This window comes from Vulpes vulpes, chromosome 5 (assembly GCF_048418805.1).
Source record: "Vulpes vulpes isolate BD-2025 chromosome 5, VulVul3, whole genome shotgun sequence".
In the NCBI taxonomy this organism is placed as follows: domain Eukaryota; kingdom Metazoa; phylum Chordata; class Mammalia; order Carnivora; family Canidae; genus Vulpes; species Vulpes vulpes.
In genome coordinates this window covers 75,473,474-75,545,562 of record NC_132784.1, presented here as the reverse complement: position 1 = coordinate 75,545,562, position 72,089 = coordinate 75,473,474, and the positions used below count along the sequence as shown (strand labels likewise).

Below are 72,089 nucleotides of genomic sequence, written 5' to 3'. Positions count from 1 at the left end.
AATAAGAGATGCCTTTATGTAAGTGATAAAGAGATGAGACTCAGAACACAGATTAGTAAAAAGATTGGCTGCCTTTGAATAAGAATACAGGTAATGTGTTTATTGGAGAAGGTAGGAAGTTAGCACACAGTTGAAGGTGCGTGTAGATTGGTAGATAGAGTCATGACTCTGTGGAAGTGTTCTTCTGATGGCTTACTTTTTCTCAGTGAAATGGGAAGCAAGTTCATGTGTTTCCCAATAAGTTTGGTTCTTGCAATAGTTTTTAAGCAGATCTTTGAATTAAAGCACCATTTTATCCTATTTTGCTATGCCTTTGTATCAAGAATATTACTGAAATTCTCAATTCTAATATAGAGATAGTCATATGATTTACAAGCTAACATTAGTAACAACAAATTCCTATAAAAAATAATAAGATCAAAATTTATTTCAGATGTTAGTATTAAGAAGTCAGGAATCGAGCTCCTAAGTAAGATGTTTAATGTGTAGAGCCATTTAATGTGAATTAATATGAGGAACCTATAGAACAGATAAGAGAAGAAATTTGTGAAATTGAACTGACAGATAATAATTTCAGCATAAATGGTAAGAATAGCTCTTATATACATAATAAAAGATGTAGCTTTTGGACCTCCTTTTGATAATAAGAAAATTCCCAAATGCAGTAAAAATATTTAAGTCTAGGGATATCATTATGATCCTTCCAGTTCTTTAATACTATAATTAAAACAGAAAAATTATCATCCTAAATTTTTTACAGAGAACAATTTATTTATGCTGCAATGGGCTTTATCTTCTTTTTTGATATGAGGCAAGATGAAGACATGTCAAATGAATCCAGGAATGAAGAGGTAAAAAGTAACTGAGGGGAATGACCAGGGAAAGTCATCAGTAGAAACTTGTTTAAGGAGGTGGGAGTTGATCTGAAAATGGAAAAAAAAATGAGATGGAACCAGACAAGCAAAATCTCAGAGAAAAAGAAGTCCAGCCTCCAGCAGAGTAAGAACAAAAGCCCTGAGACAGCACCTGAATTATTGAAAACCAGGCTTGAATTATTCAGAACACAAACTTAAAAAAAGGAAAAAGAATGTCCAGAGTCTTGTAAGAAAAGTGATGAAGCACAAAATGTACTGGAGAGGTAGTAAGTAACTTGATTGTAGTATCTTAACTGGATTTTCATATTTAAAAGATGCCATTGGCTGTTGTGTACCCAATGGATTCGAATGAATGGGGCGGGAAAGACCTATTGTCCTTGTAAAAAAGATTGGTCCTTAGCATGTGAGCTAGCGATGCCCAGGGTCCCTCGTTTCACCAGTTTCCTCACGGCATTTTTCACCTCTGAATTCCTCAGGGTGTAGATCAAGGGATTTAACATGGGTGTAACAATGGTAAAAGACACAGCCATTGCCTTGTCAATGGGGTACGTGGCTACAGGCCGCACATACAGGAAAATGCATGGCACAAAGAACAAGACAACCACGGTGAGGTGGGAGCCACAGGTGGAGAAGGCTTTGCGCCGCCCTTCAGAGCTGCAAGACTTCAGAGAGCAGAGGATGACCATGTAGGAGGTGATGAGGATAAGGAAGATGGTCATACACATCACCCCACTGTTGAGGATGACTAGGAGACCCAGGGTGTGGGTGTCCATGCAGGCCAGTTTCAACAAGGGAAACAAATCACACATAAAGTGATCAATAACATTGAGGCCACAGAAGGGTAGTTGATACATGAAGAGAAGCTGTATTGCTGCATGGATAAACCCCCCCACCCAGGCCCCTCCCAGCAGCAGGCAGCACATCCGAGGGCTCATGATGGTCATGTAGTGCAGGGGCTTACAGATGGCCACGTAGCGGTCATAGGCCATCACGATGAGAAGGATGATCCCCACACCACCAAAGAAATGCTCTGCAAAGAGCTGGGTCATGCAACCTTCTAAGGAGATGGCAGTGCTCTTGGAGAGGGAGTCCACAATCATCTTGGGAACAATGACAGAAGAGTAGGTAACATCCAAAAGGGATAAGAAAGTAAGGAAAAAATACATAGGTGATCTCAGACTCTGACTTGTGATCACAGTTACCACAATTAATAGGTTTCCCAAAACCGTGGACACATACATGATTAGAAACACAGCAGAGAGCATTTTCCGCAGCTCTGGGTTCTCTGTAATGCCCAAAAGAATGAATTCAGTCACATTTTTTGGATTCTCCATTTACTACGGGCTGATATATGCACACTGCTCTGAGCTGGAAAATCTACAAAATAACATTAATTTTAATTAATAATCACTGGGTGTGTGGGACAATTTTTGCACTGTGTCTCATAATCTCTTAACCTACTTTTTTCTTTAGCCACTAATACAGCACCCAGCTGTTAACAGTATAGCCTGACAACAGCTTTATCTTAACCGATCCCTCCAAAAACACGTCTGTTCCCCAGTACATCCCTTATCTTCTGTCTCAATATTTTCTGCTTGAGACACTTAGAAAATCCTACTTCATCATTCTGGAGCATACTAACATCTGGAAATATGAAGGGATTAAGATACTTTTAGGAGATACAGATGCAATGAAACACTGGGACTCCTGCACCCCAATGTTTATAGCAGCAGTGCCCACAATAGCCAAACTGTGGAAGAAGCCTCGGTGTCCATCGAAACACCGAGGACCGAGGATAAAGAAGATGTGGTTTATGTACAATGGACTATTACTCAGCCACTAGAAATGACAAATACCCACCATTTGCTTCAACGTGGATGGAACTGGAGGGTATTATGCTGAGTGAAATAAGTCAATCGGAGAAGGACAAACATTATATGGTCTCATTCATTTGGGGAATATAAATAATAGTGAAAGGGAATAGAAGGGAAGGGAGAAGAAATGGGTAGGAAATATCAGAAAGGGAGACAGAACATGACGACTCCTAACTCTGGGAAATGAACTAGGGGTGGAGGAAGGGGAGGGGGGTGGGGGGTGGGGGTGAATTGGTGACGGGCACTGAGGGGGGCACTTGACGGGATGACCACTGGGTGTTATTCTGTATGTTGGCAAATGAACACCAATAAAAAATAAATTTATTATTAAAAAATTACACTTTCCAAAAATATAATAATAAAAGAAAAAAATAAGATACTTTTAGGAAATCCTAGATCATTAGTAAGCAGGAGCCAGTGAATAAATGATAACCAACTTAACACAATCTTGGATTAACTTTTCTTTCTTTTCCTGTTTCACTCTCCCCATTCACTGCCTCCATTCTGTTTTCCAGAATAAACCACCTACATACAATCCCTTTTCTCACCCTCTGACTTTTGGTAACCTCAAGCTAGATTGCTGACATTCATTTATCACTAGACACAGCCAAGAGTCAAGAACTTAGAACATTTCATATAAATTCTTTCATTTACTTCATATATTTATTGAGCACCTAGAATGAACTAGTTGAACACTCTATAAGCTAGGTCATATCCCAGGGACTCCCCCACTTATTAAAAATGATGCTTGAATTCGTCCACGGGAAGTAGCATTGAACCATCTACTGGCACGGTGGGTGCCAGTTCTGCCTCCAGAAATTAGAGTGCTATTGTCAGAGCCTGACTGCTATTCCTCTGGCATCCGGGTGCACATATCCCAATTACCTTCTTTCAGCTCTCTCATGTCTACTCCTAGACATTCTTTAACCAAACCCAAGAGCATAGCCATACCTTGGACTTAAGTTCAATGTTGAATCACTGCCTTCAGATCCTCTTTGTAATAATGCCTTCTTTTTCCAGTGATCCTGTGAAATACCATTGCTGAAAGGCTGTTCATATAAAGTGAGGAATTACATTTCTTCATTTGTCTACTTATTACCTAGACAGTACATATTTCCATTCTATAGCACATCCAACAGTGTGAGGGATACAGGAAGTACCCTATCCATAAAGAGAGAGACAGAATAAACACTCCTGAAACAATGCATGTACAATATAACTTCCAGAAGGGAATTTATCAGTATGATCTATAGATTTCAAAGATTAAATAAGTTAAGCTTTGACATAAGAATTTAGAAGATTTGGGCAGCCCCAGTGGCCCAGCAGTTTAGCGCCTGCCTTCAGCCCAGGGTGTGATCCTGGAGACCCAGAATCGAGTCCCGCTTCTGGCTTCCTGCATTGAGCCTGCTTCTCCCTCTGTCTGTGTCTCTGCCTCTCTCTCTCTCTCTCTCTCTGTCTCTCATGAATAAATAAATAAAAAAGAATTTAGAAAATTCTAAATTTATAATGTAGAAAATAAACAAGAAGGACAACAGCATGAGCAAGGCATGAAGAAAGGAAAAACATAACATATAGTCAAAATATGTGGGCATATCACACAAACCTACTTTTCATTCTGGACCTTCTATAGGGATCTAATTAACTGAAAGCTATACATTCTCTTTAAAATTTGGTTGCTTTTTCAGATTTGTTATATTAAACATCATTAGCTCCTAGCACTACAGTTTAGGTTTTGCTATTTACAATAATAAATATTAAAATGTGATATTAAGTTAAATTATATTTTAAATGTGTATTAAATGCTATACTGCTTGTGATATTTTTGATATCTCATAAAACTTAGTCACATACACCCCTACTAACCCTAGTTATGAGGTGTCTTGAGTAAGTACACCTAACTGGACTGGAGTTGTATTGGGAATAGATAGTAAGATCTATGTAAAATTTCTGATTTTCCACACTACTGTCAGTTCTCACTTCACAGAATACAGGGTACACAGAATAGACCACACAACCTCTCTGTGCCTCAGTTTCATTTTCTATAACATGGGAAGGTAATGTAAGGATTAAATAATTTATAAATGTAAAGGGCTTAGGTCAGCATCTCCATTTTTTTCCTAGAATGAGGAGAAGGATACCAACCATAAACTATTTAAAATAGATCCTCTGCCTTGGGATCATGTGTTCACATATACTTCTAGCAAATGCTTTTAGATTCCTATTAGAAGTATACACATGCTTCTATTAAATACTCAGTTTAATTTTTATAAATTAGAAAAGTAAGACCATAGCCCTTGGAAAATATTTTGTATGGATAAGAGAGTGATAGAAAGTTTAAAATCAAAGGACCACGCCCAACCATAAGCCCTATTGGACCCTTTATTGACAGTTTAGTGCATGCTCTTCAAATGTGCATTTGTATGTAGGTATATTGAAGGTATACATTGTTTATGTGTTTTAGTCTATATATGAGTATATAAAATATAATAATATTCTTGAAACTTTAATAGTATGTACAGGCATTATTTGTCACAGTTATAAATTTTCCTACATTTTAATTTCTATAGATTATTCCCTTTTATGATCATACCATAATTCATTAAACCAGTACATTTTTTCTTGACATTTATGTTACTTCTAGCGTCTGTCTTATACACAATGATGCAATGAACATCACTTTACAGAAATTTTCACTTACTGGTTTGAATATTTCTGTTGGAGAAATTCCTAGGAATGTCAACACCAAATCAAAAATATGTATATGTTGAACTTTGATCGATTCTGTAACTTTGTTCTCTCAAAATCCTGAAGCATCTTTCATTCTCATTTACAGTATATTAAAGAGTAGTTTTCCCCACAGCCTTACTCAAACTAAATATTATCAATACTGATTATATTAACCGAATGATAAGATATAAAATCATATCTCACTTTAATTTGCATTTAATCATTCATTCATACAATTTCATTGATGACCTAAACAATAAATATATTATTGATCTCCAGATGAACCTAAAGTAAATTTACATAGTAAATTTTACATTGCATAAATTTACATACTAAATGTAAATTTATGCAATGTAATATCTATCTAGAGATAGTCTATACAAAGATAAATCAAAATAATAATCACAAATTATTTATAATGTGCTATGTGGCAGATATTTTTATAATATTTGATACATTTTCCCATTTAATTATGATATCTGGCTATAGTTAGACATATTTTATGGCTTCTTGCTTAAGGGTTTACAGTTAAAAAGTGATAGAACCTGGATTTTAATCCAAGAAGTCAACTTTACAGCTGATACATGTTCTAAGGATATGAATTTATTGTAGAACCAAATAATTCCTTTGATAAAATCCTGGACCACAAGAAGGTGATAGCAATGTGTTTAGGGATGCCTCTAGGATGTCATTTTTAACAAGCAATCAATACCTCTATGTTCCTGAATATCTATATCCAGAGCATATGCATCATCAATGGAATATGTATCTAATTAATGGCTTTAAACGGATTATTTTTGTCAGTAAGTCTTCTTAATTCATCTTGCTTTCCTTGAGAGATGAATTAAGATGGAATTACCTTTAACAGTACATTTCTGGGTTGGAAATTACAGTACTATTGAAGATACAAAATCTCATGTTCTCTTGGAATGTTTTGGCGGGGGTGGGGGGGGGTCTGGATCCCTGAACAACCTTTCTTGATTTCATGACCACAACCCCAAGCATATCATCAGTATCTCCTTCAGCACCAACACCAATAGCCTGCCATGGACAGAGCTACTCATAAATCACTGTGTGTGTTTATATAAAGAAATGTATTTTTTTTAAGAAATGTATTTTTAAATCTAGTTCGTCTTTACATCAAAAATGAAAGCCAAACATTTGATTATCATTAATTAAAATAGAAAGAAAAACATCTTTCTCAAAGGTGATTAATAGAGAAATCATAGTTAAAAGAACTTGGTACAAGAAGAAAACAAAAGCATATAAAGACACATATATGTGTATGCATGCACACATACACACACACAGAGTTGAATGAAAGAATGGAAACATAAAAGTCTCTCTAAAGCCACCTTATACGTACCAGCTATTCTTGTTCTTCCCCTTCCTAAAAGCACATCCCCAAAATACAAACACACTCTTATAGTTGCTAATCTCATGACCTGGATTAGGCAGACACTTAAATTTTGATAATTTGAAAAAGAGATTAAAATAAATCTAGCTAAAAAAGTGTTGATAGCTTAAGGCTTTCCATCCTGAAGTCCAATTTGTGTATATAAACAAAACACATGAAGTACTAACACATTTTAATTGTAATTGTGTATGTGTATATAGTTACTCAGTTATTTCAACAGTTTCAAAAATAGTAGTTCAAATTAATAAGAACATGTTTAATACTCAAGTAACTTGCTAAAATCACCTCCAGACCTCAATCTGATGTCATCTTTGTGACCTCCAAAAGCCGGTTACCTGATGGTCCCAGTAAGTAGAAGGCAGAGATTATGCAAAGAAATTTTCTAGGATAATAAGGTAATCAAAGAACTGGCCATCTACAAAAGAACTACTTACATAAAATTTCATCTATAAAAAAATCTACAAATCATGACTTACTAGAGTTTTAACTTAGCAGATCCCAGCATAGAGGCAAGTAAATCAGGACCCGTACTGGGAACAAATCATCTAATTGTTTAATGGGGAGTTATTTTGATAACTGTAGTTAGGGCTATAGTTTCTAATGATTTTTAAAGAAATTTTTAAAGCAGATGCTCTTTGTGTCCAAGGACTTAAATAGGAAACAATCCTTGTAGATGGCAGAAGAATTCAAATTTCATCTAAATGGGAAAGATTGGGGGAAAAAAAAGCCAGCTAGCTATTTACAAAATCATTCCTGGAACTGTGCCCACCATTTGGCTGTATTCTGAACTTAATTCGTAAACAGTTTCCAATCCACATCTTAGAAGAAACACCATTAATAAAATGTTCCCCTTTGGGCAATAGACTTGACCTAAAAGAGGGCAGGATGCCATTTTCAAACGGCACAGAATTTCAAAATATGTAGGCTTGCATCATTCTAACTCCATGCCCTTGAGGTTGCATCTCTACTGACTGAGGAGCTAATCACCATACCAGTGAATTCCTATCCATCCCTGCAGTGATCCGTTTTTCCCAAGGGCACAACTTCATTGGAGCCAGGCCAGGTTGATGCTCCACAAACACACTAGATCCTGGTATTAACCATTCAATTCTCTGCTCCACAAGTAAGCTCTCTTCTTCAATAAGAGAATGACCACATGACAATCCATCTGCCTAATGACATAAAGAAAAGTCAATACCCCAGGGAAGTCCTGGGACAAAATTTTTCTCGCTTAGTCTAGTGTCCCCTTCATCTTTTAAGACTATTATTAAAACTGTGTTACATTAAGGATTAAAAAATATATACTTCAGAGAGAAAAAATAAAGATTCCATACCTCACTCTGTAACAATTAGAATTCTCAAATAACATGCTTTCAATTTGGAAATATGTCTGTGGAAATGAGATCATCAAGTGGCTTTTCTCTGACACAAAAAGAAGCAAAGAACTATAAGTAGCCTGGGAAGCAGAGGTCAGAGGAGAGCTGAAGGGAAGGAAGTGACCCCTAAAATAAGGACAGAATGCCTCAAGAACAATTTTCCCAATGAGGCCAATAAACAGTTCTGTTTTGGTATTTTTAAGTCATGCTAGCAAGGAGTACTGTGAAGTGGGAAGAGTAGAGAAGGCAGTGTCTAAAAGACTTCATATTGTTATTTAATCCTTATTCAGTCTCATTTTTTTGTATAAATGGTATAAAGATCTATTTATTCAAATTTATTACATTAAGAGACTTAAAGTATGTAAAGCACTATCAAAATTTATGCATCCCAGTCTTCAATAAAAGTTAGCTCACTCCCTCACTTAATGCCTGATATTTTCCCTGAATTAAAAGTCCATATAAACTGCTTCATGCTGGGCATGGAGACTGCTTAAGATTCTCTCCCTTCTAAAGAAAAAATTTCTCTCCCTCATCCTCTGCCTGTCCCCTTCCCTCACATGCGTGCTTACACTCCTTCTCTCTCTCTCAAAAAATAAATAAATAAATAAATAAATAAATAAATAAATAAATAAAGTCCATATAAACCAAAATATCCTTGTACAACAGATCCAAACATTATTTATCTTATTAATTTTTCAGAGTAAATATACTTACTTCCATGTTGTTTTTAATATCTGAAATAATCAGATGGCATTTGACCTTCATGAGAGAATCTTGATGATGAGATTCTTTGAAAAGGAGTAATCTTAACACTCCTCAAAATTATTCACAAACCAGCAAGACTCCATCTCCTGAGAGCATTAGACTGTCTTATGTTTCTCCTTTCAATTCCTATGGCTTCCAAGTTTGCTGTCGACAATTTATAATCTGTACCTCTTTAACCTTCTCACATCAGATACTCCTAAAACACAATTGTTGTCCCTACCTTCCCTCTTCAAATATTCTCTTTTGTTTTAAGGTAGAAACAACATTTACTCAATACTTTTCCTACCTTTATCCCTTGTCTCATTATCTCCTATCTGTCAAAATAAACCACTCATTATTTAGTCTGGATTCTGTTGAAATGTTTAATTCTCCACCAGCATTTGCAAACCTCATCATTTTTAATAGGTTAAGTGCTGCTATAACATCTCCCAGGCCTAGACTTTGTGAGAAAAGTTTCTGTCTCTTACAATTTAAGACAAACATGATAAGCTGGGATATGCAGTCACCCTCAAGAACAGTATACCATGCTCTGGTATTACTGTATAGTTAAATAAGAAATAGTTCCAGATGACCAGTAAGTTTGAGAAAGGGACATTTGTGAGAAGTAACACAGGTTGGAGTGCTATCAGAGAAACTTTGTTCCATAAAGCGTTATGTAGTAATGAAGAATGACTACAGAGAAACTTTGTTCCATAAAGCGTTATGTAGTAATGAAGAATGACCTGATCTTTCCCGTGTGCACAGAGGAGCATTATTGCTTAAATATGTTTCTACATGTGAGACAAAGCTACATCAAATTTGACACCGTCTTTCTAGAAGGACACAGTGAATCATTAAGACTGCAGAAAAATTTCTCATCTATAGACATAAATATTTCAGAGAAATGTGTTTTATTTGAAAGAAAGTAGGACTAAGATCTGGAAGACCTAAATTTGAATTTTGTAGCTGAAACTCAGAGACTTGTGACCTGAGACAAGTAAATTAATAAACCTCTCTCCTCACTAATTTTCTTCTCTGTAAATTGAGGGCAGTAATATATAAATTGCCAATTTTGTACATAGATAAATCAGTAAGGTGAATATGCCTGATAAATAATAAAATGTTCATTTAATATAAATGTATGCATCACACCTCTGGAGCAAAAGCTTTTGAACCTAGTTGTATGCCTTTTTATTGAGATCAAATAAAACAATATTTACTGCTGCTGATTCAAATGGCTTAAATCTTGGTAAGGAAAAAGAAAAGAATTTTCTTTATAGTTAAATAAAAATAAACCTGTGTCATAAGGATTTTTTTAAATAAGACCAAATTGAGAGTAGTTTCAAAATGTCTGGCTTATTTTTGTGTGTGTGTGCCAAAAAAAAAAAAACCCAAACTACAAATAGGTTATGAATTTTTCCCTTCCTTTTGCGGATGTCCCTCCTTTTTCTTTGATACATTCATAGGGCTAAAACACATCAACAGTATTTCTTCTACTCCCTAACTGTCCCCTCCACATATATCTACCTAAAGATGTCTATTCTCTTGTTTGCTTTACCATAGGTGAAGACGAAAAAGTCCTATGGAAAAAAAAGATTTCATCCAAGTAACATATGGATTAAAAATTTAGTAAAGTATCAGTAAGACTCTGGAGAAAAACATTCTAGAATAAGCAAACTAAGGAATTATAGTTGTTTTTCCATTCTTTTCCTCAACCTATGAACATTGAGGCTTTGGTAAAGTACATTAAAACTATCAAAAGCACCTATCAAAGGCCCTACCCACTGTTAAGTGCTTAATAAATGTCAGTATATGGGACTTTTTTTTTCGGTAGGTGATCTGCAAAATATCCATTTTCTTTCACATTTTATGACATATAATCTTCCCTATTTATACACATCGTCACTTGCTTGGTATTATGAACAGCCTAAATTACTCTCCTCTTCAACAGACTCCTCATGGCATTTTTCACCTCCGAGTTCCTCACTGTGTAAATGATAGGATTTAACATAGGAGTGAGGATTGCAAAGAACACAGTCACCAACTTATCCGCAGGGTAGGTGACCACAGGACGCATGTAGGTGAAAATGCAAGGCACAAAAAAGAGTACAACTACAGTAAAGTGGGAGCAACAGGTCGAGAGGGCTTTGTGTCGACCTTCGGAGCCATGGGAGCTCAAGGAACTCAGGATGACTGCGTAGGAGATGAGCAGCATGGAAAAAATGAGCAAGCACATGGCCCCACTGTTGGCCGCTACCACCATTCCCAACCTGTAGGTGTCGCTGCAGGCAAGTTTCAGCAGGGGAAAGATCACACATAAAGTGGTCGATGACATTGGGGCCACAGAAGGGTAGGTTGACCATGAAAAGGATCTGCACACTGGCATGCAGGATCCCCCCTATCCAGGCCACTACCACTAGAAGCTGACAGAGTCCGTGTCGCATGATGGTCATGTAGTGAAGGGGCTTGCAGATGGCCACATAGCGATCATAGGCCATGACAATGAGGAGGATGATCTCGGATCCTCCCAGAAAGTGCTCCACGAAGAGCTGAGTCAGGCAGCCACCCAAGGAGATGGTTCTCCTCTGGTACAGCAGGTCGATGATCATTTTGGGGGTGGTCACAGAGGTGTAGGAGGCATCTATAAAGGACAAGTAAGTGAGAAAGAAATACATGGGAGCTGAAAGTGTGGAGCTGAGGGAGATGGTTAGGACAATGAGCAGATTGGCCAGCACAGTAAATAGAAAAATGAACAAGAAGACCACAAAGAATATTTTCTGCAAGTGTGGATTCTGAGTGAGTCCCAAGAGAATAAATTCAGTCACATTGTTGGGAGGTGTGAAGTGATCCATTCAGGAAGTAACACCCTCTTGGGGCCTGAATTCCCTACAAAGGGATAAAGAGAGATACCTATTACCCATGAAAGGATTGTAGTCTGAATTTCAAAGTACAAAAACAGTCACCATAACTGTGGAGCATGTCCTGGGCACTCCTTGCCTCAACATTTGTTTTCATTCTTTCTTACCTTCCTTCACAATGCTTTCCATCTCCTCAGAAACCTTGTACCTATCACATGTAAACACCCATAGGGCAACCTGTGGTGTGCAAATTTACTGAGAAAACACTGGGCTACCAACACAAGATTGGGATTTTCCTGGTTCCTGCTCTATGTGACTTTGCTAAGTCATGTCAGCATCCCATGCTTCTGACCCCTCCTTTGTGTCTGGGAGCTTACTTACTGTTAACTCTCATACGTAATTTGTAAAGTAAGAGTTATTCCCTCTTCCAGGAGAATTTACTTTTAACCCTCAGCTCTAACTGTGGAAAGTAAGACATGGTCAATAAGGATCTACCATAAGCAGGTGGTTTAAAACAGGAAATGTATAAGCCATTGGGGGCACACCCTCCCTGGTACCTACCATAATATATACATGCTGTTCCTGTGTTTCTTCACTGTGTCTACCACAGTGTCTGACACAATGTCTGCCATGTCTAGTGCCTGTTAGGTAATGAACAAATGCTTGGTGAATTGCCATGCTTCCTGCATCTCCACAGGTAAAAAAACACTCATTTCCCCAGCCTGTAAACCTGAGAAGCCAAACACTCTTGTCCTCTCACTCTGTTTTTACTCTCTACTTTATGGGAAACATAAATAGACTTCTGAAAAAAAAAAGCTGCATTCTAGTTTAATAGTTTCTGACACGGTTTATAGGATGAGTATGAAAATATTAATTCCTTCTAGGAAACAGTATGTTACTGATCATTTCACTTTCAAGATTATTATAGTGTTTGCTAATTAATATTTTTTTATTCTTCAACATTCTGTTCCGCATACAGTTTAACATAACCACATTCAGTAAATCGACAGCTTCAGTAGAACAGGATAAAAACTCCTGGATGGATGTTCAATACATAAGCATCTATCAAGCAAAGGACACCCTTATTTAAAAATTTTTAAAAATAGAAATTTAATGTGGAGAACAGAAAGAAATAGTCTGTTAGATAAGATAGATAACATACTATATATATATATGTACACATACATATATACACACAAATACATAAAATCTCTACTTATTATAAGTGCCTAATACAAACCCTTAACCCTGAAACCCTGAACATTTCCTATGTATATAAATGTATGTCTGCATAAAGTCACAAAAAATAATCCTTTCCCTAATGCTTTATTACCAGCAGCAGTGCATTTATTCATGAGGTCCCACCACTCCTTTATGTTTTTCCTATATGAATTCTCATGCTTTCTTTTCCCAACCTCCCATCGCATCCATCACCCACCATTCCTGGTTGCAGGGTATTGCATTACAAGCAGAATGAGGAAATTTGAGGACATAACATATTTCCAAAGGAAGCAAAGAAGAAAATATAAATATATGAAATGTATTCTTCAAGAAAATATTTCTTTTCTTTGAAAAGATAAATGGACAAAGAGTTTTATTTGTTAATCATCCAAAATGAAAATTTTACTCGTGTGAAAACCAAGTGCAGCAGCTTCATTACATTCCCTTATTCTGAGGTGCACTTCCCCAACAGATCCAGAAAAGAGTATAGTATACATAAAGTAAGAATAAGAATAAGATGTAATTAATGTGTGATTTAGAAGTAGCTACAAAGAAATAGAAATTATTTTGTCTTTTATTTGACTCCACTATATTCTTTCTAGGCATAGAATCCAAAGAAAACTATTTTTTTTAATTAATTTTTATTGGTGTTCAATTTACCAACATACAGAAAAACACCCAGTGCTCATCCCGTCAAGTGTCCACCTCAGTGCCCGTCACCCATTCCCCTCCAACACCCGCCCTCCTCCCCCCTTCCACCACCCCTAGTTCGTTTCCCCGAGTTAGGAGTCTTTATGTTCTGTCTCCCTTCCTGATATTTCCCAACATTTCTTCTCCCTTCCTTTATATTCCCTTTCACTATTATTTATATTCCCCAATGAATGAGAACATACACTGCTTGTCCTTCTCCGATTGACTTATTTCTATTTTTAAAAGAGAAAATTCATTAAGTACAAATATCTTCAACACAATTATTAAGAGCTGTGGAAAATTAGAAACTGCATACAATGTCCAACATTAGAGAAATGGATAAGTAAAATATAGTGCACCTCTTTGGATAATGTGTCATTTTTAACAGAGATGTCTTTAAAAATTGCACAATACCAAAGCAAAGAATATCATGTTGTAATAATAGGTGGGGGAAAATTCGGATGCAAATTTGAATACATAATAGGAGTCTAATTTAAATATATATCAATAAGGAAAAATACCCCCCAAATATTTTTACTTCTAAATTGGCAGTATTTTAGTTGCTTCTGTCTTTTGTGATGCTTGACTTGCTAAAGAGATTTAAACCTCAGATTGGTAGAGTGTGAGAGGTGATTATAGTGATTTGTAAGATCCATTTAAACCTGAGTTTCTATAATTATATGATTTTCTGGGAGAAAAAAATGATCTCACCTATGAACTTGTCTAACACAGCTTCATGCCAGGGTCCCAGGCACCTGTTAGTTCACTGAGGAGTAAGTAAGGCTGTAAGATTGAAAATACCAACTGGCCCAGCTCCATCAAGTGTCTTTGTTGATTTATAAGTGGCACCTTTCTCTTCATCCTCACAGGCACGACCACATACCCTATTTGTAGGCACATTCGGGGAAGTTTATTAGCTGTGGCTAATGAGACCTCAGGGATATGTCACCTTCATTACTAGATTTTGCCAACAACCCAATTATTTCACATAACTTAACTGAACATCAGAGGAGAAGTTTTATAGCATCCATCTTAAATTTTAATTCCTTCTTTTAATCTGAATTTGTATACTTGATAAAAATGAGTTTAATACAGAGTCTGGATATTTGGTATTGTATAAGTTAAATATTTAGGGAGATAACTATCTGATTTTTTTTACTTTTATTTTTTTTATTTTTTTTATTTTTCATTATAATATTCTGTTTCTTTGATCTACCATTCATGGTGATAATTTCTAAATATTACTTAAAGATGTACATTAAGTGATAGTTGTGAACCCTATTATAACATTGGTACTTCACACCGCTAAAGCTTACTGTACTTCTTCAAAGTGGTTGTTTCTTGTGTCAATTCTGAAATTAGATTAACATGATAATAATGAAAATAATTCCATTCTTGAAATACATTCAGAGATAGTAAAATGCATTTATTTCAGTCATTTAAATTTAATCTCATAATATACCTATGAAATATAAAAGGACTATGCGTCCGTATTCACAATTTATAACAAGGAAATATATGACAGGAATTGAGAATGCCATTTGCCAGGGCAAAAAAATAAGCCAGGCCTCTAAATCCTGGGCCAGGATCCTTATCCCTAAATTTTGTTTTACAACTAAAGTGTCATGACATTTTTATATGCTGCCACCAACTGTGAGGCATATTCCAATTATCTATTAAAAGAAATAAGTATCAATTTTTGAAATGATTTTTTTTTAAATTTTTATTTATTTATGATAGTCACAGAGAGAGAGAGAGAGAGAGGCAGAGACACAGGCGGAGGGAGAAGCAGGCTCCATGCACCGGGAGCCTGACGTGGGATTCGATCCCGGGTCTCCAGGATCGCGCCCTGGGCCAAAGGCAGGCGCCAAACCGCTGCGCCACCCAGGGATCCCTTGAAATGATTTTTAAACAAATTTAATTCAATTCTGAAATATTCCCATATAGAACCACACTCAGCCATATTCAAACACGCTTTCTTTATTAAGAAGGAAAAGAAATTGTACATAACTCTGCATTAACCCAAGAGAATGTGATCACTGTAACATGTGTCATGAGGGAAAACAGTTTAAGATGACTGAGACTAATTCTGGTTTGATAGACACCAAGTGTCATAGTGCCATGATGATATTTGTGATGGCAGATGCCAAAGAAAATTTGAATGAGGATCTGAAACTAAAGAGCTATATGAAACATGCATTTTCCTGAAGTGTCATCTGTGAAAATGTCCTCAATTTATCTTTCAACTCTTGAATGAAAGCCAGAGTCAGATCAGAGAATTAACATGTACTTAAAAGCTCATAATGCCCATCATCATGGAAGATTGCAACCCAATCACTTTGTCCATTAAGTGGTCATTCAGCCTCTACTTAGCTACAGTGGTTGGTAGAGAGATTGTATTAGAATCCCTATATCTATTTAGTCTAGCTCCCTAAGGCCTAGAGTACCATGAAATAAAATAAGAACTGAGTTAAATCTAAATCACTGAGGATTGTCTATGAAAGTAATTTCTCAAAGAGAAGTTCCTGGAGCTATATACCAGGACATCTGTTTCCAGAATATAAATCCAAAGACAGAGTGGCTGAAAATCCTAGAAAGAGAGCAACACAGAGTTTCAAACTAGAAAGGTAAACTGGAATAAAAGAAGAAATTAAATATAGATCATATCACAGTTGGTCAAAAACTAGTTGAGGTATGGTTTATTTAATGGGTTCATGGACTAATTTCACAAAAATCAGATACCTTGCCAAAATGTTCTTTTTATGGGCATTTTCATACATTTCAGTAGGGGGAGGAATATGCTCTCAAATTAGCAGAACTCATATTACCTTAGACCAACCCATAGACCTTTTCAGCCCAGAAGGACATCTTCTAAGTTGTTTACTAGAAATGGAAAAATTGGGGGACATGAGCTGCGGTCTCATAACTCTACCAATCTTACTTCCTCTAATTTAGATAGAAGTGAATATAACAGTATTTATAATAATAAAATACTGGCATAGGCAGAATCACAGAACTTGGAAATAACTTCTTAATTGACCCAGGTAAACTACTGGTAGAAATGGGAGAGTTGTTTTGTGTCATGGAATGGGATGATGGTACAGTAAGAAATAAGACCATGTCTTCTGATCCTGAAGCTGATGTTTCTACTCTACATTTTTATAAGCATAATATGCTTGTTAAATATTGTTACATCATGGAATCAATTGATTTTTTTCAATAAAATATATGGTACTCATGAGGCGGGAGGCTGGATTTTTCTGTCAAAAGAGGAAGCTTTCAGCATATCTATGACATACATATACATTTGTATTTTGGTAACAGACTTCATTTTTTTAACGAACTTTACTTTTGAAAAAAGCCAGAATTGATTCACAATAAGGTGATATAAGTTAAGTAAACTGTATAGCTGAGCAATGCTTTCTCTGTCAACTGTAATGATTCCTGTTTTTTCTATATCCCTTATAAATGATCTTCTAAAGCAATTTCCAAAGAGATTCTAGATTCAAGGAGCTAAATGTAAAGCCACCTTTTTTTTTTTAAGGCCACCTTTTTAATAGTAAAATTGTTTCACAAATATATTTTACTGTGTTTTTGAAAAACACTTGCCTTTGATTGTACTAATAATTGTTATTCTATGGCATATAATAAAAAAGTATTTTTATAGACCAAACTATAATCAAATACCAATTTCATCCCCCTTCTTATTCTCCATCCTGAGCCTTTCTTACTCTCCATACTGTGAAAAGATCACATCCTGGACTCACGGTGACTTACATGTTCTAGGGTTTAGTTATTTAACCCTTCTTATTTTCACTTTTTTTTCTGTAAAGTAAAAACACTAGAATTCAATTTTATAAGTTGTAAACACATGAAGACACTTCAAAAATTTCACATCAGCTTAAATACAATTAATTTTTATAATTCCTGACAACTTTTATTCAACAGAAGAAGAAATTCAATATGATTTTAAATATTAAGTATATCAAGTGTGTGCAAAAGGGTATTGACAAGTATCTTCTTTCTAAATTATATTCCACACTGTCCTATATGTCAGTAGGCAATACAGCTTTCTGAGTACCAACTGCTTATATACAAAAGCCATCATACAGCTGTATAATTAGAAAAGCACATTTTTAAGTTTGTTACAAAACAGAAATTGTTCTAATGAAATGCTGCCCTTTTTTTCTAGTATTCTTTAAAATAATTGAAAGAGCATCAGATTTGGTTTTAGAAAAATCTAGATCTGCACACTAGCTTTGGCATTGGGTTAGTTATTTAATGTTTTTGAATTTCATTTTCCTTCATATGTAAAACAGCAATAATCATAATACCTAACTTGCAGAGGTGTTGCACCCCTGGAGAGGTATGGGAAGGGCAATGAAAAGGTAATAAAATTTTTAAAAATGTAAAGATCACGATAGAAATAAAATCTTTGTATTGAGTCATTTATTATCTGAAATTGCATTCCTGGTTAATAACATTCTCATGGCATTTTTTACCTCTGAATTCCTTACTGTGTAGATGACAGGGTTTAACATGGGGGTAACAAGAGTATAGAATACAGCTATGGCTTTATCCATTGGAAAAGTAGCTACTGGTCGCAGATACATAAAAATACAGGGCACAAAGAACAAGACAACAACTGTGATGTGAGAGCCACAGGTAGAGAGGGCCTTTTTCCTCCCCACAGAACTGTGAGTCTTCAAGGAGCAGAGGATGACCACATAGGATATCAATAACATCACAAAGGTTATCAAAGAAATTGCTCCACCATTGGCAGCAACCAAGAAACCAACAAAGAAAGTGTCAGTGCAGGCAAGTTGTATCAAGGGGAAAATGTCACACATGAAGTGATCCATGATGTTGGGACCACAGAAGGGGAGCCAGAAAGTAACGAGAATCTGTCCAATGGAGTGGAGAAAACCCACTACCCAACACATCCCCACGAAGAGGCAGCATGTGTGATGGTTCATGATGGTCACATAGTGCAGAGGTCTACAGATAGCCACATAGCGGTCATAGGCCATGACTACAAGGAGGACAATCTCTGAAGCTCCTAAGAAATGTTCTACAAAGAGCTGTGTCATGCAGCCACTAAAGGAAACAGATTTTGAATCAAAGAGCAGATCAGCTAGCATTTTAGGAATTATGGAAGAGGAATAACATGCATCTATCAGAGACAAAAAGGCCAGGAAGAAATACATTGGGGAGTCCAAAGTCTGGCTGCGGATTATAGTAACCACAATGAGCAGGTTGCCTGAGACAGTGACAATGTAGGTGACAAGTAACACCAAAAATAGAATTCTCTGCATCTGAGGATTCTGGGTAAGTCCCATTAGAATGAATACAGTTACATTCATCCTGTTTTCTTTCATTTCAATGCTGATGATGAACACAAGAATGGAGAATTAACCTGTAAAGACAATTTTCAAGAGCAAGGTGATAAGAACTTTATATTTTGGGTTTTTAGATAAGCCCAAAGCTTTTTAATAGTATAAGCTATTTTTTTCATGGTGTGCCAAAGGGAAGAAACACGCTTTTTCTATTTTATAAAAAGAGTGAATTTTTGAAGCTAATTCATTTCTTACAAGGATGCAAAAAAATTTCTCTTTCAACAAATGGTCATGGACCCTTTGCTAGAGGACATCCAGACACAGGGAGCTCAACGTATAAATAAATCTGATTGCTTCTCAGCCAGTAAGAAATGTTATAAATGTCTTCATTTTTTTTTTTTTAAAAAGAAAACTATTTGTACAACTGTTGGTTTGGTTTCCCACATGGTTGATACACAGATTAAGTCTAGTTCATGCTCTTTTCCATTTAAAGTCCTTTAAATAAGTAGCCAGAGTCAGACCTGTCTCTGTCTTGTTCTCCACTTTATCCCCAGCCCTTGGTTCAGTGTCTGACTCATAATGGTGTTCAGCAAGTATTAAATGAATAAATAAGTTAGAAGACTCCTTACTTACTTCTCCTGTGTTTTCTTTTTTCCAGCTAATTCCAAAAATTAAAGTGTTTACTCTCTTACTAAGGGGAAAAAATGGAACATGACTAGACATATTCCTTCTACCCCTTTAGATCTACACTCAAAGTGTCCACCCTGGGCGCTTCTTTCCCTTGTCCACTTCAGCCAGATTTCTTGCCTTCTGGCCAATAGGTGGTACCAGCTGAATGTAAGAAGGCAGGTGAGAAGAAATGGATCTCAGGATAGTTATCGTCCTGGTTCCCTCTTGTGGTTTGTCAATCACTGGGTGACTAACTAGCGGAGCTCTTGGGGTTGGACCTTCTGGGTTCCTGTGATCACTCTTTCCCTTTGCTCTCTCAGGTCCAACTGTGGTAATGGCATTATCATCCCTTATTGGGTTCCCTTAACCCAACCTATAAATTGGTAAGTAAACATAATTAAACTCTTTTTAATCTCTCATTATAGGGGTACCTGGGTAGCTCAGGTCGTGATCCCAGGGTCCTAGGATCCAGTCTGGCATCAGGCTCCTCGCAGGGAGTCTGCTTCTCCCTCTGCCTATGTCTCTGCCTCTCCCTGTGTGTCTCTCATGAATAAATAAATAAAATCTTAAAAAAAAAAAAAAAAGCTCTAATTTTAAGTATGTTGTTTCAGGACTCCAATGGATGCAGAAAATTTATGTTCTTTCTTTTTCAAAAAATAAAAATAAAAATAAATGAGGAAATAGCTTACCCTTTATATAAATTTATTTTATTTATAAAGCATCTGTAATTAATGAGGAAACTAGTAAGATTATAATCAGCCTAAAGGAAAATCCAAAATACCACCCTTACATTATTCAATCAGGGATGTATAATTGATTTACAAATTAAATGCAAAACTGACTTTATCTGTAATGGTCAGGGAAATTAATCAACCTTCCACCAAACAACATTTGCATTTTTATGGACCAGAGTTGTAGTGCTATTATCAGTTTTATACATTTAAAGAGTTGTAAAATAGCTCAAGGCAATAAAAGACATAAATCCCATAGAATCATATAATCCCAGAGAGTGCCATAGATAACACATAAACTTCCACTGAAGACGTCTAGTAATCTTTATGTTACATTCTGTTTTACACAATATTTTTTGTCAAAAATGAACTTTATTTCATTTTTTATTTAAATTCAATTAGCCAACATATAAGTAGATAATTTCAGATGTAATGTTTAATAATTTATCAGTTGTGTATAACACCCAGTGCTCATCACATTACAAGCCCTTCTTAATGCCCATCACCCAATTACCCCATCCCCCAACCCACCTCCCCTCCAACAACCCACTGTTTTCTATACTTAAGAGTCTCTCATGGTATTTCTCCCTCTCTGATGACTTCCCATTTATGTTTCCCTCTCTTACCCTATGTATTTCTTTTAGGGGCACCTGGGTGGCCCAGTGGTTGATCGTCTGCCTTTGGCTCAGGTCGTGATTCCGGGGTCCTGGGATTGAGGCCCACACTGGGCTCCCTGCGTGGAGCCTGCTTCTCCCCCTGGCAATGTCTCTGTTTCTCTCTCTGTGTCTCTCATGAGTAAATAAATAAAACCTTTAAAAAAATGAGCAAGTATGGAAGAAGACTAGTTAGAAGGTTACTGAAATAATCCAACCAAATTGGGATGGTGATTTGGACCTGGATGGTAGTAGTAGAGGTGAATGTATTATAAAGGGATAAAGTTAGATACAGTAGAATTTGATGAGGAATTTAACATAGATTTAAAGAGAGAAAAGAGTAAAAATTTCTCCAAAGTGTTTTGGACAACATCATCTAAAGATAGTGTTGTCATTTACTGAGACAATGTCATGTCTAGACGTCACCACTAACACAGCTAACATTTGCTTGTGTGTTTATCAAGTGCCAGACAGATTTAATCTTTATATCAACAGTGAGGTCAGACGCTGCTATCATCTTTATTTAACAGATGAAATAATGAAGAATTAGAAAGGGTAAGGAAGCTGTTCAATGTAAGTCAGTAGGCTGTGACTCTGGCCTTACACTGAAATAAAGAGCAGAGATAATTGTATAAAATTCATTTAACCTCTAAAACTCTTCACTGTTTACTATAAAATGAAGATACACAACTTAAAGGATATCTGTGAGAGCAGAGGCACTACTAGGTCAGTAACTGACACAAAGTAGATACAAAAGGTGACATTTGAATATGACTATTCATATAGTGTTCTTTCTATGAGGTTGTATCTATACCCTCCAAAGCCATGAATTATTTAAAAAAGAATGTGAATATTTGTCTATTATTTGCATAGTTTTTAACTACATAGCATGAATCTTTCTCTCTTCTTTTCCAAAGTGACTGCTTGTAAGCTATTTCACACACACACACACACACACACACACACACACACACTCCTTACACATTAGATTTATTAGTCTTGGCCTTAAAGGCAGTGTTTGTTACACAATTACAGTTTGAAAGTGAATGTCAAATTCCAATAAAAAGAAATAGATTTCTTGCAAGTGTTGTCATTCACAGATACTCTCCCCTTTGAACTCATTCTTTCCTACCTTTTATCTCAGCACTCTCCCTTCCCAACAAAAAAAAAAAGATCTCTACTTGTCTCCTGCTCTTCATCCCCTTTTCATGCCTCCAGATTTTGTTTTTCTAGAGTTATCTCTTAACCTATAATGGTATATAATCAAAGAGCAAATAATATTTCTCCCCTTAGAGTCCCGGAAAGTACTGCTTCAGTCCCTTCTGAAAAAGGACTGGTGAAAATAATCCAGTAAAAGAATAGGTAACCAAGAGGGCCAGGAAATGTGAAGAGACTTACCTATGTTTATCAATGCTGCAAGTGATAATATGGAAACTAGGATGGCTATATTGTAAGACTCTAACCAGCCTCCTTTTTACAGCCCCTAGGCTGAAAAAATAAATATCTATAACAGGTATTATCACCATAGCTGAGTTAAATTAATGAAGGAAATTTTTTTTCTGTGTAAATCTGTGTGGGCCAAAGAGAGAGAGAATCCAATCTTTTAAAATTCCAATGTTTTATCTCTCACAAACATGGTTGTTTGGGTGCCTGGCTTACTCTTGCAATTAAATCATCTAAACATTAGCACCTAAACATTAGCATCTAAAAATTACTACCCAAATTTTCATTGATTCACGTTAAGCCCCTAACATGTGTAAGTGGCTTGAAGGGGGTCTACAAGGAGAGATACAAAGACATGAGCCTGCTCTGAAAGAGCTCCTCATCTATGATATGGACAACCAACATTCTAATGAAAAAGAGAGAAAACGTTCAAAGGGTCAGAGACCTGCACTTCAATGTAGACAGGCCATATAACCAAATGCGATACCCAGGAAGATGGAGCATTAGATCGTATCATTGTGACTAGTACACAGAGTTAGGCATTTCAAGATTTTGCACTAAAGATTAAGTGAATACTTAAAGTAGGGAATAAAATTCTAAATATCTAATCTTGAAAGAACTTTTTGTTTCCTATCACTTCATGAAGCAAAGGAGTATTATTTCTTGTGTAGAGATTAAAATTTTGGAAACAATGAGGTTCCAGTTATTTACTATATTTTATCAAATAAAATCATCTCAACTCTTGGAGAGAGAAATCTTTTGCTTTGATTGCTTTCAAATGTGATATCAGAAGCCACATCTTCAACCCATAACCATGAGGTTTTCACTAGCCTCTCTCATGCAATAAATAACACATATATAACAACCAAAAGCACCTCTCCCAGCAGTGCTCTCCCTCATTAAGAACCAAACTACATAGGAATCAAGACAGGAAAGGTCTACTACACAATCAATGAATAAAAGCTAAAAGTCATTTCAGTGCATTTAAATAAGGTACCCCTTTTTGCCTTCAGGAATTAAAGAAACATTTCTCCAAAATCTTTTAACTCAAAGAAATATGCTCAGTACCATATTGTTAAATGTTATACTCTTATTAGAAAGAGTATAGCTATAAATTGTACCTATAAAGGTATAGGTACAATTATTTAAAATTATGCATGAAAAAAATGCAGAAAGTAAATAGAGCAAAAACAGTCTTACTTTATAGGTTTATTGTAATGCTGAAACTAACATTTTTTTCTTTTTTTACCTATTTGTATTTTATATTTTTTAATCATGATTATGTGTCATTCTAATTTTAGAGAAGACACTTTTAAAAGAAATTTTAATACTATTTTGAACTTCCCAATAGCTTTTTCTCATCTCTATTTTTATTTTTGTGGTCTCAGAAATATTAAAGTTCTGAGATGATTAAGGACTAAGGAAATTAAGCTTACTTTTCTCTTAAGACATGTGAATTATTTGGTAATTATAAAGTTCTGTGTGAAGGTTGGCCATTATTATTATAAGTAATAATAAAAAATTGGCATTGACTATTTCATATGGGCTAGGCATTATGGAAAAAATGTAAATTATTTCATTTAATATATTTTTAGAAAGGGGATCCCTGGGTGGCGCAGCGGTTTAGCGCCTGCCTTTGGCCCAGGGCGCGATCCTGGAGACCCAGAATCGAGTCCCACGTCGGGCTCCCGGTGCATGGAGCCTGCTTCTCCCTCTGCCTGTGTCTCCGCCTCTCTCTCTCTGTGTGTGTGTGTGACTATCATAAATAAATAAAAATTTTTTAAAAAATTCTAATTTTTTTTAGAAAGAGTTATATGTGGTGGAAATGCTCCTCCTTTTACAGAAAGGAAAATTGAGACATGAAAAAGGAAAACCTTGTACCCTAGGATATATAGTTAATGAGGAACAGACCTGAAGATATAATTCAAGTTCATCTGGCCTCAAGTCCTGATTTTTACGTTAGCCCCACATTACCTTCCATGTGAACACTTACTAAGATAGGTAGTATGATCCTTCATTAACAACCATCTTTCAACAAAGGCTTTAAGAAGACTGATTTTCATTCTAAGTTGTGGAGACATTAACAAATAGATTCAAAATAACACTTGGGAATTTGAAATATATCAACTTCTTCCTTTGAGAATTCTCTTAGGAGAATTTGGAATTATTATTACCTATTTACTTTGTCAAGTCAGTTAATAACATGTTACTGTCCCTTTCCATTTCTAATTTGCTCTTCATTCACTATCAAAAGAAGGTATCAAGTACGTTATTTATAATCTCTCATATTCAATCTCAGAATAACTCTAAAGGATGAATACATTATTCCCAACTCATAGATAGAAAAACTGAGGCTTAGAATGATTTCTTTTACTTTTCCCGGATGGTGTAACTAGTAAGTGGTAGAATCAAAAAGAGTTTCTACTATTTCAGTTCCACAATATTCTCTGCCTAATTTTAGAGCTCTCCACAATCAAAAGTCCCTAGAAAGTGTTTTCCATGTGTAACTATAAGAAGAATACTAATCTTGGATTTCATATTATATTCTGAGAGTTTTCTGAAAATTCAAGCACAGAGGGGCTAGAATTTGGTCAGTCAGTAATCTTAGGCATTGGAGATTGAATTAATTATTGAAAAGTACCTAATCCATACTTTTTATTTTCCATGTGAAGAAACTGAGATTCAGGGATGGAAAGAAATATTCCCAAATTATACATTCGGATAGTGACAAATTAAGGATAAAAATTTAGTCTTCTTATAGCTCAACCTACCTATCTTTTACCTATATGGCATAGCTGATATTCTCATTTGTTGAGAGTAATTCAAACAAAAGACATTTTTGGCTTGCCTAATTTATTTAAGCTTCCACTTTCCACACAGATTTAGAATGTCTTTCCATTTTATTCCCAAGCCAAACAAGTAAATTAAATGGGAATGTAGTTAAGTCTCACTCCCTATGTCCACCGAATCTCTTTGGTAGTCCAAGGATATGCTTACTGCTTTTTGCTTACTATTTTGAAGAGGAAAATTAGTTCTAAATAGTTCTACTCAGTCCTTCATTCCATAAAACTATACTCCAGTGACTAATGATCCAAAATGGAAATGTACTCCTAGAGAATACATGTAGTCTGTAGTCTAATAATGGATGCAGAATTGGCCCACGATGATAGCTTTGAGCCAATATTCTTTCACTTTCCATCTGCTTTCTGACCACTAGACCACAGTGGCATTCTGTTACCCAGGAATGAGCATTGGTTTGCAACATATTTCCAGTATCTCCAGAAATATTTGTGTATTTTTCTTTTTCCAGAGCACTGTTACCCTGGCAAATGGTCTCAGATGCCTTAGAGAAAGATACACACCCCTTATTTTGGGTGGCATCATAGAGTATTTATTCAAGGATTTGTGATGATTCACTCATTTAAAAAGTCTAGTTTTATAAATTTTTCATATCTGATGATTGGATGAGAAGCTACAATCTTCCTGAATTGAATTATGGTAATTCAATTCAAGGCTTTATTTGCCAAATCTAGATTATTTATCATCATCATCATCATGAATCTATTTCTACTGTCATAACAAAATACTACAGACTGGGGGGCTTAAACAGACATTGATTTTCCCAAGTCTTGGAGGCTGGAGTCCAAGATCTAGGTCGCAACAGGGTTGGTTTCTAGTGAGGTCTCCTTTCTGGGTTTGTAGATGGTCCACCTTCTCCCACTGTCCTCATATGGCTTCTCTTCTGTGCACACATTTGAGGGAGTGAACTCTAATGTTCCTTCCTCTCCTTACAAGGACACATCCTATCATATGATCTCCTATCATATTAGGGCCACATCCTCCTTACGATCTCAAGGAATACCAGTTGTTCTAGTCCCCACTGTTCAAGACTTGCAGGCCTAGGTACAAGACATGTGAGTGGAGAAACTTCTCAGATGACCTCAGGCTCAGCCAATTTCTGCCTGCAATCTCAGGAGAGACCCTGAACAGAAGTACTTCTCTGAACTGCTCCCAAGTTCATGACTCACTGAAACTATCTGAAGCAATAAAGTGATTGCTGGTATTTTCAGCCACTAAATTTTGGGGTGATTTTTTTATGTTACAATAGTAAACTGAAACATTGCAGTAATCTAGGTACTGTATTACTGTTCATGGATCAACTAATTGAACAATATATAAAGCTAAGAAATGGAAGAATAGATATATGGATTTTTTATATATGAAGTTGGAGGTGTTGCAGCATGGTGGGAAATTCAAGGGTTATTCAATAAATGTGCTGGGAAAATTTATTCTTAGCATAAAAAGGAAACTATGTTTCTACCTCACACCATACCTGAAAATGTATATCCTATATGGGTCAAAGATGTAAATGTAAGAAGCAAAACTTTAAAACATATATATATATATATATATATATATATAAAATCAGAACAAGGAAAGAACTTAAGAATATATGCACAGATCTTTCATCCTGAATCAGGCTTCCTCATCTCTGCATCACAGCTTAGGTGGTGAATCCTTGATCCCAACAGAGTTCACACCAGTATCCAGGTGTCAGTTCCTTTAATACTGGTAATTTTGAAGCATTTCCACTATATTGGATTCCTTTCTGATTAAAATACCTAGGTTACATTTTATTTCTTCATTGAAGAATAAATGAAAATTCATGTCTGGCATTTATTCAATACATGTTAAATAAATGGAAGCATTAATATTGCTAAGTACACTAACTGGATCCAATTATAAATTGAAAGAAGGATGAGGGCAAAAAATACCAATTTCATGTTCAATCCATGTTATGGGTTGACCTCTCAACAAGGTAATGTGTAATGCCAGGGTCTTGAAAAACGATCTTCATAATACAGTAATCAACCTCCAAAACTTCTGTAGAGCAATTGTAAACAGAAATGGTACCTTTGACTTCTCACTTAAGTCAAGAACACAAAGTTTACAGAGAATGAGAAAGGCATTCATATGTAAAACAAAGCACATTCCCAAAAGGTTTAACATTTATTGCAATTTTTAAAAAAGTATACCCAGAGAATAGAATTTGATGTAGGCAGACCATGGGTTCCACTCTGACATGAGTGACTTAAATATGTATTTCAATTACCAGAAGAGGCCATTTGATATAGATGTACACAATGGGTTGAATAATTTAATTTTTCTGTCTAAAACTTAACTCAAATATACAAAATCAACATATGCTACCATCACAGTATAAAGCTAATAAAGTTCACTTCTCATAGATCTATCCTCAACTACAAATATGTGCAGTGAAATTTCAAATTAATTAATTTGACCAATATATTTATTTTTATTGTTAGTTAAAGCTTTTTTAACAATGTGAATTTTTCATTTTAAAATTTCACTGTCTTGGACTAAAAGAGAATAAGTTCTATATTTTTATGTTCCATGGAGGTACCATACCCCACAAACAAAAACTTGAAATAAAACCAAAAAATTGATGCCCATTGAAGAATCCTAACACAACATGATTACATATGTCAGGGATTAAACTCACACAATTCTCTTGCTTTGTAAGGGTTATAACATACTCCAACTCAATAAAGATTAATTTATATAGCTGTTTCAGGATAAATAGGTTAACTAACCCAAGGAGATAATTTTTGAGATATAATCACTGATAGTGAAAATAGTCCTGATTCTGTAAAAGAGTAATATCATATTTTGCATGAGCAATACAACTCTCTACCAACTAAGGTCACATTTTTACTCCAAAGTTTCCACATGGCATTTTTTATTTCTGCATTCCTCAGAGTATAGATTAAGGGGTTCAGCATGGGAGTTATGAATGTTAAAAACACAGTCATGAATTTATCGATGGGAAAGGTAGTATTAGGTCTTGCATACAGGAAGATACAGGGAACAAAGAATAAAATAACCACAGTTATATGGGATGCACAGGTGTAGAAGGCTTTGAGTTTCCCATCTAAACTATGAGTCTTAAGGGAGTATAATATGATCCCATAGGAAACTAGAAGAATAAAGAAAATGGCAGTGCAAATGGCTCCACCATTAGCTATCATAGAAATTCCAATGAGGTAGGTATTGGTGCAAGCAAGTTTCAATAAGGGATACATATCACACACGAAGTTGTCAATGACATTGGGGCCACAGAAAGGGAGCTGATAAATAAAAAGAAATTGAACCAATGAGTGCAGGAAGCCTCCAGTCCAGGCCCCTAGCAGCATGAGAACACATGTCCTCCGATTCATGATGATTAGATAATGAAGTGGTTTACAGATGGCCACATATCGGTCATAGGCCATCACCACCAGAAGAATAACTTCAGCACCAGCAAATAAGTGATCTAGAAAGACTTGAGTCATACAAGCCTGGAAGGAAATAGTCTTCTTCTCATAGAGCAAGTCTGCAATCATCTTGGGAGCAATGACAGTAGAATAAGTAGCATCTATAAATGACAAATAAGCCAGAAAGAAGTACATGGGAGAACCCAGAGACTGGCTGGCCATAATGGTCACTATGATAAGCAAATTACCCACTATTGTCACAATGTAGATAAGTAAGAATGGGATAAACAGAAATTTTTGCCCCTCCAGGTCCTGTGTGAGCCCCAGGAGGACAAACTCTGTCACATTGTTTCTATTTCCCATATGTTCTTTGGAAGGCATTGAACTCTGGTGTCAGAAGCTGCAAACAAAAGAGCCATAATGAATTTGAGAGGATCACAAGCTTTATGTCAAAAATAGCTACCTGACTCAACAATATTTGCCCCACAGAGCCTCAAACAGGGTGACTTTCTAGAATATGAGAGTTTAGAATCACCACTCACAGTTTTTGCTTTCATTTCCACAAATTTCTTGCATCAACTACAATGAGGAGACCAATTTTCTATGTGGGAGGTACATGCAAGTGGGCATATCTGTGACATGACCTACCAAACAACAAAGAAGGTCTTTCTCCAGAATCCTGTTCACAATTACTGCAATCTGCATGTTATATGTCATTTATTTTTATCTTGAATGCTTTCTTGGCCTTCTGAGATCCACCATGGAAATAATCTCATCTCTAATAACCTTATTTACATAATAATACCTAGTTCATGGAGCATAAAGTGATAATTTGAATTTAGATAACTGCCTTTCTGAGTTGCTTCACTATGAGCTCCAAATATTGAAAAATAAGTCACCTGCAGAAGTGAGAGAACCAGACATACCATGAATGCCCCTTAAAGGCTTATTAACTTTATTTAATTCAGCTGAATTTTAAGCATGTAAGAAACCAAATGAGATCAGTATATTAAATTCTTCCCACTCAAGAAAGTACAATGTAAGCAACATTTTGTTTGAAAATACACACACATAAGCATACAAACTGAACTGAAATTTATTACAAGCTAGATTATTGGGTAGAAAAATGAATAGTACAAATCTAAGTAAATAGGTACTACATAGACATTTTCCCTACTTTCCAAAACTGTTTAGAATTGATTATTGCTAACCATAGCTCAATTTAGAATGCAATCATAAAGATTTTAGGCAGAATCATGATATTATAGCAAGAATTCTATACTAAAAATCTCAAAACATCAATTGATTTTGCTCAATCATCTTGGGAGAATGCATGTTCTTAATTGGAAAGGTTATAATCTTCTCAGATGTTTGAGTTTCTGAATCCTGGTCATTAAAAACTGTATCTTAAAGAATATGCTAGTACTTGGTGGTAGACCAGCTTTACAATACTCGGTGAATTAGCATGTGTTAAAGGTTATTTGATATTAAAGTGATGAATCAACTAGACCAGATATTTTGTTCATACTGTTAGTTCTTGATTATCTGAGTCTATGTGGAATACAAGACATTCCTTCTTACCTAAGGAAAATAAATTATCCATGAAGACTATCAGATACCATCCAATGCCAACTGTACATGTAATGGGTGCAATTTTGTTTTGGCAGAATTATTTTAAATGTGCTCCATTATAACATCTATATTTGTAGACTATCATTTGTGAAGGAAATGAGATTATTTATTCTTTATGCTTCTAGACACACTAATTTGTACTCAAAATCAGAGGGAGCTGAGTGAAATAAGTCAATCGGAGAGCTGAGTGAAATAAGTCAATCGGAGAGCTGAGTGAAGTAAGTCAATCGGAGAAGGACAGTGTATGTTCTCATTCATTTGGGGAATATAAATAATAGTGAAAGGGACTATAAAGGAAGGGAAAAGAAATGTTGGGAAATATCAGGAAGGGAGACAGAACATAAAGACTCCTAACCCTGGGAAACGAACTAGGGGTGGTGGAAGGGGAGGAGGGCGGGTGTTGGAGGGGAATGGGTGACGGGCACTGAGGTGGATACTTGACGGGATGAGCACTGGGTGTTTTTCTGTATGTTGGTAAATTGAACACCAATAAAATTTAATTAAAAAAAATAAAAAAAATCAGAGGGAGAATATAAACATAGAAGAGAGAAAATAAGAGAAAACAGAAAAGGCAGATAGGAACCGGCGAAAACCATAAATGAACTGAATGACATAAGCTTTGAAATTGATCAAGTTTGGTTTGGGGGAACTAAATTGGAAGTAGAGGAGTTTCAGATTTCCTGAACTTTGAATCCGGAGTTAGACTGGAGGGTGATCCAGCATCAATACAGGACTCACCCTTCAGAAGTTTTATACTTCCAGAAAACCAAATTCTGAACTTAAGATATCAGGAGAGACTAGCTACTTTACTTAAAGGAGTTCAATCTTCGGAGCTTCCAGCAGTTCATTGCATACATAAATATCTTCACTCACAGTTATAAAGCTGTGTCTGCATTTATAATGGCAAATACTCACAATTCATAGGGATTGTTTGAGTATTCAAGAGGTAACTTCCATTAGGAGAATCCAACCCCTTGTCCTGTAGCACTCATTGGTTAATAGCTGTGTTTTCCCTAGCTGTGTTTTCTCATCATCTATTAGATCTGCCCAGAGAGTAAACACATCTTTTTAATAAAGGTACACATATCATCAGAATCGATATGTGTACCTTATGCATTTTAAGGGTTGATAAATATTTGACTATTAAAATGTGCTTATGAACATAATTATTACTTTAGGCTATTGAAAACTAGTGATTTGACTCAAAATGATACAAAATTCTATACTTTACCAATGCAGTATTTTATTAAAAATAAATATATCTGCTTCCAACATTCATGAGATACTTCAAATTTCTTAACACAATCAATAAGAACAAATAAATCATTGAGTGATGCTCCAAAAACTTAAATCTATGATAACTATCCCACAATGAGAACTAACATAAATTAAGATCTACACTATGTGAAACTCAACATAAAGCAGAAAAACAGCCCATGTCTATGGTATGCAAAGTGTAAGATACTGGGAAAGACTTTCAAATCAGCAAAATACTGGAAATTATGGACTCTGAAATTTTGAGTCTAGTCCAGATCTTTTTGAAAAATATGATCACAATACATATCTGAATATGTTTCTATTTAGCAGTCTATAGTAAAATATGTTCCCCACATAAGCAAGCATTTCTTTTAATGATCGAGTAGTGACCATAAAAATGATGCAGCAAAAATTTTGAGGTCTTAATAAACACCTAATCTGATCATCCAATTATAAACAAAGATACATATATGGGCACCTGGATGGCTCAGTCAGTGAAACATCACCTCTGGCTCAGCTTACCATCCCAGGGTCCTAGAATCAAGCCTTCTGCCTGACCTCCTGCTAAATGAGCAGATTGCTTCCCCCTCTCCTTCTACCTCTTCCCTTCTCCCCCTCCATCTTGCTTACCCCCATCCCCGTGCCTCCTCTCTCCTGCACAGGTGCTTACAGGCACCTGCACTTGCTCTCTTTCTCTCTCTCAAATAAACACATAAAACCTTTTTTAAATTTTTTTAATGTAAAAAGATACATTTTAAAGAACTATCACATTTTCCCAAGTCAGTTACTTCATAGTAAAGGAAAAATGCTACGTCTAAAACCTGAATGTGGTTGAATAGACTTTGGGAACAAACACAGAATAACAACAATCAGAGAGAGTTGATTAGCTGTCCCATATATAGTCTTTGTGAGTTTTGTTTTGTTTTGTTCCATAATTTTTCAGGGGTGTCCCTGGATGTCCACAGTGTACTTTATCAGAACTCAGGTTCTCCATTCTGGTTTGGTATCTAAGCCTCCTCAGAATCTATACTTACCAACTGTGTGACCTTGGGCAAATTACTCACATCATCTGCATAATGAAACATAATGGCATCTAGCACATAGAGTAGTTTTAAAGATTAAATATGATAATGCAAATAAAACTCTCCAAAAACTGTCTAACAAGTAATAAGCGCTAAATAAATTCAAGTGTTATTTACCATTATTTGTTTTCCCATGCACTTTAGTGCCACATCTCTATAATTAGTTTTACATGAGCTTCCCCAAAGTCCACTGTCCTCTCTCATAATGCAAAGGAGCATTTTCTGAGGGATGGATGGATTGACTGGGTCATTATCATATACAATTACAGAATCCCCCTTTCTTTACCATTTGCATCACTGTGTACAAGTGCTCTGTCTGTGTTTCTCTATATCTCATTCTCCTCTTTGCAATGTACCATTAAATCTAAATTTAATCAATGGCGTTCTCATTTTATAAATAAGAAGTCAACTGGACGCATAACACAATGTGTCCATGTTAATCACAATATTTTTAAGACCCTAAAAATGAGAAAATATCCATATAATTAACCCATAGGCAGAAATAGATACTGGCATTTTATAGATCTCATATCTAATAAAATTCATGATTTCCATTTCCACAGACACTAAAATCCACTTTCTAATAAAGTATAAATACAGGTCAATGAATCTAATAAGTAGCTAAATTTCTCTCACCTCAACTTTCCACATTCGTTTTGAGTTTTCCTTTGTAATAAAGAGTTATTAATTTAAATATCAAACTGTTTTGAGAGGTAAATACACACAATAGGAAGCAGAGATTCAAACTGTCATTTCTACACCAGCATTCATAGGAGCATTATTCACAATAGCCAAAACATAGAAACAATGGAATATTATTTAGCCTTAGAAAGGACCGCTGAGCCACCCAGGGATCCCCAGAAAGGAAAGAAATTCTGATACATGCTACAACATGGATAAAGCCTGAAGACACTATGCTAGGTGAATTAGCCAGACATAAAAGGGAAAATATCTTATAGTCTCCCTTTTATAAGGTAAATATAGTCATAAGTAAATAGTCATATTCACAGAGACAGAAAGTACAACAGTGTTTACAAGGGGCCAAGGAAATGAGGAGTTATTGTTTAATGGATGCAGAGTTTCAGTTTGGGATGATGATAAAAGCTCTGGAGATGGATAGTGGTAATGAATACACAATAATGTACTATGTATATATTACGTTAATGAAAAGTAACAACAAAATAAAATGTCTACACAGAGTCAAAACATTTAAAGATACTAGTATAAGGTAACAATTTATAAAGAGCTATAGTAATCCTTACTATTATCTCCAATATATTGATATAAAATAAATAATTGTTGGATTCTTTAAATTATATAAAGCAATCTTAAAAAGTTATTTTGAAGACCATATATATATCAGGTTGTACTGTAATGTTATGCTGTGTTTTCTTTTTCTCAGTATATAATTAAGTAAATCTAAAATAAAGTGTTGGAGAAATTACTGCCACTGTAATTATTCTAATAATATTTTATACAATAGAGAAAATGCATGTACTTACTATCTTATTTCTGTACCATCCGGCATAAGATATTTTAGATCAAATGGTAAACCTGTTCCTTAAGAAAGACGGATTATTATAAGTTTATTTTGTCCTATTCCTATGACAGTGAAGAGTTTTTTTTAATAATAAATTTATTTTTTATTGGTGTTCAATTTGCCAATATACAGAATAACACCCAGTGCTCATCCTGTTAAGTGCCCCCCTCAGTGCCCATCACCCATTCACCCCCATCCCCCGCCCTCCTCCCCTTCCACCACCCCTAGTTCGTTTCCCAGAGTTAGGAGTCTTTATGTTCTGTCTCCCTTTCTGATATTTCCCACACATTTCTTCTCCCTTCCCTTATATTCCCTTTCACTATTATTTATATTCCCCAAATGAATGAGAACATATGAAGAGTTTTTCTGAGTATGTTACCTGGGTTTTCTGTTTCCTCTTTGGTCATTTGTTCCAAATCCACACTTCTGCAATTCTATCTCTGGTTCTGGAAGATGACGGCTTAATTGGATGAAGATAACTCAGCATCAACCCCAGTGTGACTGCAGAAAAAATATCAGGACACACTTTGTTACTGCAGCCAGAAATGCTTTGTCACATAACAATTTTTCCCCTTTTGCCTGCACAAAGTATGACCATCTTCAACTTTCATAAACATTTAACAGTTTGGATTATGGAATTATCCACAGCTCACTTCAAGAATACACAGCTGATATGACTGATGAATCATTGAATTTGAAAGCCATCATTGACATTATGTACCAAAAATCAAATGTAAAATTTCATTATTATATTTAACTAACCAAATTAATTGAATAAACCTTTAATAGCATTTTTAGTTCATAATGCAGAGATCTGGATAATCAAAGAAATGGATATTTTGGATTGTTTGGGATATTTCTGAAAGCATTTACACGACTGTTTTAATCTGATCCATGACCAATAATGTAATGGCTTTCTTTTTAATATATTGACAACAACATTAATCCCCAAGGAGAAATCTCCCAGGTAAGGAAATATACGATGGAGCACTAAATCAAGAATGAACAAATTACTTCACTGAGTTGTTAAAATAGTGTGTCTCCAAGGCTGTTTGTTCAAAATTAAACTCACTGAGGATTCATACTCTCGAGAATGGAGGCCTTCCACATGATCCACGTTTTCAGAGGCTTCTCCTGGCCAATCACTTCAAGAGAACTAAATGGGAAAAAAACGGCAATCTAACAGCAGGGAGCACGTCATTTATTAATAGCAAAGATATAATGTTGCATGAACCAGAATTATTTATTTTCAATTAATCAGCATATATCTGAAATTCTCAAGTTGGAGAGGGCACTGTAGTGAAGTAAAAAGCCTAAATCTCTGCATATAAAAGACATGCACAATGGCACAATATTATTGGTAATCAAGACACTAAAAGCTTTCATTTAATTCGGAGGAGATAACACCCACATACAAAATTCAAACCCAGAAGTTTTGCCCAAAAGAGGAGAATCTGTCTTAAAAAGAAATACAGAAACAGGTGATCAGGACATCTGATTTGAAAGAGACTATTGCAAAGTAATATAAGAAAAAAAAAAAAAAAAACTAAATCCAGAACTATTTGACACTTGATATTCAGATGTATTTTACATAACAATGTCAGGTCTTTAAATCTGAATTTCTGTGTACATGATCTGAAAAACATATTATTTCCTTATTGAGGTTTATTGATATGGAAGTTTTCTATCTCTTTGTTGATATTTCCATTTTATTCATGACCTTGAGCTTTCCTTTATCTTCCTTTTCTTGGCCTTTGTCATACGTCCTTTACTTCTTTGAGCATCTCTAAGACAACGTGTTCAAGTCCCGTCCAGTCATCAGAGATTTTAGGGACAATTTCTATTGGTTTATTTTTTTCCTTTGAATGAGCTGTACTTTCCTGTTTTTTTTCTATGTTTCCAGATTTTATGCTGAAAACTAAACATTTGAATCTAATAATGTAGTAATTCTGGAGATCAGATTCTCCTCCCTTTCCCAGGTTTGCTGTTGTGGGGGTTTCTTTTTGGTTTGTTTTGGTTTTGTTATTATATTGGTTTCTTTCTTTTTTTTTTTTTTTACTGTTGTAGATTATCTCTGTGCTAAGAAGCAGCCTAAGGTGCAAACTTAAGGGTTTTGGGGTCTTTTCTGAGCCTGTTCCTTCCCCTGACCGTGCATGGTGAAGTCTCCAACTTCCTTAGGATAAGTGGTTCCTTTTGAATGTTCTATTCTTCAATATCTGGCTCCTAAAAGAAAAAAAAGAGAGAAAGAGAGAAATGAAGAGGGCATGGAGTCACCACCTCTCTTTAATGAAGATATTTTTATTTTGTTTTAATATTTTATTTATTTATTTGAGAGATAGACAAAGAGCACAAGCAGGAGGAGAGGCAGAAAGAGAGAAGACTCCACTGAGTGGGGAGCAGGGAGCCCTAAAATGGGGCTCAATTCCAGGATCCTGAGATCATGACTCAAACTGAAGGCAAATGCTAAACCATCTGAGCCACCCAGATGCCTCTAATGAAGAAATTTTTAACTATACCACAGGCATTCCTATTGAACCTAAGAATAAGTCAAGATTTCCTTTATTCAGTTATCCCATTTTTCCTGCTATTGCAATAATATAATATGATGCAAAATATTAGAAAGAAAAATCATTAAAATATTAGCATCATGTATGTAGTAAATCCAGAATTAACTGAAATCTATCATTTTAAATGAGATAAATCAGTAAAGTGCCTGAATTCAAGATTAAACTGATAAATACTTTTAGGAAATAGTAGTCATAATTGTTTAGAAAATATAATGTAGAAAGGGTATCTCTCATTAATGTAACCCAAATCACAAAATATATGGAAATCAACTAGAAAAAAAAAAGAAGATCCATATGAGAAAAATATAGATATACTTAAGACCTAAATAAAAACAGAGACTTTTTTTCATGTTCCCAGATAGAATGATTCAATGTGATCAAGATAGCAGGGCTTGGGGATCCCTGGATGGCTCAATGGTTTAGTGCCTGCCTTCCACTCAGGGTGTGGTCCTGGAGACCCAGGATCAAGTCCCATGTCAAGTCCCACTCAGGCTCCCTGCTTGGAGCCTGCTTCTCCCTCTGCCTGTGTCTCTGCCTCTCTCAGTGTGTCTCATGAATAAATAAATAAAATCTTTCAAAAAAAAATAAGATAATAGAGCTTTTCCAAATTAGACATTGAATATATTGTCAAACAAAACCTGAATAGGTTTCTTTCTAAGACCTCTGAACTTGATCTAATACTTATGTGGGTAATAATTGTTCAAAGCAGAGGGAATGCTATGTAGCAAGTCAAAAGCCAGTTAGAAAAACTATGCAGAAATATTTTCAAGTTACAAGAGAGAAAAGCAAGAAGCAAAATTATAGGTAGCTATAATCTATACTTTTATGATTACCAATATGTTTCAAAAAACAAACAGGTGGAACGAAGAGTCTTGCCAATCAGTCAATGTGGCTGGGTGACTTTCTTTCAATTTCTTTTCTTACAAAATAGGCTGTAGGAGGGGGAGGGGCAAGATGGCAGCAGAGCAGGGTCTCCAAGTCACTTGTCCTCAACAAATTACCTAGAAAACCTTCAAATCATCCTGAAAATCTACGAATTCGGCCTGAGATTTAAAGAGAGACCAGCTGGAACGCTGCAGTGAGAAGAGTTCGCGCTTCTATCAAGGTAGGAAGACGGGGAAAAAGAAATAAAGGCACAAAAGGCCTCCAAGGGGGAGGGGCCCACGAGGAGCCGGGCTGAGGCCGGGGCGAGTGTCCCCAGGACAGGAGAGCCCCGTCCCGGAGGACCAGGAGCTGCACCAACCTTCCCCGGGGGAAAGGCCTCCCGGGGAATTGGAGCAGGATCCCAGGAGGGCGGGGATGCCCTCGGGCTCCCTGGGACAGTAACAGAGGAACTGCGCCCCGGGAGATGCGCCGAGCTCCCTAAGGGCTGCAGCGCCCGGCGGGACCCGGAGCAGCTCGGAGGGGCTCGGGCGGCGGCTCCGCGGAGGGGGCTGCGGGGCTCCGGAAGCAGCTCGGAGGGGCTCGGGCGGCGGCTCCGCGGAGGTGGCTGCGGGGCTCCGGGAGCAGCTCGGCGGCGGCGGCTCGGGCGGAGGAAGAAGCTCCACGCGGAGGGGGCTGCGCGGCTCCGGGAACAGCTCGGAGGGGCTCGGGCGGCGGCTCCGCGGAGGGGGCTGCGGGGCTCCGGGAACAGCTCGGCGGCGGCGGCTCGGGCGGAGGAAGAAGCTCCACGCGGAGGGGGTTGCGCGGCTCCGGGAACAGCTCGGAGGGGCTCGGGCGGCGGCTCCGCGGAGGGGGCTGCGGGGCTCCTGGAACAGCTCGGCGGCGGCGGCTCGGGCGGAGGAAGAAGCTCCGCGCGGAGGGGGCGGCGCGGCTCCGGGAACAGCTCGGAGGGGCTCGGAACAGCTCGGAGGGGCTCGGGCGGCGGCTCCGCGGAGGGGGCTGCGGGGCTCCGGGAGCAGCTCAGCGGCGGCGGCTCGGGCGGAGGAAGAAGCTCCGCGGAGGAGGCTGCACCGCCGGGAGCGCGAATCCAACAGCGCAGGCCCCGGAGCACAGGGCGCCGGGACACAGCCCAGGATCCGGCCTCCCCCCCGGGACAGGCAGAGGCCGGGAGGGCCAGGACAGCGAGGACCCTCCTGCCTGGAACTGAGCAGATCAGCGGCCCCGCCCCGGAGCCCCCAGGCCCTGCAGACGGAGAGCCCCGGAGCTACTGCGGGAGCTGACTCCAGGGTCCCAGAGCTGCCCCCGCCACTGTGGCTTCCTCCCGGGGCCTCACGGGGTGAACAACCCCCACTGAGCCCTGCACCAGGCAGGGGCAGAGCAGCTCCCCCAAGTGCTAACACCTGAGAACCAGTACAGCAGGCCCCTCCCCCAGAAGACCAGCGACACGGACCAGTTCCAAGGGAAGTCAAGGAACTTAAAGTATACAGAATCGGAAGATACTCCCCCGTGTTTTTTTTTTGTTTGTTTGTTTTTTGGTTTTTGTTTTTTTGTTTTTGTTTTTGTTTTGTTTTGTGCTTTTTTTTCTTTCTTTCTTCTTGATTTCGGATTGCTTCCCCCACCCCACCCCACCCCACCCCACCCTTTTTTTTCTCCTTTCTTTCTTTTTCTTTCTCTTTTTCTTCTCTTTTTCCCCTTTTTTTCTTCTTTCTCTTTTTTCTTTTTCTCTTTTCTTTCCTTCTCTCTTTTTCTCCTTTTCCCAATACAACTTGTTTTTGGCCACTCTGCACTGAGCAAAATGACTAGAAGGAAAACCTCACCTCAAAAAAAAAGAATCAGAAACAGCCCTCTCTCCCACAGAGTTACAAAATCTGGATTACAATTCAATGTCAGAAAGCCAATTCAGAAGCACTATTATACAGCTACTGGTGGCTCTAGAAAAAACCATAAAGGACTCAAGAGACTTCATGACTGCAGAATTTAGATCCAATCAGGCAGAAATTAAAAATCAATTAAATGAGATACAATCCAGGATAGAAGTCCTAACGACGAGGCTTGACGAGGTGGAAGAACGAGTGAGTGACATAGAAGACAAGTTGATGGCAAAGAGGGAAACTGAGGAAAAAAGAGACAGGCAATTAAAAGACCATGAGGATAGATTAAGGGAAATAAATGACAGCCTGAGGAAGAAAAACCTACGTTTAATTGGGGTTCCCGAGGGCACCGAAAGGGACAGAGGGCCAGAATATGTATTTGAACAAATCCTAGCTGAAAACTTTCCGAATATGGGAAGGGAAACAGGCATTCAGATCCAGGAAATAGAGAGATCCCCCCCTAAAATCAACAAAACCAGATCAACACCTCGACATTTAATAGTGAAGCTTGCAAATTCCAAAGATAAGGAGAAGATCCTTAAAACAGCAAGAGAAAAAAAGTCCCTGACTTTTATGGGGAGGAATATTAGGGTAACAGCAGACCTCTCCACAGAGACCTGGCAGGCCAGAAAGGGCTGGCAGGATATATTCAGGGTCCTAAATGAGAAGAACATGCAACCAAGAATACTCTATCCAGCAAAGCTCTCATTCAAAATGGAAGGAGAGATAAAGAGCTTCCAAGACAGGCAGGAACTGAAAGAATATGTAACCTCCAAACCAGCTCTGCAAGAAATTTTAAGGGGGACTCTTAAAATTCCCCTTTAAGAAGAAGTTCAGTGGAAGAATCCACAAAAACAAGGACTGAATAGATATGATGACACTAAACTCATATCTATCAATAGTAACTCTGAACGTGAACGGGCTTAATGACCCCATCAAAAGGCGCAGGGTTTCAGACTGGATTAAAAAGCAGGACCCATCTATTTGCTGTCTACAAGAGACTCATTTTAGACAGAAGGACACCTACAACCTGAAAATAAAAGGTTGGAGAACAATTTACCATTCAAATGGTCCTCAAAAGAAAGCAGGGGTAGCCATCCTTATATCAGATAAATTAAAATTTACCCCAAAGACTATAGTGAGAGATGAAGAGGGACACTATCTCATACTCAAAGGATCTATCCAACAAGAGGACTTAATAATCCTCAATATATATGCCCCGAATGTGGGAGCTGCCAAATATTTAAACCAATTAATAACCAAACTGAAGAAATACTTTGATAATAATACACTTATACGTGGTGACTTCAATCTAGCTCTTTCTATACTAGATAGGTCTTCTAAGCACAACATATCCAAAGAAACGAGAGCTTTAAATGATACACTGGACCAGATGGATTTCACAGATATCTACAGAACTTTACATCCAAACTCAACTGAATACACATTCTTCTCAAGTGCACATGGAACTCTCTCCAGAATAGACCACATACTGGGTCACAAATCGGGTCTGAACCAATACCAAAAGATCGGGATAGTCCCCTGTATATTCTCAGACCATAATGCCTTGAAATTAGAACTTAATCACAACAAGAAGTTTGGAAGGACCACAAACACGTGGAGGTTAAGGACCATCCTGCTAAAAGATGAAAAGGTCAACCAGGAAATTAAGGAAGAATTGAGAAGATTCATGGAAACTAATGAGAATGAAGATACAACCGTTCAAAATCTTTGGGATGCAGCAAAAGCAGTCCTGAGGGGGAAATACATCGCAATACAAGCATCCATTCAAAAACTGGAAAGAACTCAAATTCAAAAGCTCACCTTACACATAAAGGAACTAGAGAAAAAGCAACAAATGGACCCCACCCCCAGCAGAAGAAGACAGTTAATTAAAATTCGAGCAGAACTAAATGATATCGAGACCAAAAGAACTGTGGAACAGATCAACAGAACCAGGAGTTGGTTCTTTGAAAGAATTAATAAGATAGATAAACCATTAGCGAACCTTATTAAAAAGAAGAGAGAGAAGACTCAAATTAATAAAATCATGAATGAGAAAGGAGAGATCACTACCAACACCAAGGAAATACAAACGATTCTAAAAACATATTATGAACAGCTGTACACCAATAAATTAGGAAATCTAGAAGAAATGGATGCATTCCTGGAAAGCCACAAACTACCAAAACTGGAGCAGGAAGAAATAGAAAACCTGAACAGGCCAATAACCAGGGAGGAAATTGAAGCAGTCATCAAAAACCTCCCGAGACACAAGACTCCGGGGCCAGATGGCTTCCCAGGGGAATTCTATCAAACGTTTAAAGAAGAAATCATACCTATTCTACTAAAGCTGTTTGGAAAGATAGAAAGAGATGGAGTACTGCCAAATTCGTTCTATGAGGCCAGCATCACCTTAATTCCGAAACCAGACAAAGACCCCACCAAAAAGGAGAATTACAGACCAATATCCCTGATGAACATGGATGCAAAAATTCTCAACAAGATACTAGGCAATAGGATCCAACAACACATTAAGAAAATTATTCACCATGACCAAGTAGGATTTATGCCCGGGACACAAGGCTGGTTCAACACTCGTAAAACAATCAATGTGATTCATCATATCAGCAAGAGAAAAACCAAGAACCATATGATCCTCTCATTGGATGCAGAGAAAGCATTTGACAAAATACAGCATCCATTCCTGATCAAAACCCTTCAGAGTGTTGGGATAGAGGGAACTTTCCTCGACATCTTAAAAGCCATTTACGAAAAGCCCACAGCAAATATCATTCTCAATGGGGAAGCACTGGGAGCCTTTCCCCTAAGATCAGGAACAAGACAGGGTTGTCCACTCTCACCACTGCTGTTCAACATAGTTCTGGAAGTCCTCGCCTCAGCAATCAGACAACAAAAAGACATTAAAGGCATTCAAATTGGCAAAGAAGAAGTCAAACTCTCCCTCTTCGCCGATGACATGATACTCTACATAGAAAACCCAAAAGCCTCCACCCCAAGATTGCTAGAACTCATACAGCAATTTGGTAGCGTGGCAGGATACAAAATCAATGCCCAGAAATCAATGGCATTTCTATACACTAACAATGAGACTGAAGAAAGAGAAATTAAGGAGTCAATCCCATTTATAATTGCACCCAAAAGCATAAGATACCTAGGAATAAACCTAACCAAAGAGGTGAAGGATCTATACCCTAAAAACTATAGAACACTTCTGAAAGAAATTGAGGAAGACACAAAGAGATGGAAAAATATTCCATGCTCATGGATTGGCAGAATTAATATTGTGAAAATGGCAAAAGAAACAAAAGCAAAAATGAACTATTGGGACTTCATCAAGATAAGAAGCTTTTGCACAGCAAAGGATACAGTCAACAAAACTAAAAGACAACCTACAGAATGGGAGAAGATATTTGCAAACGACATATCAGATAAAGGGCTAGTTTCCAAAATCTATAAAGAACTTATTAAACTCAACCCCAAAGAAACAAACAATCCAATCATGAAATGGGCAAAAGACATGAAGAGAAATCTCACAGAGGAAGACATGGACATGGCCAACATGCACATGAGAAAATGCTCTGCATCACTTGCCATCAGGGAAATACAAATCAAAACCACAATGAGATACCACCTCACACCAGTGAGAATGGGGAAAATTAACAAGGCAGGAAACCACAAATGTTGGAGAGTATATGGAGAAAAGGGAACCCTCTTACACTGTTGGTGGGAATGTGAACTGGTGCAGCCACTCTGGAAAACTGCGTGGAGGTTCCTCAAAGAGTTGAAAATAGACCTGCCCTATGACCCAGCAATTGCACTGTTGGGGATTTACCCCAAAGATTCAGATGCAATGAAACGTCGGGACACCTGCACCCCGATGTTTCTATCAGCAATGGCCACAATAGCCAAACTGTGGAAGGAGCCTCGGTGTCCATCGAAAGATGAATGGATAAAGAAGATGTGGTTTATGTATACAATGGAATATTACTCAGCAATTAGAAATGACAAATACCCACCGTTTGCTTCAACGTGAATGGAACTGGAGGGTATTATGCTGAGTGAAATAAGTCAATCGGAGAAGGACAAGCAGTGTATGTTCTCATTCATTTGGGGAATATAAATAATAGTGAAAGGGAATATAAAGGAAGGGAGAAGAAATGTTGGGAAATATCAGGAAGGGAGACAGAACATAAAGACTCCTAACTCGGGGAAATGAACTAGGGGTGGTGGAAGGGGGGAGGAGGGCGGGTGTTGGAGGGGAATGGGTGACGGGCACTGAGGTGGACACTTGATGGGATGAGCACTGGGTGTTTTTCTGTATGTTGGTAAATTGAACACCAATAAAAATTAATTAAAAAAAATAATTTTCAAAGCAGAAAATGTTGTTTTTAATAAGAGTATTGGGTGATAGGCTTCTTATCAGACATCAAAATCTACTCACATGACCTAAAATAAAAGATATTGGCTTACAAATAACCAGCCAACCAAAGGAGATACATAGATATTTGGATATATAATAAGCATGACATATCAGATTAGGGAAATACATTGGACTTTTTTAACATGTTGAAAATAGTGGATTTAAGGCAACAAAAATCCATTTGAAAAGTAGATTTAAATTCTTAAGATATATGTGCATACACACACACACATACATTTTCTTTTTTTCTCTAAAACTCCCACACATGCAAGCTTATTTATACTCAAAGCTGTAAATATAAATAAACTAGAAGAAAATATTTATGGATTGTTATATGAGCTTGAAATAAAAATGCAGCAATTCTGATGAAAGTGGTTGACAACACTGAAAGAAAAAGTACAACCACTCACACTACCAAAACGTTAGGAAAAACTTTTAAGTTTTGCATTATGAAAAAATCGCTTTTAAGTCAATAAAACATTGTGAATATGCCAAATAAATTATAGTACATGAAGAGGCACTTCAAAAGAGAAGTGCCAATGGTAAAATACAGTGCTGCTAACAAAATGAATGTAAATTGTTGACTTGCAGTGAGATATAATTTGGCTTATATTATAAAAATTACAAATATTTATAAAAATCTATTTTCAGTAGGTATGTGGGAAAAAGCAATAAAAACATAAATAAATTTATCAAAAGGGATATTAAAATTTTATAAAATTTTTCCAAATTTTATGAGCGTTAAAATCTAAATGAGTGCAGAGTTGTTATATTCAGAACATGAAGATTCAGTTGTCAGTGACATCAATGAAATTTCAACACAAAAATACCAAGAGCTTTTTAAAAATTCCAATAAAATTAATATACCATATTCTACAGGTTTCTGGTGTACAATATAGTGATTCAACAATTCTATACATTACTCAGCTCACCATGGTAAGTGTACTCTTAATCCCCTTCACCTACTTCACTCATCCACACATGCACCTCAGTGCTGGTAACTATCAGTTTGGTCTCTACTTCTGAGAGTCTGTCTTTTTGTTTGTCTCCTTTTGTTGATTTCTCCATAAATTCCACATATGAATGAAATCATATGGTATCTGTCTTTTCAGGACTCACATCTAGGTCTTTAATCTACTTTGATGAGTTTGTTTTGTGTATAGTGTAAAAAAGTGGTCCAGTGTCATTCTTTTGCATGTAGCTATCTAGTTTTCCCAACGCAATATGTTGAAGAGACTGTCTTTTTCTTATTGTATATTTTTCCCTCCTTTGTCAAAGATTAATTGACCACATAATCATGGGTTTATTTCTAGGCTCTCTATTCTACTGATGTGTATGTCTATTTTTGTGCCAATACTATACTGTTTCCATTGCAACAGCTTTGTAGTATATCTTAAATTCAAGGATCATGATACCTCCAGTTTTGTTTTTGTTTTCCACATTGCTTTAGCTATTTGAGGTCTTTTGTGGTTCTCTACAAATTTGGGATTCTTTGCTCCATTGCTATGAAAAAAATGTTGGTATTTTGATAGGGATTGCATTAAATCTGTAGATTGCTTTGGGTAGTATTGACATTTTAACAATATTTGTTCTCACAATGCATAAGCATAGAATGTCTTTCCATTTCTTTGTGTCATCTTGAATTTCTTTTATCAATGTTTTATAGTTTTCAGAATACAGGTCTTTCATCTTTTTAGTTAAGTTTTTTCCTAGGTACTTTATTATTATTAGTGTAATTGTATATGTAATTGTTTTCTTAATTTCTCTCTCTGCTATTTCATTATTAGTATATAAAATACAACATATTTATGTAAAATGATTTTGTATCCTGTGACCTTACTGAATTCATTTTTCAGTTCTAGAAGCTTTTGGTGGAAATTCTTGAGAATTTCCTATATATAATACCATGTCATCTACTAATAGTGAAAGTTTTACTTCTTCCTTTCCAAATTAGATGCCTTTTATTTCTTTTCCTTGTCCAGTTGCTGTGGCTAGGATTTCCGGTATATGTTGAATAAAAGTGGTGAGTGTGGACATCCTTATTTTGTTTCTGATTTTAGGGAAAAAGCTCTCAGTTTGAGTATGATGACTATGGGTTTTCCATATATGGCCTTCATTATGTTAAAGGTATGTTCCCTCAAAACCTCCTTCTTGAGGGCTTTTACCATGGATGGATATTATACTTTGTCAAATGTTCCTTCCGCTTCTCCTGAAATGATTATATGGTTATCTTTTCTTCTGTTGATGTAATATATCACATTAATTGATTTGTAAATATTAAACCACTCTTGTAACGCAGAAATAAATCCCAAATGATCATGGTGAATTATTTTTTTAATGTATTGTTTGATTCAGTTTGCTAATATTTTGTTAAGAATTTTGGCATCTATGTTCATCAGCCAAGTTTGCCTGTAGTTCTCTTTTTTGTGTGTGGTGTCTTTATCTGGTTTTAGTATAGGGGTAATGCTAGTCTCAGAGAATGAATTTGGAAGTTTTCCTTCTTCTATCATTTGGAATAGTTTGAGAAGAATAGGTATTAATTCTTCTTTTAATATTTGGTAAAAAATTAATAATAAATGTTTGGTAGAACTCACCTATGAAATCATCTGGTTCTGGAATTTGTTGGGATTTTTTTGATTACAGATTCAATTTCACGGCTGGTAATTTGCCTGTTCAAATTTTTTATTTCTTCCTGATTCAATTATGGAAGGTTATTTGTTTCTAGGAATGTAACTATTTCTTCTAGATTGTCCAATTTGTTGGCATATAATTTTTCATAATATTCTCTTATAATCCTGTGTTTTTCTATCATGTTGGTTGCTATTTATGCTCTTTCATTTCTTTCTTTCTTTTCTTTTTTTTTTTTTTTTTTTTTTGGTCTTTCATTTCTGATTGTATTTGAATCCTATCTTCCTCTTTTCTGTTTGATGAGTCTGGCTAGAGGCTTATCAATTTTGTTGATCTTTTCAAAGAATGAGCTCAGGATATATATATAGATATATTATTGTTTTTTATTTTTATAGTTAACATATAGTGTTATATTAGTTTCACTGTATTATATACTGATTCAACAATTCTAAATGTTATTACTCAGTGCTCATCATGATAAATGTACTCTTAATCCCCTTCACCTACTTCACCCATTCTCCCCAAACACCTTTTCTCTGACAATCTTTATTTTAAATGAGTACCCTCAGTTAAGTTATTTTTTCAACAATAACATTTTTGCTTGAAGCATACTTCAGAATACATGGTTCTAAAAGATATATATTATCTTTTATATATACACATTTAGATATCACATTCCATCCAAGAAAAATAGAATACACATTTTCTTCAAGTACATACCGAAGAACTCCCTGGTTAAATCTCATAAACAGAGACATAATATATATTACAAATCTAAAAAGACTGAATCATACTATATTTCTACTCTAATCTTTATTATTCTACTCTAATCTTTATTATTTCTTCCCTTCTACTGGTCTTGGGTTTTGTTTTTGTCTTTTTTTCTAGCTCTTCTAAGAGACTACAATATTTAAAAGTTAATTGCATATATTATCAATATGCATGAAAAAATGCTTAATAAAATTTTAAAATAAAAGTTCTAGAGTTTTTTTAGTTAGAAAATTCTTATAAATCATAGATGATACTCCATGTTACAATGAAAGCAGTTCGATTTTCTTCCTAGTTTTTTTTTTAAGATTTTATTTATTTATTCATGAGAGACACACAGAGAGAGGTAGAGACACAGGCAGAGGGAGAACCAGACTCCACGCAGGGAGCCGGATGTGGACTCAATCCGGGGCTCCAGGACCACACCCTGGGCTGAAGGCAGTGCTAAACCACTGAGCCACCCCAGCTGCCCCTTCTTCCTAGTTTACAGTGTTCCAGGATGGACTGCAGACAGAAAAACCTGTTATCGGTATTTTTTGCATGACTGTGAAAAACAAATTTTGTTTAGATCAAAGAAAACATTGCTAAGTCTATAAGTACAAAGTATTTAAGTTGAATACAACTTTTGGGAAACATATTGTTATGCAAAATAATGCATTTCTTTTTTTTATAAATTTATTTTTTTATTGGTGTTCAATTTGCCAACATATAGAATAACACCCAGTGCTCATCCCGTCTTTCTTTACCCATTTCTTCAGTATCATGAAAACAAAATAAACAGTTCTAAATATTCTTTGAAGAATTGCAAAAATGTACCTAATAGCTAATGAGGGAAACGATAAAAATATGTTTATAATTTGGATGAGTATGGTTTTCTGTGCTCAGATCAAGAACTAGAATCTGTTTTTATCATTAACTATCCCACACAGTTTCATCCCAACATGTGAAAACATCCAACATCCCATTTAACAAAATTGCTCACTGATAGTGTCTAACCAAACACTATATCATCCTCCATATAAATTTCTTGAACTGCAGAAGCATAAGCACTGACCTGAGGAATGGAAATAAATAATTTTAAAGGCAGGATGCACAATGCAGGTACAGAAGGTTGCCACACTGATAGAATAATGAACATTAAAATCTAGAAACCACTTTTTTGGCCCCAGTAACTTATTCTAAGTGTTAGCCAAATTGTTTTCTCATTAATTTGGGTGAGAGTAAATTTTCAAAGGTAATTGCTTTTCACATTTTAAACTTAAAAATTCATTTCTAAATACCCATTTTGATATGAGCCAAGAAAAATAAGGCTACAAAGTGAAATTAATTTTATTTTTACTTATAATTGGAAAAATACCTGTGCCTTTTATCCATCCTTTTACCTATCAGATTGATTCTTACTTCAAAAGATAATTTATTCTATTTTTGATGACTTTGTATAAAATAAAAAGAAATATCTCTAGAGAATCCATTGAATTGGCTAAATCCATTGTTAGAATTTACTACCTTTTTTCTTGCTTTAGAATTAAAATAAATGTATTCAGTTTAGGTGACACATTCTTATTCTACCTTTTGTTAAATTTTTACACCAGAATTTTTCCATAGCATTTTTCATCTCTGAATTTCTCAAGGTATATATTAAAGGATTTAACATGGGAGTGATAACTGTATAAACCAGAGTTACAGACTTATCAATAGACAAGTTAGAAACAGGCCTAACATACATGAAAATGCAGGGAACAAAAAAAAGGACAACCACTGTGGTGTGGGAACTGCAGGTAGACAGGGCTTTGCGCCTCCCTTCTGGACTGTGACTTTTAAGAGAATTTAGAATGACTCCATAGGAGATGAGTAGAAGGATAAAGATGACCATACAGATTGCTCCACCGTTGGCAATCACAGTGAGGCCTATTAAGTAGGTGTCAGTGCAGGCAAGTTCTAATAATGGGTACATGTCACAGATAAAGTGATCAATGACATTGGGTCCACAAAATGGGAGGCTGTACACAAAGAGAAGCTGAACCATAGAGTGCACAAGACCTCCAATCCAGGCCACCACTATCAGCAGGATGCAAACCTGTCGATTCATAACAGTCAAGTAATGCAGTGGCCTACAGATGGCCACATAGCGATCATAGGCCATCATGACCAGAAGGAAGACCTCAGAACCCCCAAAGAAGTGTTCTAGAAAGAGCTGACCCATGCAAGCTGGGAAGGAAATTGTCTTTTTGTCCCAGAGTAAGTCTATAATCAATTTGGGTGAAATGACAGTGGAATAAACAGCATCCATAAGTGACAGATAGGCAAGGAAAAAGTACATGGGGGAGCCCAGAGAGGGGCTGCCAAAGACAGTCACTACAATGAGTAGGTTGCCCACCATTGTCACAATGTAGATGAGTAAAATCATGACAAATAATGCTTTCTGCCCCTCAGGATCCTGAGTGAGGCCAAGAAGGACAAATTCTGTCACATTATTATTATTTCCCATGTACTCTTTCTATAAGGCTTGCTTCAAGGTTGAGAGCTGAAAACAGGACCTGTAATGAAATCATGAACATGACCATAAATATGTCCATTGTTAAGAATACGTCTTCATCATTATATCTTTTTCTACAGCAGTTTACATGCAATAAACATTTAGTGATACCTATTGAGTTCTTCCAAAAAGCCCATTATACTTTCCCTTGACAATTCTATTTCTCTTCAGATGATTTTGTTGGCCTACAAGTAAGAATTTCTTTCTCTAAGTCTTAGTGGATCATTTATAGAAAAGAGCAATCAAAAGCCTAAATCTAGTCATATATTTTATAGCCTTATTTAAAATATGTCAGCTCTTGGCACAGAAGTCAGCAGCCACAAACAAGGAAAGGATTCCTGCTCTCCAGAAACTTACTTTCTGGTGGTGGCAATAAACTCTACACAAATCAGCATAGAGTCAGTCCTTTGAAGTGGTAATATTTGCAGTGAGTAAGTACCTTTACACTGTGATTTATCTAGCACCAAAAATAGCAGCTTTTCTGGAATAATTCACTTAATACTATGATTTTTCACTGTTAGTTGTTCAGACTAGACTTTGACATAATGACTAGACTGAGCTGTACCAAACAACTACAAAATTATTTAGCATATCACTCTCTATCATGGGAGTGTTTTGGTCTGATTCTCTATTAGCTATTTAAGAGTTGAGATTTCTCACCCTTTAATCTTTGCCTACCCCACAACTCTTAACACATATACACTATTAAAAAAAAAAAAACACACACACACACACTATCTAGATTTTCAGCAAATATGTTTGAATGGAACTGAAATGACTTACAATTTTCACAAATTGTTACATTAACTTGGTATTTTTTTTTCAAAACCCTTGGGGTAAACGACATAGTGAGACAAGAAAAACAGTCCCTGAAAAAAGAGGTAGGGGAAAATAGGGCATGGTTTTATTTATAGTGCTTCTTGGATACTGAGAGTGCTCAAAAATAGAACTTTCGGGTGCCTGGGTGGCTCCGGGAAGCATCTGACTTTAGCTCAGGTCATAATCTCAGGGTCCTTGGATCCAGCCTGGCCTCAGAGCTCAGTGCTCAGCAGGGAGTCTGTTTCTCCCTCTCCCTTTGCCCATCCCCCTGTTTGTGTTCTATCTCTTTCAAATAAATAAATAAAATCTTAAGAAAAAAAATAGAACTTCAGTGCCCAGGTTGTAAAAAGCAGCACACTCAGGGGAAAACTCTAAGCCAGGGTGAGAAGGCATGGGCTTGAGTCATCTTCTAACTATAATTACAATCCTGTCTCAGTCTGTTCGCTGGAAAATAAAATGATTGAACTAGGTGATCGCAGAATCCTTTCCAGTCCAACTCTCTGCAATACTTTTCATGCAGCCTCGTCTCTTCCATTCTGCTGACATTTTTCTCTTTTTTTTCATATTTTATAATTAAATAAAAATTTCAAAGCTTAACCACTATTCTCTGAAAAATGCTAGCCAGTGGTAAATGGGATTTGATCATTGTAAAGACCAAATAATGACTACAAAGTTTCTCATTCAGTGTACCCATTTAAGACCCAAAACATCCTTGGAGAGAGAGCATAACATGGTAGTGAATAAAAGTGTACTCTGGAGCTGGACTGTCTGTGTTGGAATCCCAGCTCCAACACTTACCATTTAGGTGACCTTGGGCAACTTAAACTCTGGGGCTCAGTTTCATGAATTTTGGAATGAGGATAATAATAGTTTCTACCTTCTAAGCCTGTTGTTTTATTAATAAATAAAGCATCTAGAATATGCCTGGCACTAGGTAAAAGCTCAACAAATTACAGTATTATTAATGTTTTTGAATGTTTTCACTGTTAAATTGCATCAGAACAAATCATCTGGATTTTTGTCATTTTGACAAGAATTATAGATAAAGTTCTGGATAAAAGAATATTGCACCTATAACTCATGAACCCCTTTTTGTGCATAGAATAAGGTTGTATGCCTATTTTATTACATATGAGTAGTAATATTTACCTATGATGTAATGTATCTTGTCAAAATGCAAGCAGAAAGCTAGGGGGAAAAGGTAGAAAATGAAAGAAAAGAAGTATCAAATCAGGAAGGAGAAATTATGTTTAAGAAACGAATATCCACAGGTAAAAAAGATATTAATGTTATAATTAAGTGATGTTAGTTTTCTTTGAAAAATCGTATTCAGAAAGATTTCCTTTAGTGAGAGAACGGTAGAAGCCAAATCCTGTGAGCCTTCCATTGGTCACTGAGGAGGCATTTGAGGAAATCATAACAATTAAACACAGAGCACATCTCAGTAAAAAAGAAAATTCAAAAAGAATAAAAGCCCTGATTCCTCAGAAACCCTACATCTAACAGTAAGGACAAAATTAAATGAGAAAAGACTTGTACAGCTACAGATACAAACCCAAACTTTTGGGTTATTCAGTGTTCAGGAGAATTACAGAATTACTAAGTCCCAAATATAGACAAGTTGATTCCATTCCCATAGTTTTTGCAGGGGGTGAGGATAAGTGCAGAAGACTGAGCTTTCCTTAGAAGCCAGGTATGATGAATAGTCCACATGCCTCATTCACATGACTACTCCATTTGGTTCAGGAGTTCTATCACTGTTGAAGCTCTAGATTGACAAAGCCACACCAGTTGAAGAACATAAGGATATAAGGCAGTCTATATCCAGTTATTATTTTTTAATCCTTACTTTCTGAAGGAAAGAGTATCTTATCAATCCTAGTATTGGATTTTACTAGGATAAATCTATTAGCCAGTTAAATTATTCACATATGCAAATTAAGTATATAAACTATTCTCCACAGTTTAAGTCATCAAAGATTTTATACTATAAAAAGTGACAGCATGTTACAAGGCTTTAATAACTGAAACCACTAAGTTAACATGGCTCTACTTTATTAAACATTAACATCTCTCGGTGCCTAACAAAACAAATACTGAAATTTGCTTCCTGGAAGACCAACGACTAAACTCTTTATCTATTCAGTTATTCATAATGTATCCCTAAGGCTGCTTCTGTAATGGAAAGCATTTTTCTACCTTTCCCCAGTTTCATACCAAAGAACTAGGGCCTTCCACATACTTATGAGGGATATCTATGAACAGGAAAGCATACCAGAGAAACATCTAGGCGATGAAGAGAAACTCCAGCCTGGGCAGATATTTGAATCCTCAGAAATCTCTTGGGCCATTGTTATCAGGAAAATAATCTTTCCATTTATATATGCAGACACAGCCTATGGCTTTCCACATCATTACTGTATTCAATGAAAGAGAATGTAAGGACATTACACGTTAGTTTATGAGAATATTTAGAATAAATTCAAATAAAGTTACCCCTTCTGGACAGTTTTCTTCCCAGAAAAATCCATAGAGGAAAAAAACTAGGTTCTTGCCAAGAAAGACTAGCAGACAGTCAAATGTGTGAAAAGCCTCTAATTTGAACAGAAAAAATACATATATCAAACAAATAATAAATTGTGAATTTCATTTAGGAGAACATTTAAGTAAGGCAAGTCTTATCTATACCAAAGTGAAAGGAGAATCAGTCTCAGATTTACTTATCCAATCATGTCTGCAACAAAGGAGGTCCTATCTCTACCTGTTAGCATCTCTAATCAAGAGGTCCTGGGGCTCAGAGGGAGAAGGCCTTAGGATGAGGGAAGTTACTGAGGTCAAAGTTGCAATTCATAAAAAGATAATGAGTCACAGTTATTTAATTCTGTGTTGGAGTGGATGCTGTTGACCAAGGCCTGAACCTATGTCAACTGACATCATAATGATTTTCAGTGCATTAATTCAATCCCTTAATTTCAGTTCAGTGTCAACTGAGTAACTGTTTCTACAAGAAACAAATTATTTTCCAACAAAAGCCTGCTTCTACATCAAATCTCTAAGGGCTTCAACTCACTCATTTTCCAATAGCTTATGATGGGCTCCATTGAGCATCTTGATCTCTACATATGTTTAGCTGTACATTGTGTCTTCTAGATGATAAGGATCATACATAAAGAGCCATTAAAATACATATTTATGTTAAAAATAAAGCTTTAAAGGCAGCTAAGCTTTTAACTTAAGAAGTTACAAAAAGAGGACTAAATTAAAGACAGAGTAAAGAAAAAAAGAGGAGGTAATGAAGGAAAGATCGAAAATCAATATAATAGAAAACATAAAATAAACTAAAAGCACCAGAAGTTGGCACTTTTATACTACAACTGATAAATTTCTAGCAAAAGTAATCAAGAGAAAATTACCAATTTCAGAAATTTAAAAGCAGATAAAATCACAGATATGCTTCAGATTTTAAAAGGATAATATATGGTTCTTAAGAAAAACATCATTGCAATAAATTTGTTACCTTAGATAAAGTGGGCAAAATAAAGAAAAAAAAACACAACTTTCTAAAAAAGACTCAAAGATATATAGAAAAGTTAAATACTCATATCTTTCTGAGAAATGAACTGCCCCTTTTTTGTAAATAACATGATTGTGTCATAGAAAACTCTAAGGAATCCACACAGGTTACTAGAAATAATAAGTGAATTTAGTGAGTTTTTAGGACACAAGTTCCAAATAAAATATTCAATTACATTTCTACATATCCATAATAATTGAAAAATTACAAAATGTTAATCACATTAGTATCTGAAATCACAAATGTCATCACATTAGTAACTGAAAAACAAAAACACTTCAGGAAACACAACATTCCTCCACTAAAAATTACAAATATTGCAGTGCCCGGGTGGATTAGAGGTTGAACATCTGCCTTTGACTCAGGGCATGATCCTGGGATCTGGGAATCAAGTCCTGCATCGAGCTCCTTGCAAGGAGCCTGCTTCTCCCTCTGCCTGTGTCTCTGCTTCTCTCTGTGTATCTGTCAGAATAAATAAATAAAATCTTTTTTAAAAAAGTAGAGATGTTTTCTAAAAAAATGAAATAAAATAAAAATTATAAATATTAACAAAACACAATTTTTAAACACCCCAATAAAGTGATACCTTGTGCTCCAGAACCAGAAAATACAATATTGTTAATATGCTATGCACTCCAAAATGATCTACAGATTCAATTCAATATACATGAAACTCTCAGCATACCCTTTAAGAGATGTTGACATTTATATTTCCCGAAAAGAGATACAATATCTTCCATCCCACATGCTGTTCTGCAATATAACTTTGCCATCAAGTGTTCACTTCCCACTAAATGTCATCACCTAGTTCTCCACCACCTCAAACCTGGGCATGCTATATGCCTGCTTTGAGCAATAGAAGATGGTAAAAGTGATACTGTGCTGGTTTTGGAGATAACCTGTAATCATCCTGATTCCTTCCACTTTCTACAACTGAGATCCATGAGCACAATGTAAAAAGTCTGATTATCCTGCTTGTGGTCCTCCATCTAGTGGGAGAGGGACAGGGACCCCTTGGGTTCCTTTCAGTCACCATTTCCAAGATACTTTGAACATGAATGGAGCTGCCCTGGATCCTGCAGTCCCTCAGTTACCAGTTGAATGCCACAGAGTGACTTCAGTTCTAGCCACATGAAGCAGAAAAAAATACCCAGCCAACCTCCACCTGAATTGCTAATTGACAAATTTTTGAGGTAAATTAAAATAGCTGCTGTTTTAAGTCACAAAATTTTGGAGTCATATGCCATGTAGAAAAAGGTAACCAGGCCAAAAAATGGAACCTGAAAGTGTGGTGTTCCCATAACAAAAAATGTAAAGCATGTGGTGTTGGCTTTACATTTTTGTAAGAGGATGGGAGCTGGAAAGGTGTCAAGGCATCTGTAATTAAAACTTTAAAAGACAAGAGAAATTGTCCTTGGAGGCTGAAGAAAAAGTGATTCATGTTACCAAGCCCTTGAAAAGTTTGGCTATCTCTCACCTATAGGAGTGTGGAAAATGGAAGCTATCCCACCCTGAATGTATTCAACTGAGATTTCTAAATAGAATACTGAAATGCCAGCTGTTTCCTCAGCAGGGCATGATATGTTAAAAGATGGGTAAAGAGAAATGAGTTAAAAGAGTAACAAGTTCTCAAGCAGAATTCAGGAGAAACATGAAGGGAGCCAAGACCTGCTGGGTTTAATTATAAAACTGGTTCTCATCCCACACTCTCCAAAGAGCAAAAAGCTCTCATATCATCTCCAAGTAGTAGAAGACTCCAGGGAAATTTAAGGTGTGTCTCATAAAGTCTCTTAACTAGAAAAAAAAATATGTCTAAGACTTAAGGGTGTTATCCCAGTGCACACCAACTTCCAGCCCAACCTGAGAGGAACCTGTCTCAAAATATTTGTGGGTGTGGCCCTCGTATAAACCTCAATGAAAATGTAGAAAAAGTTCACAAAATTTTTAAGGGATTTGCACAAAAGGAAGCACCATGGTCCTCCTTGTGGATAGGAATATCTACTTGGTTATGTTGTATACCTCCTAATTGTATATAGGGCATATAGAAGAAACAGCATGTTTTTAGTATACAGAATTTCTTTTCTCATTTCATAACATATAATTCTATTTATTTGTCTATTTGTTTTCCTTGATTTAATAATATACAATAGATATGTAATGTTGTATTAAGTTTAAGGTGTACAACATGGTGATCTGATACATCCATATATGGCTAAATTATTTCCACAATAAGGTTAGTTAACACATATATCACCTCACAATTAGAATTTTTACGTGGAGTAAGAACATTTAAGATTCACTCTCTCAGCAATTATTTCTATGTAATACATTATTGTTAACTACTGTACTGTGCTGTATATTAACTCCCCAAAACTTATCTTATAACTAGAATCTGTACCTTTTGACTAACATCTCTCCACCTCCCCAACCCTCTAGGCCCTGGCAACCACATTGTCTTGACTTCTATAAATTAAGTTTTTTAATTCCACACATGAGATCATAGATTATTTGTTTTTCTCTGCCTGACTTATTTCACTTAGCATATGCCCTCAAAGTCTCTCATGGTGTTGCAATTGGCAGGATCATCTTTTTTTTAATAATTGAATAATATTCTCTTGTGTATACATATTCCACTTTCTTTTTCTGTTCATCCACTGATGGATGCTTAGGTGTTTCCATGTATTGCCTATTGTGAATAATACTGCCATAAACATGGGAGTGCAGATATCTCCTCTAGATTCTGATTTCATATTTTGGGATATACCCACAGAAGTGGCATTTATGGATCATATGGTACTTTTATTTTACTTTATTGAGGAATCTCCATACTGCTTTCCATAGTGGCTAAAGAAATTTATACACCCAACAACAATGAACTAGGGGTCCCTTTTATCGGTCCCTTTTATCTACATCCTCTCCAGCATGTTATCTATTAATTTTTTTATAACGCTACCATCCTAACAGGTATGAGGTGATATTTCATTGTGGCTTTGATTTGCATATCCCTGATGACTTAGTAATGTTGAACATCCTTCCATGTTCCTATTGGCCATTTTTATGCCTTCTTTGGAAAATTTCTTTTCAGGTGCTTTGCCAATTTTTTGGCCATTTTTTTGTTTTATTTTGTTTTGTTTTGTGCTATTTAGGTGCATAAGTTCCTCGTACATGTTGGATAATAACCTTTATGAGGTATATGACTTGCAAATATTTTCTCCCATTCTGTAGGTATGTTTTTCATTTAGTTCAGAAGTAATCTGGATTTAGAACTTGAGAACCTGAACTTCAAGCTCATGTCAGAGATCTTAACTGACCCAATCCCTTCTCTGTCCTCCCTCTGAAAGTCCTGAACTACCATTTTACAAGTCTGATAAACTCAATGGGGAGAGAGGCTACATGGAGAAGAAGAAAGAGCCTAAAGATCCCAGTCTTCTAGATATCCCTGCCAAGGCACAGCTCACACGAGGAAAGTCATCTTAAACACTCCCTGAAAGCCCAGCAATTAGCTGAATACCAGAGAAGGACTTCATGTCCTTCCTGCCACATAGGACAGAAGAATTGTTCAGTCAAGTCTACAATAGCAGTCTGGATTTTAACTTGAGATCCTGAATTTCAAGTTCATATCAGGATGGGATGACATCTTAACTGGCATAATTGTTTTGTGTCTTCCCTCTGGAAGTCCTGAACTGCCATTTTGCAAGTCTGAAAAACTCACTTGGAGAAGGAGAAGGAGCCAGAAGAGACTAGTCATTCTAGTCTCCCCTGACAAGGCACCATTCATATGACTAAACTCATCTTACACACTTCCTAATAGCCCAGCAATTAGCTGAATACCAGAGAGGGACCTCAGTCTATGCCACATGGGACAGAAGAATTGTTCAGTCAAGTCCTCCCAAAATTCACATGCAGGCAGATACAGACCTGGGTATGGCAAGATATAGCCCTGTGTCTAGACAGATACAAGCCTGTGTGTGATCATATCAAGTACACATACATACACATATGCATTCATATGGGTAGTCAGATACTCATCCATGTGTTGTCAGATACAGACCTCTGTGTCTTCCCATATAGACACTTATGTGAAGTTGGATACAGACCTACAGATCATTGAATATGTACCTATATGTGGTAATACAGAGCTACATGATATTAGATATAGATCTCTGTGGTTGAATACATACTTGTGTATTGTCAAATGTAGGCCTATGTACATTTACATACAAACATACATCCATGCCTTTAAGAATCATGCTAGCAAAAGATACTGAGCCCTTTCTGGTCAGCTAATTGAAAATTTGAATCAAATATAAATAAGCCAAGCTCATTTTTAATTAACAAAGCCAAAAGGGAAGATTTATGTTCATTCTATAGAGATAATTAAAAATTTTTACTGAGACATTGATCAAGCATTCACAATACATGTCTCATTCTGGATGGAAAAACAAGATATGAAAACATGCCATTTTCCTAAAAATCAATGTGGCAAGTTATAAAGTTCTAAATATAATTTTATGGGAAGATTTCAAACTTCACAAAATAGTCCCAAAGCTTATCAGGAAAAATAAATATTTAGAAATCACAAGAAACTTGAAAAGGCTGAGTGATTAAGGGAGATTATCCCTATGAGGCATAATGCACACTAAAATCCTTGATAACTGACATAGAATGTTAGTAGTAGAGAAATACACCAAAGGAAAAGAAGTAAGAGGAGACACCAAGAGAAGGGGAGGGGAAATGGGCCTCAAATCAAACATAATAGTTGTATAAAATGTAACATATTAAGTAGAAAAATTTTTAAATTATTACCAAAATTAATAATAACCTTGTCAGGTCAGTTTTCCTGTTTGAGGAAAACAGGTTTATATATGTCTTCATTACAAACCAAAGTAAATCCTAGATTGTTTTAAAAAGAGAACTTTTTTGAGAGTTATTTTTATTTTTTAAAAAGATGTTAAAATTTATAAATTCACTGAAAGTAAATAAAATTTTCCAAGAATGCTGTGATAGAAGAAATCAATAAGTAAACGAATATTAAAAGATAACGTCCCCTAATGTAAGGGAACTTACAGACCAATGAACAGGATTAACCAGAATTTTTATCTCAGAGCTTGAAAACTGTATAAATTTGGAAATTTACTAAATGTCTAAATCCATTTGGGCTGCTATAATAGAATAACATAAACTGAGTGGCTTCAACAACATTTATTTCTCACAGTCCTAGGGTCTGTGAAGTCCAAGATCACAACACTGGCAGATTCCACCTCTGGTGAAAGCATACTTCTTTGTTAACAGATAACTGTCCTTTCACTGTGTCCTCACATGGCAGAAAAGGCAAGTGAATTCTGTGGGTTCCCTTTTTAAAGAAACACTAGTCCCATTCATAGGACCTCATCACCTAATTATATCCCAAACACCCCACCTCCAAATACCACTATGTCATATGGAATTTAACTCATGAATTTTGAGAACACAAAAAAATCTATAGCAACATCTGATGACTTAATTATATAACTTCCGGTAAAATAAAATGTTTACTATTATTTAATGAATAGTGTTGTGTTTGGGAAGAGTTTGAGATGACAAAAGAAATCTCCATGTAATAATAACTAGGATAAAAATCAGGATATGGGATGCCTGTGTGGCTCAGTCGGTAAAATGTCTGCCTTCAGCTCAGGTCATGATCTCAAGGTCCTAGGATCAAGTCCCACATCTGGTTCTCTGCTTCTCCCTCTTTTTCTGCCTGTTTGTGCTATCTCTTTCTCTCTCTCTCTCAATCTCTCTCTCTCTCACACATAAATAAATAAATAAATAAATAAATAAATAAATAAATAAATATCTCTTTTGAGAAAATCGGAATATAAAATTTCTCATACACTGTGACTTACCAGTGAAAAGGCTCCATTCCCCATACCCTGGGTACCTCATGATTTCAAGCTAAATAAAGAAGGCAGAACCATGAATTTCTTTGACTGCCTGCTTCATACCATATTAGGGACTTCTATTATATAGAAGATTTGCTTCTTTTATTTCATATTAGATTTCTACTTCTATTTAGATTTCTATTTCTATTCATATTAAATTAGATTTCATATTAGAGATTTTCTTTCAAGCCACATTCAGAGAGGTTTATGAAAGAAGTATCAGTTAAATAAATCAATATATGTTACTACCTCTTTATTACCTAATAACCTGCATTCTGTTAACACCAGAGGTAAGAAAGGCATGCCATATTATCAGCATGTTTCTTACCAATGATAGCTTCCAAAATATCTGGTTTCCAGTTTTGTATTGCACATGTAAAGCTCATAAATTATGTATTCAAGTAACTCTGTAGGTGAAAGGAAGGGCCTAGGTCCCTAAAGGAGGCATGAAACCCTTTAAGCAAAAGAAGAGATAAGGATACTGGAAAATGTTAGAGAAATTATCAGATATCCTAAACTATCAGGAGAGATTAACAGATCATCTCAATAAAAATATAACACCGAATAAAGCCATTTCACTTGATGAGAAAATAGGATTCCCCACTCAGAAAAATAAGTAAAGCTTACTTATTATACCTACATCTTTTATTCAGATTATTCTACACTTAGTTTCCTTATGATTAACAATATAACTTAGAAGCAGCATTCTTCTTCACGTGCAAACATCATGTGATCATGTGCTAAGCAATATGAACAAAATTATAAACTTAAATATCTTGCAGATACAAAAATAAGATATATACTTCAAATATTAGTATGGACTGTCTTGTATGGAAGCAGTGAACCAAGTGTTTGTGTGAAATTTTTAAAATTATTTCTCTGAAATATATAATTAAAACAATTAACTTTGAAAAAACATTATGTAAGAGGGAATGTGTGAAAATAGTCCACTCCTTCCATTTTCCATGTGAAAATTGTCCACGGTGAGGCCAATAACATAAGTGTCAGTGCAGGCAAGTTTTAGTAATGGGTACATGTCACAGAAGTACAGGATCACCTATACCATAACTCTTCATGTAGAAACTAAATTTATAATTTCAAAGTATAATTTCATACCCAAAAGCTAAACATCTATTTTCCTAAGAATTTATGAAAATCTTAGAAGTCTATTTTGATAATTGGAATTACTTACATCTTACATGCTTTCCATCATGTACAAGTTTATTAAACCTGAGGAGAAATTTACTACAAATAAAATAATCCTTTCCTGGAGGGAGCAACTCTTCATTGAAAAAAGGCAACACATTTCTCTTCTGCCTCATTTTCTCCTTCTGGTCCACAACTTTTTCATGGCATTTTTCATCTCTCCATTTCTCAGGGTATAGATTAGGGGGTTTAACATAGGGGTGATAACTGTGTAAAACACAGTCAAGAATTTATCAATAGGTAAGGTAGAAGGAGGTCTCACATACATAAAAATGCAGGGGACAAAGAAGAGGACCACCACTGTAATATGGGACCCACAGGTGGATAAGGCTTTGCGTCTCCCTTCCTGACTAAGAGCCTTCAGGGTGTACAGAATGACTCCGTAGGAGATGAGTAAGACCATAAAGATAACGACACAGATTGTCCCATCATTGGCAACCACGGTGAGGCCAATAACATAAGTGTCAGTGCAGGCAAGTTTTAGCAATGGGTACATGTCACAGATGAAGTGGTCAATGACATTGGGACCACAGAAGGGAAGGTTGTAAATGGAGAAAAGTTTAACCACAGCATGCAAAAACCCTCCAAACCAAGCCAACAACAGCAACAGAACACATACTCGTTGATTCATGATTGTCAAATAATGCAAGGGTTTGCAGATGGCCACGTAGCGGTCATAGGCCATGACCACCAGGAGTAAAATCTCAGCACCACCAAATAAGTGCCCTATAAAGAGCTGGGACATGCAAGCTTGGAAGGAAATGGTTTTCTTCTCATAGAGTAAGTCTATAATCATATTTGGAGTAACTGTAGTAGAATACACAGCATCCATAAATGATAAGTAACCAAGAAAGAAGTACATAGGGGCATCCAGGCTTGGGCTGACCACCACAGTTACCACAATGAGTAGGTTGCCCACCATTGTCACGATGTAGATGAGCAAGAACACAACAAATAATATTTTCTGACCTTGGATGCTCTGGGTGAGCCCCAAGAGGACAAACTCAGTCACATTGTTCCTGTGTTCCATATGTTCTTTTGCATGTCCTTATTTCAGAGTTCAGACAAAATTAGCTATAAATATAACTATTCCTGGTAACTTCCTGAAATCTTAACACAATCTGTTTATTCATTCAACACATAGGCATTGTCATTTCTTATGTCCCGGGACTTTGAGAAATTACAATACAAGGCTTGATTAAAACATGTTCCCTACCCTCACCAATCTTGCAGGTTAAGGGAGAGAAAAGTTATTAAAGACATCCTGAGAAAAGGACACATTAACAAATAAATGGGGTGCCACAACCAGTTTTCCACCTGGAAGCTAGTAAAATTGTACATAAAGCAAATTATTCTTATAAAAAATTTTAATGCATTGTTTTAATGAAAAATTAAAGCAAGACTTATATTTGCTTCCCAGGTAATAAAAGAGATGACATTCCAAGTTATAGAATTCTCTTATCTAATAAATGAAATTCATATATTTACAATATTGGAATACCTTGAGTCAAAAAAGATACCATATCATCAATAAATTAGATAGAAGAAAACATTTACATTTTAGAGGACATACACAGAGTTAATATCAAGATAAACACAGATAGCTAAGCAATTAAATAAAAGACAACCAAACCAATGACAACATGAGTGAATCATATAAACAAGCAACTAAAGGATGGCCACCACACATATGCTATGATGCTGAAACTCACTTGTGGACAGAATCATAGGAAATGAAGTAACAGCCTCATTATGAAAGTGTGAATTTGGATTCTTCAAAATCACTCATTCAAATTCTGTAGACGGTATGCCATCCTTAAAATTTTCACAGATCAGTAAACAATGCCCAGAGAACGTATCAATTGAAACCATCATTAGAGATAGTGGTATCTGCCCATTAAAATATCCCTAAACCAGAAACTAGTTTCTAAAAACTTGACATTAGAGAAAATAAATTTATTCTGGGTCTTTAAATATGAAAATAGCCAAAAAGAATACTACAGAACTGACCTAATTCTCATATATTTTGGTTACCATAAAGAATCCCGAACATGGCTGATTCTCAGAACCACACAGCAGAACTTTTAAAAGACTGTGAATTCCCACACTACCAAAAGGTAAAATGTAGAGCCTACTTTGAAATCTTACATCTAATTTCACTTCCTGGAATACCTGAATACTGAGACAAGCATTCAATACAAGCTCTGGGTTGTAGTCCCTTCTCCTTTTTCTTTTGTACACTGATGCCATCTCCCTGCATGCACACATAGCAAGAAAACACAGGCACCGTCACAAAATCTTGAATCGTTTTCATGTGAACAATTCTTTCCATGCTTACAGAAAGTCTCACTTGTTTCAGTCTTTGAAAAAAAAGTTTCCTTTTAAATTGTTCAGGTTTTTCAAATTCATTTTTCAAAATGAATGCAAAGGTCCTTAACTTAAACAAATCTAAATCTTAAAGAGATTCAAAATCTTCATGTTGGCAGAATGTGTTCTAATAACAAATGTTAAACCAGCATTTTGATTTTTAAAAAAGTCAACCTTGTGGGAGAGAAAATTGTGGATGTTTGAATAAATAAAGATTGTATGGTTTGTTTTTAATGTCAGTATAAGTCAAATAGTGAAATAGACTTTACAACAGTCAATTCTCAGTCAGTTATTCTGGTCTGTATTCACTAAGCATAATTAAACTTTGGATGCCCTGAATGATGGAGAATAATTTCAGATACAGATTTCACCATCTTCTGAGTCCATCCTTTCAATTCCTGAAAAAGCCCATCATGTGAACTTTGATCCAAATACTCTCTGAAGTCAAGACAAAGGTCTGTAAACACTTTGTCTGCATGTGAGATACAACATATATTTGTTGAGTCACTCAACAGGTGCATTTCCAAGAGTGATTCTTCCCTAATTAAATTCACTGGGACCTTCATCATAATTTTGATGGTAGACCTACATCTCCAGAGATGCCACCAGGATAATCACTTTGTACAACAGGACTTGCAGAAACATGTCCTCTGGGGGGTGGAGGGGTTAGGCAAGGACATGGAATCCCCAAAGGACAACATAAGATTGAATCACCAAAAGAGAAACGTCCAATGTGGATAGGAATAAAATATGTAAAAAAAAAAAAAACTATCTTCTTTAAAGCATGAATTTCAAAATATCCAAAGCTGTTTCAGTGAGGTATAAGTGATGTCCACCCACAGACACTGAACTGACTTCCAGAAGATCATGAAACAAATTTCAGAACAAGCCATTTAAACCTTGTCTCAAATGTAGGTAAAGTAAGCTGTTCCCTAAAGGGAAGAGTTTTGAGTTTGTCACATAGAGGCACATGGGCAAGTTGATAGAACCCGTGTTAGTATGAGAGCGGGAAGGGAGAAAACTCTGTGGGAGGATTCCACTTATTTCAGAGTGTTCAGAGAACATTCGCCAAAATAGACCCTGAACTGGGCCAGAAAACAAGTGACAATGCATTTCAAAGTGTGTAAATCATACAGAACATATGCAATGGAATTCAACAAAAATATAACAGCATTTCCCAATTACTTAAAGGCATGTTTAGAATGAAATTTCTAGCTTTAACTGCAAGTATTAGGACACAAAAGATTATAGTTAGTAAATTAACATTCCATTCTAGAAGCTAAAAATATAAATGCAAAATAAACCCAGAGAATATAGAAGAAAAGTAGTAAATAAAAGACCAGAAGTCATTGAAATAAAACTTAATGGAAAATAGAGAAAATACATAAATCCACAAATTGGTTCTTTGAAAGGTTCATAAAATTAATGTTCCTTGCAAAAAAATAAGAGAAAGAATGATAGAATTAAAAATGAAAAGAGGGTCATCAATGCTATCTATTGACCTAAAGAAGATAATAAAAGAATATAGTAAATGAATTGATGACGGTATACTTGCCCATTTAAAAAGAGGATCTCTCTCTCTCTGAAAGATCCAATTTTCTAAAGAGATGCAGAAAAATAATTAAAACATCGAATAATCTAATAATTTTAAGTAAATGAATTCTTGATAATTCTTTCTGTTTCTAAACAAAATTCTACTTCCACATTACTTTAACAATGATACTATTTCACAGTTAATCAAACATAGTACCAATCCTACATAAGCACATTCCAGGGTGGGGGGGAAATTAAAATACTTCCTGACTCATTTTATGCACCCAGCATAATGATTATGCCAGATGAACAAGACCATCACAGTAACAATCATCAGACCAGTCTCTCATGGTAGCAGAAACACAGAATTCTGAATACAATATTAGTTTCTCTTGGATGTTTTCCTTTGGGGTTTTTCTTTATTCTTACTGCTATGCTTTATAAGTCAGTTTTGGAACAGTGCTCAGTATGGGGCTAATTACATCCCACTACTGAGGCAAGATCTTCCAAAGTACACAGCCAGTGCTCTGCCCTGTGAATCAGAACCTACCCAGGTGATCCAGCTGGGAGGGAAAGCACTGTGCCTGGCCCAGAAAGCACCTGGCACTCCTCCCTAATGAATCCAGGTAAATCTCCACCCAGCCTCTGGTGGCTTCCTCACATGCACATACTGTTCCCAAATTTGATGAACAAACAGCAGCTCTCTAGCATGCTGATTCTCTCTCTGTCTCTGTGTGTCTGTGTCTCTCTGTCTCTCTTTCTCTCTCCTCTCATTGTCTCAGATATTCCCACTCAATCTCACAAGTTCTCTCTCATATTCTGTCTCATATATTCTCACACTCCGCCTATGCTCTCCCCCTCTCTCCCTCCCTGTGCTTCTCTTTCCCTCTCCTTCCCTCTCTCTCCCCTTTACCCCTTCTCCCTCTCCCATCCTTCCTCCTCCCTCTCTTTTCCCCTCTCTCTCCCCCTACTTCTCTTTTCTCCCTACACAACACTCCCCTCTCCTTTCCCCTTACTTGCTCACCTCTTCTCTCTCTCCTTCCCTTCCTCCCTTCCCCAGCCTTCTCTCTCTTCTCTCTCTATCCCTTTCCTCTCTTTTTCTCTCTCTGTGTGTGTGTGTGTGTGTTTGGCACCACCCTCCGAATTCTAGCTCCCTTGGATGGTTTGCTATAGGACTCTCCGTCCATGTCTTCAGCTCAGGGGGTCTGCCAGGATCTTCCTAGATATCTCTGTTTGTGCCACTTTACAGAAACTTTTGAATGCAAAACTGGGGTAATATTAAGGATCCAATTCTTTGTTTCCCATTTCCCAGTGATCACTATCAACTCTTTCTGATGTCTAGTCTTGAAAACCAGTTTTTCATATATTTCTCTGGTTTGTTTGATGCTTTAGACACAAGGGTAAACCTAGACCCTGGGGCTTCTTCTTGTTCTGAATGAGTACAATGATAATTACATATTTTTAAATGTATCTGTATTGCATGAAAATAGATCAATGAAAAAATGTAGATCATATTTATAGACTCTTAAGCATAATTAATTCTACCACACTTTTCAAAAACGTATTGTTATATTATGAACATAGATGGATTTTTCCTAATATATAAGTAGAAGTCATAAACATAAAATTGATATCATGCTTAATAATGAAGTGCTAAAAAATACTAATTCCAGGGTGGTTTTAAAATCAGAATTTTCCTCTTCTTTATGTCATAACAGTAATACAATATAAAGTGAGGATAATAATGTACAAGGCTACCTCTGACTCTTGTGCTCCAAGAATAGGAAGTGAAGAAAAGGCAAGAATGCTAGCCAAAAACAGAATCAGGGCATCAGGGTGGCACAGCTGGTATGGTGACCAACTCTTGATTTCAGCTCAGGTCATGATCTCAAGGTCATGGGATCAATGCCTCACTCAGGCTCTGTGCTCAATGTGGAGTCTGCTTGGGATTCTCTCCCTCTCCCTCTGTCCCTCCCCATACTTCTGCTCTCTAAATAAATAAGTAAATAAATAAATATAATCTTTAAGGCTAAAAAAGCAAAATTATAGGATGAATTCTCCCAACTTTCAGCATAATGTGTCTGCTTCCACTAGGGAGGTGAGGAAAGGGGATCATTGTGAATGCCTGCAGGGCTCCTGTCTCTTCTCTGGCCAACATGTCCACCAGAAGTGCTGACACTCACAAAGTTCATGGTACAAACAACTGCCTGTCCTATTTCTACTGTGTTCAAGAGACCATTTGACTCTTTGGGGGCAAACAACAATTGAAACCAGAGAAAGATGAAATTTGGGTGGTCTAAATTTGAAAAATCCTAGACCCACTACAAACTTCTTATTCAGATTTTGGGATAAATAGGGATGAAATTATGTCAAACCTACCATGTTTTTAAATTTAAAAATTATAAAGAAAAATATAACTCCAAGCACAGCAAAAAATGAATCATTGGACACTATTTATTCCATTTATACAAAATAAAGTTGAGAATCTGGATGAAATGGACAATTATCTAACGAAATAAAATTTACCCAAACTACCAATGCCAGAGAAAGAAAAATCAATGGATTGATGTCTTTGAGAGATATTAATAAAGTGGAAGAAAAACTCACCACCAAGGAAACACCAGCCTGTGATACCTTCACTGGAGAATTCCACCAAAGACCACCCGTACAACTGTTGTTAACAATGCTGGCTAGAGTTCAGGAATTGATTCTGCCATTGACACTCTCAGGTTGGTGGCTGTGGAGAAGCTACTTAAACCCATGAACCTCTATACAACTATAAAATGGGTCCAATTAGAGTATGAATCTCAGAGTGTCATTTGAGGCTCAACTGAATAAACACACATAATGTGCTTACAAAAACTCCCAAAACATGATAGACAATAAATGCTAAGTGTAAGTGGTCCTCAAAAAATTTGAAATAAAATACCACCTCAGTGCTTTTTAAACTAAGAAAATACATTATTTTTAAAAGTCTAATTCCTAAGTCTCTCCATAAAGCATTCATTCAATTATTTACTGTGTCCAACATTAATCTAACTGCTAAGGATCCAGCAATGAAATTACATCCTAGCAGGAGAATAGATAATGAAATAAAATTTTAAAAGTGAAATGTATAGTGTGTCAGTTGGTCAAAAGTGCCATCATTAAGTATTAAAGTAAATAGTAAGTCTGACAGAGAGATAAGAAATGGCTCAGGGTAGGGATTATTAAAGGATGGTCTAGTGAGGCTTCCTTTATAAACTGATATCAAATCCTAGAAATATTATACAAAAAAATACAATTTTAGACCATTTTAATTTATGAAAATAAATGAAGAAATGCTACAATAATGTTCCTATGCAAATAAAATCCTGTAATGTAAATAATCACATTAATAGATTTAAGGAAAAAACTAGGGTAAACATCACAATAACTGCTGGAAAAGACCAGTAAGAGAAAAAAAGAAATCCTAACATTTGAAGACTAACTATTGAGTATAACTTATATAAAATTGGTGACGTAACAACATCACAAATGGATAATTGAAGTGAATTTAAAACACAATTATCTCACTGTAAATCTGTACTGGAATATATTCCAAAGGCAAAAGAACTACAAACGAATTAAGCAGTATTGACTAGGAATCATGTTTTAGTAATAATGTTATCATTGTTACTTTAAAATTATATAGGTATAATACAGTATGAAACAAATAAGTAATACTGAAATATATTCATGAATTAAGATTTAGATAACTGGAAATCCAATATGGTAAATAAAAACTGTGAGTAATAATATCATTATGAAAAGTCAAATTTTATTATAATTTCCAGTTCTACCCACTGAAACGGTCTTGAACAAGAAAATCAAATGCCAATATGGAAACAGATGTTCCAGTTATTAAATCATTCATAACTAAAGGGAATCAGGGCTCTTGACAAAAACTTTAATTCCAAGCACATTGCAGACAATGCAAAAGATGAGGCTTGAACATCTTATAGTGTCAGAAAGCAAGGAAATTCTTAAACACTGGAAGAGTCTGGTCAAAAGGACAGAGGATATATCTGAAAGGGTTCTCACTAGACTAAGGTGAATTGTTGTGCAAAAAAAGTTTAAATGAGTACAGTGAATTAAAATATATCCAATAGATGAAATACTAAAGACTTCAGTTACCGCTAGAAACTGCCAGGGCACCAAATAATTACTCCAAAATCTGCTAAATAAGTGAAAGAATTAAGAATGCATCTTACCTTTCTTGTATGCACTTTCTTTCAGGGAAAGATTTTAAAAATGATCAATGTTCCTTTTTAAAGAAAAATACTGGCTAATAAAAGAAGAAATATTAGAGTTAGAATAACACCATTTGAAAACTCCTAAGGATATACTGAATGTAAGCAATATACCCAGTCCTTACTGAAACTATTGGTTTAAGGTTAATGAAGAACTTTATCATGGAGAAGCAAGGCTGACAGAATCTAAACCTACAATTCAAGCTTACCATCAATATGTACCTTCTGCTGTGATGTAATAGGAAGTACTCATCACCTATAAAAGCTTTTGTTACAAAAAGCAAAACCTGAAACCATTCAAGCCTTTAGTTCCAGGTATGCTCATCAGAAATACCAAAAGTGAGGAACAATTTAAACAGTACTAGCATTTTGACTGAAACAATTTCAAACTTGTGAATATCCTAGACATGTGACCTAGTATCCTTAGCAAAGCAATAGTTTTAAAATAGCCATCAAATGAATTCTAGGATTAAAAGGAGGTTACATCATTCAAATAAAGTGAGGAGAGATTAATACTACAAAATAACATGACCTAAGAAAATATCAAACAAATGCAAGGTCCAGATTTTTTTAATATGGTGATATGAACTATCAACAGGAAAGAGACCACTCTGAGAAAATGATGTCAACAATTCTATTGAATATAAATGGTCTAAACACAACAAATAAAAGACAAAGATTGTTCGTATTGGTTAAGAAAACAAAACACTACTGTATGCTTGCTTTCTGAAAATATTATTTTAAATGTAAATACATAGCTATAGCAAAGTGAAAGGATGGACAACGATATACCATGCAAACCCTGATCAAAACTAAACAGGAGTAGATATATTGATAAAGCAGACTAAAAGAAACTATACATTAGCAGGAATAAAGAGGACCATAACATAATGATAAGGGAGTCAATTTACCAAGAACACAGAAAATGAGAAAGGAGATGGATAGCAATGAAAAACACTATTAACCACATTGGAATTCATGACAAAACAGCATAATACACATTCTCTTCAAATACATATGTAATATTCAACATTCAGAAGATGAAATATATTAGGATAAAAAAGGATTCTTACAAATTTTCATCATGCATACCATTTTCCTTAGCAAAAAAAGAAATTAAATTAAAAATCAGCACCAAAAAGATTCTCTAAAATCTCCTGAGTATTTTGAAACTTAAATGACAAAAACAATATATGCTCTCATACGTGAACACAAAACTTTGCCAAGATCAACTATGTTCTGGACCACTAAAAATATTTTATAATAAATAAATAGATAAAAACAAACTTTAATAAATGCAAAAGTATTCAAGTCATGCATAAAATATTTTTAGATATTAATGGAATTGAGCTAGAATAAAAAACCTATTAGGAAAAATAATAATATATTTAGAAATTAAACAGATAAATACCCAAGGGCCAAAGAAGAAGTCCCAAGTGAAATTCAAAATATATTTTAAATAATTAAAACCTGAAAAATAATTTCAAATTTTGTGGAATGCAGCTAAAACCATCCTTCCACATAAGTTGCTATTACACAGTCAACACATGTAAATTATTTAGATGTATTCTTTACAAAAGAAGGAACATCACAAATCAGTTACCTAAGTACATACCTAAAAACTTGGGCAAGGGAAACAATTTCAAGCAAAGGATAAGAATGAAAGTAGAATACAAATCAATAGAAATGAGAACAGAAAAAGGATAGAGAAACCACAAATGAAATGAAGAGCTGATTCTTTGAAAAAACTCAAGAAACCTAATAAACTTCCAGCCAGATTGATCTAGAAAAAAAAGAGAACACAAAATTACAAATATCATAAATGAAAAACAGAGCGTAATATAAGCCCAAAGACTTTAAGGAATAATAGAGTAATAGCAATGCTGATAAAGGTGAAAACTTAAAGACTTAAAGATATCCTGCACACTGTAAAATATCAAAAATAAATCATAAGCTGGAGAAATAATATTTGCACTCAAATGGTAAAAGGAATAATTACCTTACTGTTTTATTAAATCATAATAATCACAATGGAAAATAGTAGTCTGCTAAAACAAGTAAAACTCATTAATAGAAAATTTCACCAAAAAAAAAGAAATCATTTTAAGTGTGAATACCCATATTAAATATATTTACTGAATTTCTATTAATGTAAATAAATGAAACACAGTTTCTTTTTTCTGAAACACAGTTTATTTGACTATCCAATCATATAAATATTTATCTTAACACAGACTGTTAAGAATGTGCACAAACAGGTATTTTCTAGAAAGAGGGTTTAGTGTAGTTAGACCCAAGCTTG

The 72,089-nt window shown here is 35.9% G+C and overlaps 5 protein-coding genes and 1 pseudogene across 5 annotated transcripts; all 6 read right to left on the bottom strand.

Moving 5' to 3' along the window:
* Positions 1-1,243: 1,243 nt before the first annotated feature.
* Positions 1,244-2,209, bottom strand: LOC112912170 (olfactory receptor 4C6-like). The gene has a single exon (XM_025988908.2). The coding sequence runs from the start codon at positions 2,207-2,209 to the stop codon at positions 1,244-1,246; it is 966 nt and encodes a 321-aa protein (XP_025844693.2).
* An 8,731-nt stretch (positions 2,210-10,940) lies between these two features.
* On the bottom strand, positions 10,941-11,865 carry LOC112912201 (olfactory receptor 4C3D-like; annotated as a pseudogene).
* Positions 11,866-18,227: 6,362 nt separating this feature from the next.
* On the bottom strand, positions 18,228-19,160 carry LOC112912205 (olfactory receptor 4C46-like). The gene has a single exon (XM_025988941.1). The coding sequence runs from the start codon at positions 19,158-19,160 to the stop codon at positions 18,228-18,230; it is 933 nt and encodes a 310-aa protein (XP_025844726.1).
* A 9,138-nt stretch (positions 19,161-28,298) lies between these two features.
* On the bottom strand, positions 28,299-29,261 carry LOC112912172 (olfactory receptor 4A15-like). The gene has a single exon (XM_025988909.1). It carries the CDS (start codon positions 29,250-29,252, stop codon positions 28,299-28,301), a length of 954 nt encoding a protein of 317 aa, XP_025844694.1. The 5' UTR covers positions 29,253-29,261.
* Positions 29,262-49,100: 19,839 nt separating this feature from the next.
* Positions 49,101-50,051, bottom strand: LOC112912199 (olfactory receptor 4A5-like). The gene has a single exon (XM_025988935.2). It carries the CDS (start codon positions 50,046-50,048, stop codon positions 49,101-49,103), a length of 948 nt encoding a protein of 315 aa, XP_025844720.1. The 5' UTR covers positions 50,049-50,051.
* An 11,677-nt stretch (positions 50,052-61,728) lies between these two features.
* Positions 61,729-62,652, bottom strand: LOC112912203 (olfactory receptor 4A15-like). The gene has a single exon (XM_025988939.2). It carries the CDS (start codon positions 62,644-62,646, stop codon positions 61,729-61,731), a length of 918 nt encoding a protein of 305 aa, XP_025844724.1. The 5' UTR covers positions 62,647-62,652.
* Positions 62,653-72,089: the final 9,437 nt, after the last annotated feature.

Coding starts and splice junctions, on each gene's coding strand:
- LOC112912170 (XM_025988908.2), bottom strand. CDS start 2,209: ATGGAGAATCCAAAAAATGTGACTGAATTCATTCTTTTGGGCATTACA.
- LOC112912205 (XM_025988941.1), bottom strand. CDS start 19,160: ATGAAAGAAAACAGGATGAATGTAACTGTATTCATTCTAATGGGACTT.
- LOC112912172 (XM_025988909.1), bottom strand. CDS start 29,252: ATGGGAAATAGAAACAATGTGACAGAGTTTGTCCTCCTGGGGCTCACA.
- LOC112912199 (XM_025988935.2), bottom strand. CDS start 50,048: ATGGGAAATAATAATAATGTGACAGAATTTGTCCTTCTTGGCCTCACT.
- LOC112912203 (XM_025988939.2), bottom strand. CDS start 62,646: ATGGAACACAGGAACAATGTGACTGAGTTTGTCCTCTTGGGGCTCACC.